The sequence below is a fragment of the Staurois parvus genome, unplaced genomic scaffold (genome assembly GCF_062004578.1).
Source record: "Staurois parvus isolate SC_StPar_1 unplaced genomic scaffold, SC_StPar_1.0 ptg000025l, whole genome shotgun sequence".
Lineage (NCBI taxonomy): Eukaryota > Metazoa > Chordata > Amphibia > Anura > Ranidae > Staurois > Staurois parvus.
In genome coordinates this window covers 17,357,390-17,429,478 of record NW_028317821.1, presented here as the reverse complement: position 1 = coordinate 17,429,478, position 72,089 = coordinate 17,357,390, and positions in this window count along the sequence as shown.

Sequence of the window (72,089 nt, the reverse complement as noted above, 5' to 3'; positions counted from 1 at the left end):
TTCTCCAAGGGTATGCAAACGTTTGAGCATATTAGTAATTTTTATGCTATATCTAGCCTGCTGCAGGCTTTATGCTGTTTTTCCTGTTTCAGTTTTTAATTTTAAGAGAGACAGACAATATTGCCTATGCTGGGACTGAACCAAACTTTCAAAAACAGAATATTGCAAAGTGTAGTATGGTACACAGGGCAGCTAATGTAGGTAGTTAGAAAACAATATAAAACATTTGACATAAAGAACCCACATGCCATGACCTGAATGCAAGCTTTATTGCAAATAGTAGAGAGCCATGGTGGCAATAGGAGGGGAAAAGAGACAGAAGGGGTGCTATGGCAATGAGTATGGGAGAGAGAAAAAGAAGAGAGGGCCAGTAACTAGGGGAAAGGTAGAATTATTATAGGTAACTGAGGCTAAACGGATTCAGGGTAGGTAACATGTATCCAAGCCAGAGTTCCCAGACTTTGAGGCATTTTGTTTGCAAGTCAGTGAGGAAGCTGAAAGGTTTCTCATTAACAAACAGTGCGTTCATTGGGTTTTAACTTCTTGCAATGTCACCATAGGTTTGTTATAGCTTCTGGTGATGTTACACTGCTTTTTGATTGTTCTCTTGTTTGTTCTTACCTTATAAACAGCTGGTTGTTCATAGAGCTCATTAGCTCTAGCTGAAATTTGCAAATGAAGGTGAATGAGCACTAAATCCTTGCAATGAGCACTACATCCTTGCCTTCAGTCTCCTTCCTTCCTTCTAGCTCCATCCAAGGTCTCATTAACAGACAGCATGTCTGAATGGAAACCTGCGCTCACCTATAGTGCTTTGGAAATTCATGTATGTCATGTATTACATTTTTCCTTTTAAAAAAGTAATTAAAATGGATCCAAATCACTTACAGTTCTCATTTAAAACAACTTCAAACTGATAACACCTACTGTATTGTCACTGGGACAGAAAGTGAAGGAAAGTTTACAGTTGAGATGCAAACTGCCTGAAGGGGATTTTCTTGTACTTCTGTTGTAACTTCATACCAGAAAAAAAATCTGCCAAACAGGACACAGAAAGCAATCACATTTGTTTTCTTTTTTAATTAAAAATAAATGTCATTTTGCACATATTTAAACCAATATATTTCACTCAATATACTATGTCACTCTGGGGGACATTTACTAAAACTGGTGCACTCAGAATCTGGTGAAGCTGTACATGGTACAAACTTCAACTTGTTCAATTAACCACTTGCCCTCCAGAGGATTTACCCCCCTTCCTGACCAGGCTATTTTTTGCGATATGGCACTGCACTACTTTAACTGACAATAGTGTGGTCATGCAACACTGCACTCAAATTAAATTTATGTCCTTTTTTCCCCACAAACGGAGCTTTCTTTTGGTGGTATGTGACTTCCTCTGGGTGTTTTATTTCTTTGCACTATAAGAAAAAAATGTCCAACATTTTTGAGAAAAAAAACACAATTTTTTACTTTCTGCTATTAAACATGTCCAGTAAAAAAATGTAAAAAATAAATTTCATCATAAATTTAGGCCAAAATCTATTCTGCTACATTTCTTCGCTAAAAAAATCACAATACATGTAAATTAATTGGTTTACATGAAAGTTATAGCGTCTACAAATGCAAAATAATAATAATAAGCTTCCTAGTACCACATCCCAAAAATATAGAAAAAATTCCAGACAAGAATTGTACATCCAACCGAGCAGATTTTTTAGGCACAGTAAGAGACCAAACTATCATGTTAAAAAGTAACAATTTAATCAGACATTAAAATCATAACAGGCAGAATAAAACAAAAAATCCGGGACCCCTTAACAAGGAGGGGAATAGTTCCTGGCATTGCCCTTTACATCTTATGTAGTATATATAACCTTGTAAAAGAGGTCCCGTCACTAAAAACAGGGATTTCCAGGAATATCTTGAACGGTTTAATACTAATTTAATACAACAAAAAGACCAAAAATTCTTGATAGATAAGATGGCTATTTTCTAGCAATCATGCATATACATGTCTGGAAGGTGGACATAGACGATCGTAGGGTCAGAAAAGATCACAGTATAATAGTAAAAACTCCCGCGTACAAGAACAGAACAGGCTAGAATCAGACTCTTCTAATGCCTCTACTTTATCTCGTCACCTTGTATCATAAATCAACGGATATACATGAATCTCTCCTAGTCAAATTTCCACATATACCTACATTGTACGTGTTACGAAAACTCAAAAAAATCTAAGTCATCCCCCAGGTAGACCCATAGTGTTGGGTATTGGTTATTTTACTGAACTAGCTAGTCACTTGGTTGATGCATACCCTCATGTTACAGCATTACCATCTTATATCCAAGATACTCCTAGAGGGGATGCAGGTACCCCAAAATACAAAACTGGTTGCACTTGATATATAAGCTCTGTACAGTAGCATACCTTATTCTAAAGGTTTATCAGTGGTCAAAAGTTTTCTTAGGGAAAGATCCCAAGAGACACATGCATACAGTGACTTCGTATTAGCTGTACTGGAACACATTTTGACAAGGAATGTTTTCACGTTTGACGATTCCCACTACCTCCAGGTGCAGGGAGTGGCAATTGGGACATGTTGTGCCCCATCATAAGCAAACCTGTACCTGGGGGGGGGGGGGGGGTGAGAAGGTATGCTTTTTTCAGATGAGAGGTTCAGTAGATTTTGGTCGAACATCCCATTGTGGCATTGTAGACGATGTTATTATTTTGTAGATGGCATCCACTTAGGAATCTGAATTTATGTCCACATTAGGTGAAAATTATTTCAACTTAAAGTTTACCTTTCACATTAATGAATAATTTCTGGACATTCAAATAATGATACTTGATGATGGCACTATTGGCACCACCTTGTATCATAATTCATCGATAGGAAATACTATTTTACACACAGATAGTTTCCACCCGAGGCCACTGATACGGAGCATACCTTACAGTCAATACCTGAGACTTCAACGTATTTGCTCTAATGAACAGGATTTAAAAAAAAAAAGAGGCAGCTGCACTATGAGATAGGTGTATACAAAGAGGGTACTCATGCACTACACTTCAGAAGGCATACAATAAAGTATGCCGACACCCCAGGGAAGAGATTTTGTTTCAGAAAAAGACACACTCCAGTCCAAATATGGTTAGATTAATTACCCCATTTATTAGACAACATGGGATAATACGTAAGATCCTCCAACAACATTGGCACTTTCTAACAAATGATGATATTCTAAGAAAATATATTATGGATTATCCAGAAATCACTTACAAAAGAGCTCAGTCTGTTAGGGACAAAATTACTAGGAGTCACTTTGCAGAGGAGAGACCTAAGAAGGATTGTCAAGTATGTGATACCTGCAATTTTTGTAATTGGATCTACGAAAATCAATCATTATACTTACCTAATGGCCAACTTCATTCCATTAAATTCTATGTAGATTGTCAAACTATTGGCATAATCTATATTATGTTCTGCGAGTGTAGAGCATTCCACGTGGGTAAAAGCATGGTGGAGGATTAAAGATCATGTCTTTTATATTAACCACTTGCTGATCGCAGATAGACAAATGACGGCTACACTGCGGCCGGCTAGTTCTGGAAGAACATCATATGATGTCCTCCCAGAATGCACCCTTCCACGGGCCCACGGTGGTGCGCACCCGCTGATCTCCATGATCGCTGTGTCCTCCGGTCACAGCATGAGGAAAGTACTGCCGATAACCGGCAATTGTCAGAGGATGAATCGGAACCAATCATCAGGGTACTGATGATCAGTGCCCTGATTATCAGTGCCCAGCAGTGCCACCCACCAGTGCCACCCTCCTGTGCCCAGCAGTGCCACCCACCTGTGCCCAGCAGTACCAGCCACCTGTGCCCAGCAGTGCCACCCATCAGTGCTGCCCAGCAGTTCCACCCATTGGTGCCCAGCAGTGCCGCCAGTCAGTGCCCAGCAGTGCCGCCAGTCAATGTCGTCAATCAGTGCCATCCATCAGTGTCGCCTATCAGTGCCCATCAGTGCCGCCTATCAGTGCCCATCATTGTTGCATATCAGGGCCAGCTCATCAGTGCCACCTATCAGTGCTGACTATCAGTGCTGACTATCAGTGCCCATCATTGTTTCATATCAGTGCCAGCTCATCAGTGCTGCCTATCAGTACCACCTCATCAGTTTTGCCTATCAGTGCCCATCAGTGCTGCCTATCAGTGCCCATCAGTGCTGCCTATCAGTGCAGCCTCATCAACGCACATCAGTGAAGGAGAAAAATTACTTGTTTGCAAAATTTTTTTTGTTTATAGCGCAAAAACAGAAAACACCCAGCAGTGAGTACATACCACCAAAAGAAATTTCTATTTGTGTGAAAAACAGTATACAAATTTCATATGGGTGCAGTGTTGCATGACCGCGCAATTGTCCTTCAAAGTGCAACAGCACTGAAAGCTGAATATTGGTCTGGGCACGAAGGGGGTGAAAGTGCCCGATAGGCAAGTGGTTAATAACAACTTATTATCCACACCCATAGGTAGACATGTAGGATTACACCATAGAAACAATACTGAGGTGGTTAGGTTTGCTGCATTGGAATGTATTTAGAAGAACCCAATAAGCGGTAACTTTGATAAATATATCCTACAGTGAGAAGCTTGTTGGATATGCCGTTTGAAGGCTACAGCCTTCCCTGGTCTGGATGAATCTATGAGTTATAAACCCTTTTTGTAATTGGGTAACATTATGGGTTTACTGTCACACTCATCGGATGATTCATCTACCCTTTGACATGCAGTGGGATGAGTTCAATAATCAGCTGTGTTCTATTTTTATCTTGCCATGTAATATAGATTGATTGTGAATGCTGTATAAGTTCTTTACCCATTGAATTTGTCAATTTGGTGTATATAATATATAAGTTATTACATGTGTTCTTTCTATGGGCGTTCAGTCATTTACAGTGGTGGCAGCCAGAGGGATTTGGGATGTCCATCTACTCTCCAGATTTGGGAGTGTGATACTGGGGATGGCTGCCATATCCCTGGTCCTCCAGAGCTTCTTGGTGGTGCGACTGCACTATCCCATCCCCGTCCATGTGCGCTCTTATGTGGATGTGACGTGCGCATGATGTCACTCACGCAGCTACACTTATGGTGGACATTCCTCACGCCATCATGGCAATGGGCCGTGGTGTACTTACACGTGGTTGGATGTGATCAGCTCGGTGAGGGTACTTGTTTGTGGCACTCAGCTGTGTACTACAGGCATGTGCTGCAGCTATCTATAACATTGTGGATTTAAGGTATATTGTTTTGGCAAGTATACTGGGAGATATATATGGCTTTTTATTTTAATGTAGAACTCATGGTCCTTTATGGCCTTTTTTATAGGGGCTCTCCATGGGCATTAGGTGCAAGCTGATATTGCTATTTCTTCATCTGGATTAACCCTCACGTTTATGAAGGAGGTGAATTATTAGATTGAGTGTTAAGATTCTAGATATATGCTGACTGGCTCCCTGGTTTATTGCCTAAGTAATCTACATTTGAGTCTCTTATGTCCGCCCCCCAACTGGTTATCACTGACTGTCGCTTCCCAATGTACGCCCAATTATGATTGTCTGTATACTACATGCATATGTTATATCATTTTGCTTTATGTAATTGATTGTGCACATAGTTTTTGTTTGTTATATTCTACATATAGTGGTACTGCTTCCCTTAATGTAGAAGTCACAGTCCTGAAGAAGCCATACGCACAAGCAAAACGCGTTGACCATTTCTTATTGTAGAGCGATACTCTTTGAGAAGAAGACCTCTTTTACAAGGTTATATGTACCACATAAAATGTAAAGGGCAATGCCAGCAACTATTCCCCTCCTTCTTAAGGGGTCCTGGATTTATTGCTTTATTCTGTCTGTTATGTTATTAATGTCTAATATAATTGTTACTCTTTAACAAGATAGTTTGGTCTCTCACTGTGCCTAAAAAATCTGCCCTAAAAAATCTGGCTGTACAATTCCTGCCTGGCATTTTTTTCTAGCGTCTACAAATGGCAGTATATATACTTTTTTTTATACTAGTAATGGTGGCAATCAGAGACATATAGCGGGACTGCCCGCGGGCATTCTGACACTGGGGGGGAACTGACTAACTGTCACTGACATCACCAGTGCTCTGCTATGCAGAGCAATACAAAGCAGTGTGCTGGAGCTGACAGGGTAGATCTGTATTGTTTACATACAGACCTCTCCCCCATCAGTGATACTCGGCAATCGTTGGGTGCCAGCGGGGAATCTATGCCTGGGACCCGGTGATTGGCAGCCTGAAGCCGCCAATGGCAAAATCACATATATATACATGATTTTGCGCAGCCCTGCCACCCTGTAGCAGTATTTTTGCTATACGGCGGCAGGCAAGTGGTTAAGCTTTGGCAGTAAAACCTGGAAGCTGATTGCAGGGTTGCACCAGATTTTGCATTCTCCAGTTGTTGCAAATAACCCCCCACTATGACAAGATACACTAAAAAGAAATACCAAAGAAAGACCAAAGTAAGATTTACAGAACATAGAACACATAATAGGTATATCACATTACTAAGCATCAGATCATTGTAACTATAGTATAGTTCTGACTATCAACTATTTACAGGCTTCCAAAGGTAATTTGGCCAGGGAGTAATTTGTCAGAGAACATAAAAGGCTATAAAGAGGCAAATTTTCCTTAATGATCAAAACAAAATTCAGATGCGTCAGGTGGGTGCAAGCCTTCAATTATGCCCTTAAGAGTCACCACATACCAAGATATGAGCTCAGACAGATGGATAATTGTAACTATGTCTTGCTCATCCAAAATGGCCAATATAAAGGGGCTCCATCTGGTAACAGAAATTGCCATAATCTCTCTCCTAGCCAAACGTAGAATTGTATGCACCCACTTCATTGATTATTTATGCAAATTATTTGGCAGAGACCAGCTGTTAAGTAGACACAGCAGTGATCTCTCTGTAGAATGATCTTTTGGACATTGTTGAGAAGCTAAATAATTCTATCCCAACATGTTGGGACATGGAGGCATTCCCAGAAACAATTGAGTCTATAGGATTTGGTTCACTAAAGGCAAATAGACTGTGCACTTTACAAGTGCAGTTGCACTCATTTCCCCAAAGCTTTGTGGATGTGGTAAAGCTCTGTTGTTTTCTATCATCCAATCATGTGTAAGCAAAAAATGCTGTTTTTTTTTTTCACTTTTCTTGCACCTGAATGAGTCTTCTTTAGAAAGTGAACCTTCACCACATTCACTATAGTCAGTTTGCCTTTAGTAAATCAACCCAATGTGGAAAGTAAATACAAGGTGGTTTGTGGTGGGTTTTTTTAGGGTGCCATGGGTTTTAAATTACCCCTAAAGCCTGGGAAACATCTTTTATCCTTAACCTGTTCAAAAAAGTCAGCCACATTGTTGGCTGGGAATACGACACTAGATACAGACGTTAACTAACTGCTACAGGGTGGCACAGCTGCGCATAATTGCGTATATATACGTGATTTTGCATTTCTGGGTAGGGGGCAGCTTCAGCTGTCAATCACTGGGTCCCGAATGGTGATTCCCCGCCGGAACCCGGCAATCACCGAGTATCACTGAATGGGGGAGGTCTATATGTAAACAATACAATGTCAGCTCCTGCACACTGCTTTGTATTGCTCTGCATAGCAGAGCAATACAAAGCAGCGTGCATACACTGTAAAACACACACACAGTACACTGTAAAACAGCACACAGCACACAGTTAACCCTTTGATCGCTCCTAGTGTTAACCCCTTCATGCCCAGTGTCATTAGTACAGTGTCAGTGCTTTTTATTAGCACTGATCACTGTATTGGTGTCACTGGGGATGTCAGTGACAGTTATTCAGTTCCCCCCAGTGCCAGAATGCCCTTCGCAGTCCCACAGTCCCGCTATAAGTCGTTGGTAGCCTCCATTACTAGTATTTAAAAAAAAGAACTCCAGTATATATACCACCATTTCTAGACGCTATAACTTTCATGTAAACCAATTCATTTACATGTATTGGGATTTTTTTTAGCAAAGACAGAGCAGAATACATTTTGGCCTACATTTATGTTGAAATTTGATTTTTAAAATTTTTTTACTGGACATGTTTAATAGCAAAAAGTCAAAAATATAGATTTTTCAAAATTGCTGGTCTTTTTTTGTTTATAGTGCACAAATACCCCCAAAAACACAGAGGCAATCAAATACCACCAAAAGAAAGCTCCATTTGTGGGAAAAAAAGGACATACATTTAATTTGGGTGCAGCATTGCATAACCACACAATTGTCAGTTAAAGTAACGCAGCGCTGTATCGCATAAAATGGCTTGGCCAGGAAGGGGGGTAAATCTTCTGAAGGGCAAGTGGTTAAGGTGGACCTTAATAATAGCCCTAATGCTAACTGGAACCCTTAACCTGACATTGTGATCGCATGGCTTTGTTTTTCAGCAAAACAATTAGTTATCAACAAAAGTATTTCTCTAAAATTATACAGGAATCTTCTTATCACCAGGCAATTCTTGAAACTACATCTACCAAGTCTCACATTTTTTGCAAAGTAAAATTCTAAATTCATTAAGTAACAATGCAAAAAGTTGAAGGCTCCATTTATGATTACTTCAAGCCATGTGTTGAACTTTTCTAAAGCTTAATAAATGTAGGCAATACATACTATATTAACCTAGGCAAACTATCCTGTAAGTTATAGTGAAATATTGAGATTGTTTTCCCTTCATTGTCTTTCTATATAGCAACAGTTTTACGTATTTATATATTATTATTAGGCTGTTACTGAAGTTCATTATATGACACATTTGGAAACAATTGGTAAGTTTCAGCTTTAATTTGGAATTTGTTAGTCTCAATACATAAAACACATCTACATATACAGTATGTACCATCATACACAGATATGTATGTGTATTACATTTTGCAAGATAAGTTGCTTTGATTGTGCTGATAAAGAGTTTCCTGTTGGACCCCTAAAGAGGCAGTACAGTCTATGCTATTTCCTTACATACACACAATAATTGTACATAATATCACATCCTATGAAACTTGCTGCTATTTCTGTATAAGGTTATACCTTGCATAAACCTTGCAATCCACTATTTAAACCTAGCGTATTTCTTTATTATAATGTAGACTTATCCTATTTTTACCAAGTAACCAAATATTCTGGATGTGTATCATGAGAAAGATTACTTGAAAATATTCTCAAGGGTGAAATAATATTTTTAAAAGACACACGTGTCCAAGAACGGAAAACTAAAATGTGATTCATATACTTCCTAAATAATTTGTAGCTGGAACGAAACACTATGATTTCTTACAGGATGTTGCCAATAATAATCTTGATTAAAAAATAAGTAGATATAAAATAATTTTTAATTGGAAGTTTTTTAGTTGTGGACTGACTCCATAACCAATGAAATAGTCAATTAAATGTCCTGATGATATTGTGGAATAAATATCCCAATAATATATCCACAACCAAGACTAAATTTACTAGTAGCACCATATTTTTGCCATCATCAGCAGACATCCAGTTATTTCATATAAGCTCATTTATTGAAGCATAAATCCAGGGCCATTGAGAAGATGAGGACACCAACAGCTGTGGGCTAGGAGAACAGCCAGCTGCAGGATCAAAAGGATACACTAAAGATATACAGTGCAGACTGATGAACACTCATATGAACTACATACTTTTCAATATTTGCACATGTATATGTGACTGGAAAGCATAAAAATCATGAATTACTTTGCCAAAGCACACAAGCATCATTTAGTCCTTTCATTTAACCTGCGTTACTCAATTATACCAGGAAGTGATAATGATAGAATGTTAGAAAAGTCTTATACTGATGCAATTTCTTATAAAAGCTTTCAGATCCATGGGTATATGCTTTACAGTAGCAGTCTAGGTAAAAATAAATGCCATTAATACAATTATAGATGAGCAGAGTGATTTTGGCAAAGTTGATTTAACTTTCAAATTACTGATTTCGTCACTTCTGCAAAATGGAAACTATTATTTTCTCTTACTAAGCTTTGACAAATGCACCCTACTGGGAGAGGTTGATCTACTCTCAGTACTCACCACCATGGGAGCAATTCACGTACATTTGTAATATAATCCTGCCTTTCAACATATTTCATTAGTAACATATTTTATAAAGAGACCATATTTTAGAAAGAGACAAAGCTGATTAGGAAAAATATGCTTTTTTTTTTACTTGTATAAAGTGTGTATGTTTTTTTTTTGGTATGTTTTATTGTTATTTGTGTACGTTTGCTTTAAAATGTTTACTTTCCTGTGAAGAAAGAGACATAAATTCATAAGGCTAAGGAGTTCTCTACGAAAGGAAGTCAATAGTGTCAGACTTGCATAGGTAAAAAGCTCAAAATGTAATAAAATTGGTTAAAATGCAATGCTTTTTGGTGCATACATTGCTCCCTCTTCAGAAGTTACGGACAATTAATAAAACATGATTCTATACACCTATATAAGATCTGAAAAAAGAGACACTTCCCAACATGATCTACTATTGCTTAAAAACCTGATAATTAAGTCCAATACCACAAAATTGTACAGGTAACCTGTAAACCAATCTCAATAAAGTGCAAAAAAAATCCACCATGCTCAGAGCACTGTATCAAAATGACAGGTCATCAATTAAAACCTACAACTGAAATGTACAGACTGCAAGTGTTCTGCAATGCCCACCCATGTTCAGACACTATCTGCTCATTATATCTAATTGACATGCCATCAATAGTAAGCTATAGTGGAAACATACACAAAGCAGCCTACACTTACTGGCTACCAGTGTTTCACATTGCCCAACTGCTGCTCAAATCCCATCCACCAGAGATTTCAAATTGACATGTATTTAATAATAGACTGCAGCGGCTGCACACACACTTGTGGCCTGTCATCACCCACTCGAAACAGCCATAAGACTAATTGGAGAAAGCAAAGATATCTACTAAAATAAGAGGTGCCATGCTGACCCATAAACAAGAGTAGACCGTTGACAGATGCATACTCATTGCCCCAATGGAAATCAGACACTTGAGCAGAGGATACACAGATCTTTTGTCTGAACCTGACTTGAACTAGAAGTGTCAATAATCTGCTCGCTCATGCGAGACATTTGTGACCTAATGTGATCTATGGCATTAAGCATGTTTGTTTAAACTATGCATCACCGGTCCACTGTAAGGTCCCAAACAATGGATCAGTCGTCTACAGCCTCTATAATAAATATCTGTATGACTAATAATGTGAACCATAATTCATAAATAATATAAAGCATCATTATACTTCATACAACCTATCAATAGAACAACGTTAATATTTTTTAACTTACTTCTTACTTTGCAAGTGTGAACAATTAAAATGTATGTGATCAAAATTATTAATATATTTTATTTGCGGCTTTTAACAAGGCAAACATTAAAAAAAAAATACCACACAGCAAGGAGAGGGTCCTTTTAATGCAACTTCCAGAGCAGCTTGGAAAACAATCATCAATCCTTTAAATGACAAGCTTGGCAAATTGTATGTGGTGTTATGGAACCATACGTTTTTAAGGAGAGCATTACCATATTCAGACATCACATATTTTGGGATGTATACTTGATTTTTGTAACTTTTACATTTATGTTGGCTTATACAGCAGCAGCAACCCAATCTCTTCCTCCTCCACCTCTCCCTTTTGTTTGACTGTGAAGAGTAATGCCACTAAGGTGTCCGTTTATGACACAGAGAATAGCTGCGATTCAACGGATCTCAGCTATTCTCTGGTCATTCACAGTTTATGACACTCAGGAGATCATGTCAGCCCTTCTCTGGAGATCTGTGTTCTCCCTCCAGATTCTCCAGCCCAGAGCTGGAGAATCAGAGGGACCGCAAACTAAGCAGAGATAATTTACCTCTGCTTAATAAACTGATATTTTACTATAATCTCGCGAGATTATAGTAAAATCAGCCATTTTCCAGAGTTTGTAGACCATTCTCCAGCGTTTGGAGACCGTTCTCCCTTCGTTCGGAGAACTGCTTCATAAACTGCATTCACAGGAGAACTGTGTTCTCCGAGAATGCCGGAGAACTGAGCAGCGATCTATTACCGCTGGTTCATAAACGGACACCTAGCTTAGAATATGGTGGAGAAGTAGTGAAAATGATTCCCTTTCTCCAGTTTCTGGCCTGGCCAGCCCCACATTACTGTAATAATCCAAAGACATGCTGGTAGGTTAATTGCCTCCTGTTTACATTGTCCCTAGTAGGTATATGTATGAATGTGAGTTCGGGACCTTAGATTGTACGCTCCTTGAGGGTTAGGGACTGATGTGAATGTACAATCTATATGTAAAGTGCTGCATAAATTGACAGCACTATATAAATACCTGTAATAAAAAAAATAGACTCATTTCAGTCATCCTTTTGTTCCCATAGCCTTTTCCTGTGCACAATAAGAGAAGGGCGGGTAGAAATAAAAATTAAAATGTTACTAAATCCATGACCCTGCATTCACAGTCTTCCACAGTACACAGAATATGGAAATGCATTTATTTTAGTAAATATAATATAGATCTCATCAGCTGTGTATAGCAATCTTGTGACTTCTATCAGTGTCCAGCTGAGCACTAGTTAATCTTGTAGGAGTTTTCATTCTTCTCTGACTGTTCAATAAGGCTGTATAAGCCCTGACCCTCTGTCTGGACAGCGCTGATTGGCTCTGTGCTGATCACATGTACCCTCCCAAACAAAAAAAAAATTCTCCACCAATAAATGTCAAACAGACCATGTGCAGACTTGCAACTGCTGCTCTAACTATGGCAGATGAATTGGGGACAGCAAACGAAGGGGAAGATCAGAGAAGATAGGATAACAAAAACCATTTTACACAGTGCAGAGGATTAACTCCTGAGGTTCCAAAGTGAGAGTGTAACAAGCATGGTTTACTTCATATACAGACTGATTTTACTGTTGTGGCTTTAGTAACACTTCAAATCTGCACTACTCTTACAGTGGTGTCCCATTTGCACTGCAAGAGTTAAATGTTAATTTTTGCCTAGAATGACATTGAAAATATTTTTGTTCCATGCTCCTCCAAAACCCAGTGCATTGCTCTTCCATCTGATACTCCAGGTTATGGGTGGGCCCTCGGTGTCTTCCATTGAATTTCAGGATTGCCCTACTGTTATAGCTAATGCATTGCAAAAATATTATGATAACCTATACAATTTAAAATCGTATCCCACAAACCCCCAACCTACTGACATTGCAATTACTGATTTTTTATGATCAGTTAATCTACCCTCCTTAGATAATTCCATGTTGGAAGCTTTACATTCCCCTATCCCTGATAAAGAAATTCTATAAGCTATCCACTCTCTTCCACCCCAGAAATCATCAAGGATGGATAGCTTCTCTGTGGAATACAATAAAAAATTCACAACCATTCTGCTACCGCACATAGGCAATCTTTTAAATGTGACCATCACTCTCACTTTGTTTCCTGAAGATATGCTTTAGGCTATTATTGTTGCTCTACCTAAACCAAGAAGCCAGACAATCCCAAAAATTTCAGACCCATATCACTCCTCAACACGAATTTATAAATCTACGCTAAGATATTAGCAAACAGGGTAGCAGACATAACTCTCCATTTAGTGAAAGCGGACCAAGTAGGCTTTGTGTGAGGTTGGCAAGCCGCAGATGGTACCTGCAGAATGTTAAATACCCAATATACACTATATTGCCAAAAGTATGGGGACGCCTGCCTTTGCATGCACATGAAATTTATTGGCATTCCAGTCTTAGCATTGCACTTGGTTATAGAAGGTTTGGATACAGCTGCTCGGCCATGGAAACCCATTCCATGAAGCTCTCTATGCACTGTTGTTGTGCTAATATGAAGGCCACTTGGAGTTTGGAGGTCTTTAGCTATTGACTCTGCAGACACTGGCGACTTCTGCGCACTGTGCGTTTCAGCATGCACTGACCCCACTCTGTCATTTATGTGGCCTACCACTTTGGGGCTGAGTTGCTCTGTTGTTCCCAGCTGCTTCCACTTTGTTATAATACCACTAACAGTTGACCATGGAATATTTAGTAGCAAGGAAATTTCATGGATGGAATTGTTGCACAGGTGGCAACCTATCACAGTACCATGCTTGAATTCACTGAGCTCCTGAGAGTGACCCATTCTTTCACAAATGTTTGTAGAAGCAGTCTGCATGCCTAGGTGCTTGATTTTATACACCTGTGTCCATGGAGGTGATTGAAACACCTGAATCCAATGATTTGTAGTGGTTTACCAATACTTTTGGCAATATATTGTATCGACAGATATCTGGGAATACGTAACCTCTGTGTTCAAGAAATCTAATGGCCTTTCCTGGTTCTACTGAACCCTACAGCTTAGAACTAACCCTACCAAAACCTCTATCATGCTGAATTCGGAAACTGATTTTTTTTTATTTAAATATTTATTAATTTTTCTGATAAAAAAAGTTATACATACTCATTAAAACCTTAGCTTATTATCAAAACATGGGATTTTGATACTACTTTTACCGTATCCGAATGGTACAAGGCGATACAATCTACCCACAGATATTCTCATTGTGTTAACCATTGGGACCGCCACTTTAAATTATTCTATAGAAACTACCTGACCCATATGAGGTTGTCATGGATATGCAAAGAGGCATCCAACCTTTGTTGGAGGGAATGCAGGTCCGAGAGATCATTGTAACACATCATGTGGGAATGCAAAGGTCTATGAAGATTCTGGAACTCTGTGTTCTCTCTGTTCACATCCATGACAGGAATTTTACTTCCATCATCACCCTCTCTAGCATTATTGAACCTTACTATCGACAGGTTACCTTTACAATTTTGGGGTATAACTATACATATATTTATAGCTGCCTGCTTCACAACTACCTGAAGGTGGAAAACCCCTAACGCACCCAATATATCAGAGGTGATACATAGAGTTGAATCCCAAATTTTAGATGAAAGACATTTTGCATGCACCACACATTCCATTGCCCAATTCACAGAGAGATGGCAGACTTGGGTTGCAAAATTTCCAGACACATCTATAAGTACTGTTTTATTATGTAAGATATTGAATGATAACTCATATCAAACTTGACAGTGGTATCTGTTCATGTTTTCTTTCTCCTTTATTAAAATTTACATTACTTAATGATGTACCTATTGCCATATGTTTACATTTTTTTTGATGCCAACATGCATTCTACACTTCTACATATCAGCTTAGGCTGCATATTCAAGCATTATGTTTGACAATTTTATTCTTATCATTCTTGATGTGGTGCTTGAAATGCCTATCTATGTATGTATGTTTGTGCAAAGCTTCAATAAAAAACAATTGAACAGAAATGCAGGATTGCTGGTCCTGCATTGTATGTGATAATGTCAGAGTGGAACCAATGGACAGAGCTCTGAAGAGAAACAGCTTTGGGAGATCTGTTTCACTGAGAGGAGGAGAATGTGGGAACGAGGAATAATTAAAACTTTTATTGCTCCCCTAGTGCAAATAAACTTTTATTGTTCCCCTAGCCTTATTCTCACTGCCTTGTGTCTTTACATAAAAGCCCGTGCTTATTGTCCTTAAAAGGTTGTGCCAGTGGGAAATTTTCCCAAGACCTGTGGTGCAAGGTCTAAGGAGCTGTTTGGTATTCGCCAACCCACCCTACAATGAGTGGTGGACTTTAATGTAGAATCGATCACAGGCTGTGGCCCTCACGTACACTCAGATTGGCATCCTTTCTGGGTGCAAAAAGACAAAAACACATTTACTACAAAAATCTGCCTTGTGCATAAATGTTGTGGCCAATGTGTGTAGCTTATGCACTGTCCTGCATCTGCCTAAATTTTTTAATCTGTATTTGACTACACTGTAATTATGTATTGTAGAAAACACAATTGCCTTGTTCGTGTCTGCACAGTTTGGACTATTCTACCTGTATTTGTTAAACTATCACGTTGATGCTGGTCAATTTTTTATGATTTGTCTCAAGAAAGGTTTGCTTTTATCAATAGTGTAATAAAACACCTACTTGTGACTAAGGCCCCTTTCACATGTGAGGACCGATTGGGTTTTCAGATGGACCTGATAGGACCATCTATAGCTCTCTATGCAGCGGTAGGTGTAAATGGACATGTGTTTGTTTACAGCACCCTGCATCCAGTCTGCTAAAAGCAGATGGATAGGGATCCGTTCCCCATCCATCTAGCAGATCGGATGACAGTTGAATGTAAACTGACAGGTGGTCTGTTTACTTCCGACCCCCCGATAGAGGAAAGTGGGCTGTGTCCGTGTCTGCTCTGCTTATGCAGAGTGGACACGGACACAGCCCACTTTCCTCTATGGGATGTATGAAGTAAACATACCGCCTGGCAGCTTACATGCAACTGTCATCAGTTTGTTCAGCAAGGATCAGCAGACAGATCCCCCGCTGAGCAAGTTGATCCTCTGGCAGAGTGAAAGGGCCTTAGCCTTCCTCTCTTGTGAGACTGCTTACAAAACTCTGCTGCTGGTCAGTTTTTTAAGTGGCTCTGAGATGATATTCTTGAATTTCTAGTGTTGCAAAACACCTGGCTTGTTTGTGTTTTCACTTTTTAGCCTATTCTTCATGGAAATATTCGTGTACTGTCCTGGTGCTGGATAATACTTATAGCCCTGTTATTTTCAAAACACTAAGTATATGGGGTTGCAGTGCCCCTAGGTTGAGGGTGTGTGGTGTTTTTTAGGCACAGTGTTTTTACATTTTTTGTGATAACCAATTGCAGCCAAGGATCACGTTGAAGAACATGAATATTCTAACATGATGAATGTCTAAGACATGCACGACAACTTCACTCGGTAAAAGCCCTGGAACAGGTCAACTTTAAATCAAGTCAAAAAGAAAAGAAAGTTCCCAGCTCAACTTGCCAGCCAGCTTACTAACAACCGAATTAACCTGTCTAACAGTATACAGTGGGGATCCAAAGTTTGGGCACCCCAGCTAAAAATTTGTATTAATGTGCATAAAGAAGCCAAGGAAAGATGGAAAAATCTCCAAAAGGCATCAAATTACAGATTAGACATTCTTATAATATGTCAACAAAATTTGGAAAGATGGAAAGATTTTTCCATCTTTCCTTGGCTTGGCACATTAATACAAATTTTTAGCTGGGGTGCCCAAACTTTCGATCCTCACTGTACATTAAAAACAGGGGTTTAGTTAGCACACATTTGCAAATACATACGTAAGCCACAGAGCCACGTCACGGCACCCCGATAATCTGTGGTCCTAATTCTACAAATTTTGAGAGCCCCCATAGTAGAGGCACATGCATTTAATGGATAGACAAAGGGCAGGTGAAACTGAGGGTTCAACTTTAAATCAAACAGGTCAGAAAGTGTGTGGCCCCTCTACCCCTATTCCCAGGAACAGGTGTTCAAAGCTCACCTCCTGTTCAGCATCATGAAGCCATTTACTGCAGATGATCGGTGAGCCTGGGAATTACCAAGAGTGGCATTGTCTGGGGGGCAGAACATTCACTGTACTGTAAAAGTAGCCACTTTTATTTAATAGCCAAGAGTCGGCTGAAAAAAATCAATGCAAAGTTCACAGCCACAGCAGGCTTGAGCTTGTTTCAAGCCCCTGACTACAATACACTTTTAAATGAACCTTGCTAAAAGAGGTTAATGTCTTTAGACTGGATAAAGTTATGCTTCAAAAATCACAAAAAGCCACCTTAATTTGCCTACATTTTTCCTAAACATTTGCAGAAATGTTAGGGAAATGAAGACTGTACATTTTGCTCATCTCTACATAAGAGAATTGTGGTTTTTTAAGGACTCAACTCCTAGTAGTTTTAAAGTGCCCAAAATACTATAACACTACATAATAGTTCTGGCTCCTATAATATTATCAGGATTATTACATGTTACACTAAATGTGTAACATGGGGGTTGATTTACTAAAAATGTAGAGTGCAAAATCTGATGCAGCTGTGTATGGTAACCAATTAGCTTTTAACTCCAGCTTGTTCAATTAAGCTTTGACAATAAAATCTGGAAGCTGATTGGTTTCGCTGCAGAGCTGCACCAGATTTTGCACCCTCCAGTTTTAGTAAATCAACTTCATAGTGTCTTTATAACTTTTAAATAAAGAATATTAGCATTAAATTTGCAGTATTTTTATGTACTTGGAGACATTTCCTAAGAAAGTTATTTAATACAGTTTAAACCAGATTTTGCACCCTCCAGTTTTAGTAAATCAACTTCATAGTGCCTTTAGAACTTTTAAATAAAGAATATTCGCATTAACTGTGCAGTATTTTTTTTGTACTTGGAGACATTTCCTAAGAAAGTTATTTAATACAGTTTCAAAATGTTTAATTCACAGAATTCCCACTGATAAGTGTTTGGTTTCCTAGTTGATTAATGAACACATACATTACTGGGAATTACATGAGGAGTAGTTATAATTAGTCTTCATTTTGTAAGTGAGCACCCAGTACACTAATGTTTTATTAATAGAGCATACTTCCCATTACATATCTTAATATTGAGAAATATTTCCTGTGTTACAGATTGAATCTTCTTTCTAATAATCCCCAAGGGATATCTGCAATTAATCTGAATTTACACTGAGAATAAAGGTTCTCAGAAACATTCTATAAATGACCATGAATACCATTTAATAAAGTAATCGTATCATCATTTAAGTTGAGAAAGTTTAGCTAGGTTTAGTAAGCTAAATATTGAGCCAAGTACATTCCAAACTGCCTGGCTGATAACTCGATTTTAACTGCAGATTATTTGGAAGCGGAATATTACTAGGCATTTTTATAGCACTACAGGGACATTGTTTCTCCAGCATAATAATATCCAGGACTGGAATTGTGAGAAAATACAATAAAGCAATGGTCAGAGGTAGTTCTGTTTTTATTATCCTGCAAATACCAGTCATGTTTTTCCATAACTGTTTAACAGAAAACAAACCATATAAATATACTTTTGAAAAGGGCATTTCAAATAAATATATTCAAAGCATTAGAATGACCATAAATGGCATGAAACGTTGTCACACCTTCAGATTTTCTGTAGGTGATAATGAGCACCTTTGTCAGAATGTCTCCCTGTGAGTGGTCTCAATCCTCTCTACTATAGAACAGAGGAAGGAAAAAGGTACCAAGTGTACTTGACAACTGGAGTCAGGTTAGGATTGTGGCTGGTACCAGGGATGAAGTGACTTGTTCAAGAATGGCAGATATCTCACCACACATCATTCACAGGGAGACATCACAGATTTCCTTTAATTTCTGAAATGCTATATCCTCAAAGTTTTCTAATGTATATGTATTATAAGGAACTACCACAATAATCTGTTTGAATCAAATAGGCCACCACACTGTGTAGTTATTGGTAAATTGTGCTGATCCAACAGCTGAAATCTAAGTTGAATCTACCTGAAAGAGTGTTTAAGCTTTAATCCTAAAGAGACCAGTGACCAAAGTTTCTAAATGAGTTAGGAATCTTCACCCAAGAAATTGTGTGACTGTCCACTTTATTTACTTCAATACCAGACACTTTCATCCCCTTCCTGCCCCAGCCTATTTTCATCTTTCAGTGCTGTCATGCTTTGAATGACAATTGCGTGGTCATGCAAGACTGTACCCAAATGAATTTTTTTTACATGAATATAGCTTTTTATGGTGGTATTTAATCACTATTGGACTTTCTTATATTTTGTTAAATAAATTAAATTCTGCATTACTGTTATAAAATTTTTCAAATAAATCATTTTTTTTTTGTATATTGCTACATTTATTTGGTGAAAATAACTTAAATCAGTGTATAGTATTTAGTCTGTAGAAAAGTTATGGAGTCCACAAAATGGGATATACTGTAGATCTGAAAATTGATCAATCCTGATGTACTGGTGGCCTAATTTCTTGAGGCCCAAAAATTCCAGGACAGTACAGATATCCCCTAAAAGACCCCTTTTTGGAAAGTAGACATTCCAATGTATTTAGTAAGAGGAATGGCAAGCTTATTGAAGTTGTAATTTTTTTGTCACAAATTCTTGGAAATGTTTTTTTTCACATTTTTTTCACCAGTGAAGTACAGCATCATAATTTAATTGGTGTGCCAGTGATCAGGGACACTGAATAGTATGTAAAAAAAAAGTAATAATTATTTTTGTTAATTTTTAATTTTTTTTTCTTTTTATTTAAATTTTTATTTTTTTTACTTTTTTTTTAAATATTGTGACCAGAGCAATACAGTGTTACCATAATAACACTGTACTACTCTGGGGAGGTGATCAGGATTTTTTTTAACACACTATTATCACGTATAACAGTGATACTGTTATAAGGAACCATTTTTTCTGAATGACATCCATTCAGTGTGTACTATTGTAATTAGCTGTCATTGGCCACATTTAGTCACATGGTACAGATGGGCTATGATTGGTCTTATCTGTACCATGTGGTCACTGTGACCAATCACATAGATCAACACAATTGTACACAATGAATGGTATGAATAGAAACCATCCATTGTGTACAATTGTCATGTGATCTGCTGTGATTGGTCACAGGCATCACATTGTACCAGCAGTGGCCCAGTACACTGATCTGTCCTGTGGACACAGCAGGTGACAGATCGTTCTGCAGTATGACCCGTGGGGTACATGTGAGGCACGATCTGAAAAGGGGTCATAATGTCCACCCAAGATGAAAGAGCTCCCGCTCACCTGTCATATTACAATAGGCCGGTGGGAAGTGGTTAATTATTCAGTCATGTGCACATGAAATAAGTAAACATGTATTTGTTCTGTGGAATATTTTAGTGAAAATTCATGTTTGTTGTGTTATGATTCTCAACTACTTTTGTAAACCAACCTCACTGACACTTCGCCCTTTTAGGCTCTGTGCATCACTAATAATGACAACCTTCTGCAATAACATTTCATTCCTAAGGAATTACATTTTTTACATGCAATGCCTCTTTCTTAAAAAAAAATGAAAAAAAAATAAGTAAGTGCAGTCAAATCAAATATTTCACATGTAAAGTTAGGATACACTATTGTAAAACAGAATATTTAAATTTCCAGCTACCTTAAGAAAGCTGCAAAGAGTCAGGGTTGCCTGCAGCAAAACAGAAAATATGTGAACATGTTACACCATAATGAATTTATTAGAACTTTGTTACAATAATCACAAAACTTGGCAGAAATATTTTAATCTGGCTAATTAAAGAATTGCTGCATGTCCAAGAAAGTGTTCTTGATGTCACATTCGTTTAAAGGATAGAACTAAGGAAGCTGTAATTAATGACAGAATTTTTTCCTGCATCTTTATGCTTGCTATTACTTCCTTCTCTACTATTTATATGGGCTCATTTACCAAAGTGATGCAGAATGTTAACTTAGAAATTTGAATGCACACTTAAAAAGTAAATCATGGTTTACTCAGGGAAACTAAAAATGGAGCAGAATGTTGCCTAGCGTATGAATGAACGAGTGAAGTGAACAATAATTCAACCATGACATGAAAACAATTTAACTTTACTTAGTGAATGTCTTCTACTTCTTTAGTAAATCAACCCCAATGAGTCACTGACCCTGATAAAGTATGTAATCAGTAAAGTGTCAGAGCTCCTAAGTTGAAAATACTTGTTTCAGCTCTATTACTTACAGATCTCACAGTGAAGGAATAAAAATAAACAGCTCCAGAGATTTCACTTTAAAAATAGGTCAGCAAAGGCAGCTGCATCATTTTTCTGGACCGATTCCTTTTAAGGCCCAATTTCAGGATCCTGAAAAAATACATGTTGATTCCCTCATACTTCTCTTCATATGTGTATATTCTGCTCCTAGGGCTAGGACCACTGTAAAGACACATCTTTTAGTCAAGAGGACTAAGGTGTCGCATGACTGACTGTGCTGAGAAGAAGGCATATAGGGTTGATTGTCAAGCCTGGACATAGGGTGGTGTTGTGAGATTAGAACAGAATCTTTGTAATGTAGTGGAGTGGAGAGGGGACATTGGGTAGGGAAAGTTGCTATTCTACTATCAGCTTGGTTTAAAGCCTAATAGGTAAAATATTTTTTTTAAAAAAGCACAAGGGAAGGTATGTAAAGAAGAAGTATAGCCAAATGTATTTTTGCTATACTTCTCTTGGGGATTACAAGAGTGCAGTTCGGTCTGCACTCTTGTGACCCGTCAGCCCCATCAGCAGGCTAAAGAGTCACACAGAGCGGTCCAGGCTCTGAAAAGATCCTGATCATATGGTCGGGATCCACCCAGATGCCTGGGCTGACAACTGGCTCAGGCTCTGAGCACTCCATTGAGAGCCTGAGCCAGCCGCTCCCACCCCCTGCACAGCCTAGCTCTCCAGTGAGTGCTGGAGGGGCAGAGAAGAGAGCCAGAGACTGACAGTCAAGGCTCTCTGCCCAGAGTGAAAAATTTTCATTTTTTTAAACCCAAACTTCTTTTTTAAAGTGTCCTTTGAGCTGGTGTTAGCTTTGATGGTTACATAGTTAGTCTGGCTGAAAAAAGACAAAAGTCCATCCAGTTCAACCATAAAAACAAAAAACAGTTGAACCCCTAAGTCCTCTACAACCCTCCCATACCCCTCAACTGTAATATTCCAGTGTTTCAAGGGTTAATAGAGCCAAGGGACATGTCACAGGAACCCACCAAGAGTGCTGACTATGCTTGCTCTTTCCACCCTTCTCCATTCATAAAAGCTGTATTATAGCTTCCATAAATAAAAAGCTATCTATAAATAAATGATGGGCACATGAATGAAGGTCTCCATAGAGAAGGGAGGCAGAAAGCACAGGCTTAGTTGGCACTCTTGATAACTGCCTGTGACAGGTCCCTCAGCTTTATTAACCCCTGCAGCACCAGATAGTTAAGGCTGTGGTTTATGGGAAAAGGGCAGAGCACAGAGGATTTCAACTATGACAGCTGGCACCAGCACCAGCAGAAGTGACACTTTAAATAAATGGCATTTCCTTCCCTTGTGCTGATTTATATAAAAAAACTAAGGTGCATTTCCACTTTTGTAGCCAAATTCTGATAACACCTACTTTTTGTTTGGTACTGTCCCCATTCACCTAGTATTATTTAGAAAAAAAATACAATTTGCAGCTTACCTTTTTTAGATACTCTTTTCTGGAAGCCCCAACACTGTAAATTCCTAGTAGGTCTTTTTGTTTATGAGGGATCTGGGCAGCTGTGTCTGCCATAATTAACCCTGTGTGTTGTGTGCAGGCAGATCTTAATTACTTGTTGTAAACTAGATTTGAACACTGTCTCTCCCATCAAACGGTTAAAGATTTAGAAGCTAGGCTTCTCCCTTGTACATTAATGAAAGGAGACTCGACCTATCCTTTAGGTATGACTCACTCTGACATTGTTCAGAAATCCTTGTGTAATGCCCTTAGGCTGCTAGGAAAATTTAATATTGGCTCCTGCTGTAACCACAGGAGCAGTAATTATTTGGTCTGGAGAGCTTCACAGGCTAAGAGTTTGATTACTCTCCCCCAGCCCCCCACACACACACACACTTAGGAGAGGTTTCTAGTGCTTACGGTAGGAGGATTCAAATGTCCAACCTATATATTCAGCAAGGCCTAGCCAATCTCTGAGGAGGTGTGCCCAGATGGAGGTTAGGTTGCTGTTAAATGGTCTGGAGCACCTAGATTTCCTTTTCCCTCTATGGGGAGGGATCATCGAGCTGAGAGGAGAGAGTTTGCCTGCCCCTGGAGCTCTAAGGACTAAATACTAGACTACTTTGCAATAGGCTGCACTTTTGGACTGTCTATGCACCAGTATCCAGTGAGTCTTTACTTGTGCTCAAACTGCAACATTGCATTGAGTGGCCATGGCTTAAAGGGGCCCTCTTACTTTGGTGGTAGGTTGAAGCTGATTAGGAAACTGAGATCAGTGATTACCTACTGTACCTGAGAAATGAGAAGCCTGATGTTGCATGCCTTCAGCTCTGATTGGTAATGTTGGCACCAGAACAACCCAGGCACCATCAAGTGGGAGATCACTGTGCTCAGTGCATAGTCTCAAAGCACCCAGTGGAAGACCTGGGTCTGGATTCCCTTTTCTACTATACAGAAACCTGAGCTCGCTTGCTAAATGTATCCAGGTACCTACATCTGAAAAATGCTAATAGGCAAAACACATACACATACACTCAAACATTACCTGCTACAAAAAGTTTTGTCTCCTTCCAGTTATTGTTTTTTCTTTTAACATTTTCCACAGAGGAATGATTCCATTTGCAGCAGACAGCACACACAAATATTAATTTAGATGCACAGATCATCTCTTCTATATTGGGCACACTCTATTGAATAAATGATACCAATTTAATTCAACACAGTAGTAATTGCCAAATATTCATAACCTGTCGTGTGATATGAGAATGAAATACATCTAGGGCATGTTGATTAAGCTACAAAATACCCTGGGCTATGGGAGCTATCACGAATCATTAACTAACTTTCTATAGTCTTTTCTTATGAGCAGCATGCTCCAGCATGAGAAAGAGTTTCTATTATTTCCTACAGAAATTAGCAGTGATTGATTTTTTTTTTTTAATAGCAGCCAGTACTAATGTTTTATACCATGTAAACAATGTTATCTTGTAGAATAGAGAGGGTTGCCTCAAATACAGCATTTTTTACTATGGTCACTATATATTTGTATGATCCTATTTTATAGTTTTGATTGTAAGCTCTAACAAGCAGGGCCCTCTGATTCCTTTTATATTGAATTGTATTGTAACTGTACTGTCTTCCCTCATGTTGTTAAGAGCTGCGTAAACAGTTGGTGCTATATAAATCCTGAATAATAATAATATTAATAGTCTTGTATAATATGATTTAGTATAGAACAATTGTTTCACAGGATGTCTTTATTACCACTGGCAAGTCAGGTTTTTCTGTGTACAAAATCATAGGTGCATTAATTAAATTTTTACTAATTTATACAACTGTGCTTCCTCCCAAAATAAACCAATTACATTAGAAGTACTTTAGGAAAATCTGGGGAAACATTGGTGAATATTCTTACCAGGAAAAAGCATAGCATGTGGGAGTTCAGGGAATATTAGTTACTCAATTGGAAATGTATTACTGTCTGAGAATACCCCAGCTAGGGTGGCTAACTTCTGGTTTAGACAAAGTCTAACCAGTGCTTTGGGGAGACATTATGGTTTCTGCAACTGTGGATGGGGCTTAAGAGAATTGGTATAGATGAATAAAGATGGCTTAACCAGTGTGGTGTAACCATAATTATTGCATAAAATAGGCACTGTGTATGAAAAGTAGATATTAATTTCATCAGTTATTCTAAACCCTGGAAAGACTTGGTGTGTGCACAGCAGAACTGCTCTGTCCCTCCCTGGACAAGCCACATAACAAATATGAGGAGATGCCTGAGCTGATGAGAGAATGACAAGACAGAACAGCTAGTCTTTTTAGTAATTCTAAATCTTAAGATAAAAGGTTGGTGATCATGTTATTACCTGTGACCAGGTTATGGTCCTCAGTGACCTCTGTAGCTGTATGCACTGTGGAGTCCCTTATTCTTCTTCTGGATACCATTACTATAGTTGTAATATAGCTTGTGGGACTGCTCATGTTTTAGCAGTACCACCAGCACATTTTACAGGAAACTTCACAAGTGTACAAGTGATGTCACTAGTATTAGTGCTATTTAGCTGCTTGAGGTGATATCCTCAATTCATGAACTGTTGGAGGAAGTTGAGGAAAGGTTTGAGAAACACTAAACTATTCTATTGAAATGTATTATATGTCCCATGTTTATTGTAAGACTTCTCCAACTAGCATGAGCACCTTATATGTTATATTACCTGTAACTACAGATAGCGCAGTGCATTAATGGAAATGTTTGATTGCCATTCTGGAGTGAAAGAGGAGTTATTTTTTTTTAACTGTATTGTACATGTAGCAAAAATAATTCCTCACCCAAGAATGGCTGTCCACAAATAACACATGACATTATGAACTGCTTGATTGCCATTCTTGTGTGAGGCCAGAGATAATTTTGTTACCTGTATCCACCAATTGCACAGGGCATCATTAGAACTGTTTGATTACAATTCTCGGGTAAGGGAGGAATTCGTTTTGTTACCTGTAACCACAATTAACGCAGAGTATTAATATAACTGCTTGATTGCTATTCTTAGGTGATGGTGGAATTAGTTCCTTCCTACTGTTAGGCTATAATAGCAATTTTCACAGGGGACCCTGTTTTTGTCAGTTATACTAACATTGTCAAAATGTATAAATTATTGGTGCTAATTTGTTTTGTCTTTCATACTTCCTTTAAAAACAAAGGTGTCATTTCACCAATAGCAAAAGGATTTGCTGATGGTAGAATTGTGAAGGTCTGCTCAAAGAGGACAAAGGAAGTGGGCACCTAATATACTATTAAGCCATTATAGGTGAGGAGAAGGCTGAAAAAATTTAGTTATTATTGAAGTAGAAAGCTTTTTATTTAAATTTCTTTCACATACTGTAAATATAATGTGTAGGAATGACTATTAGGGTATAACAAGTGTTTGACATATTAGTACCTTTTCAGTACTAGCCTAGCTGCTTTTTTCATTTTTAATCAGCTCCTTGCTGTTATAAAAAAAATATTCTTTACATATTTATGCTTTATAACTAGTGTACACTTTTTAATTAGAAAACTTTTAAGACGTATTAATTCTTTGGTCTAGTTATAGGTAAAGGAAATTACTTAAAAATCCACTACACATGAATGATTAAAATAAAAAATGAACTCCTTATGTGAACATAGCTGTTATTCATAGCTGATCCTTGCATCTGCCACTGCTCTAGAAACGTTCTAGTAATACACCTTGAAATATGTATATGAAAATACTCTTCTATATCCAATGTTAATTTTTAAAAACACACCTTGAAGGGGTTGATTTACTAAAACTTGAAAGTGCAAAATCTGGTGCAAGCCTGTATACAAACCAATTAAGCTTTGACAATAAGCCCTGGTTCACACTGAATGCGACTTTTAAATTGTGCTACTTCACTTCAAAGCCGCAGGTCAGTATGATTTCATGCATAGATGTTGCACATTAAATAGCAAAAAAATAGTGCAGGAACCTTTTTTTCCAAATCAGTGCGGCACTGCAAAGTCAGAGTCGCACCAATTTGAATGATTCCAAAGGCACAAATATGGTGTGACTTGTCATGTGATTTGGAACTGTTAAATTGCATGACAAGCCTCACCAGTGTGAACCAGGACTAAGCCCCAGTTCAGATATATGTGGCCGTGCAGGCCACCTTTTGCACAGGCACGAGAGCCCATTTATTTGAATGGACTGGACTCCCATGCTCCGTGACACGCAGAGAAGAAGTCCCTGACTTCTTCCAAAAACGCAGCCCGCACGGGAACTTCGGTTCCCAGTACGGTTGCGTTTTCCAGTGTGGGCGGTGTGCCATTAGAACTAATGGCCCCCGCCCGCAGGCCTGCATTCCTCTGTGTGGGTGGTGCAGCTGCACGGATTTTCGTGCGGATCCGCAGCCACACCACCCGCACATATGTGAACCTAGCCTAAAACCTGGAAGCTGACTGGTTTCTATGCACAGCTGCACCCGATTTTGCACTCTCCAGTAGTAAATCAACCCCCATGTCACTCTATTTCATTAATATCTGAAATATTTTGTTTACTTAATAAAAAAAAATTTAGATATGACTCCACATTTTTTATCGGTAGTTCACATATATTTATAAGTAGCTTTTAATTACAGGATGGATTGTAATCTTACTTTGTATAATTTGTTGCCTTATAATCAGCTAAATCAATGTTTAGCAAGGATGAATGTACTTTATGTGCTTTTTATACTTATTTAAATCTGTTCACTGAATGGGCACAAAAATAATAGCTTATAATAATATCCTTAACATTTTTAATATTAGATAACAAAAGAATGCGTCAGTTACTAAACTGACATGCAAAGTCACTATCCAAATTACATTTGAAAAGCAATTCCATTGCTAAGACCTGGGTCATTCTTATACAAGCACATTCTGTTTTCAAAGAAATCTGACAAAGGTGCCTGAACTCCATTTTTTTTTTTTATTTTATTTTAAATATATTGAATACAGCTGCTGCATTGTAAAATATCCCCTGCTGTGGCTGTAATGAGACACTTTTGCCCATTCATTTATCAAGGCTAAGGTCATATAGGGATTCTCTAACTGGCAATAATAAACCCTTTTTTCTGCAATGTGTTGGAAATTTTTGTATACTGTACTGTATATTCAGATAGCAGGGATGATTTACTAAGGGAAAAGAACAAGAATTTACACTGCTAAGCAAACATGCTCTTCTCATTTAGTAAATCAACCCCATAGTGTGGAGAAGGACACTCTGGTATGTGTAAAGTTTTATAGTTATTATCTCAACGCGATGCAGAAAAATTAGAATCACCTATCTATGGGGAACACCATTCAAAAATGATAAATAAGGAAGCATTAAAACACTAATTGAAACTGCATAGATACATAAATAACATACAAAAGACACAAAAAAACCCATAAGAAAGCACAGGTGTGATGTGTGACATTCAACAGTAATCCTCTTCTAATATATCTCCGCCATAAATTATGATGTTTATGAGTGATGTCCCACCACAGATTGGAAGCAAACTCACTAGAATGCATGACCTCCAAACTATAAGCAGATCACATACAGCAATGTGCCTCTGTTCACTCCCACAGCATCCCATAATATCCATGTTTTTCCATTCTAAACTTGTTCCATAATCATCAGTCGTGTATTTCACAGTTAAATAATCAACAACATGGATGATCTTAGATGTATCAAAGATGACCTATAATGTGATTCAGTTTATTAAAAACTATACAAAATTAAAATGAGCAAACAACTCACTTGTTGAATGCCCATATAGGACTATCTTATGTGCCTCAGGCAACGATATTGCAATATATTGTCCCTTTCGGAAATCAATCAGCAACAGCTCTAATGCTAGTCCTAGGGCAGAAAATAGTTGCAATCAGTGTGATGACATCATTAATCTCCATGCTACACATTTTATCTTCAGTTATTGTAATCTAAAATACTATGAGTTTACATATGCTTTACCTTGTTATTGCTTTCTTCTTTGGACATCAAATGACCACATTAATTAACAGCTCTTGCAAAATCTATTTCAGATTACAGTAGACATTCTAAACTACCATAAATACTTATTAAAAAAACCTGCTGTGAACAATGGGCAATACTGATGATATTATATGGCATTTGCAGTTTTTTTGCTGCTGTAATTTCTAGCTATGATAATGCAACATTTTACTTAAGATGTTTAGGCCAAAATGTATTCTGCGACATGTCTTTGCTAAAAAAATCCCAATATGTGTAAATTAATTGGTTTACGTGAAAGTTATAGCATTTACAAATGGCGGTACATATACTGGAATTTGTTTATTATTTTAAAATTTTTTACTAGCAATGATGGTGATCAGCGACTTATAGGGGGGGGGGGCATTCTGACACTGGGGGGAACTGACTTGCTGTCACTGACATCCCCAGTGAAATCAATACAATGATTAGTGCTAAAAAAAAGCACTGACACTGTACTAATGGCACTGGGCAGGAAGGGGTTAACATGTGGGGTGATCAAAGGGTTAACTGTGTGCTGTGTGTTTTCTTAAGTGTGCTGTGTGTTGTGTTTCACTGTAAGCACACTGCTTTGTATGGATGTGCTATGCAGAGCCATACAAAGTAGTGTGTAGGAGCTGACAGGGGAGAGATATGCATTGTTTATACACAGGTCTCTCCCCTGTTTGGTAATTTTCAGAGATCGCCAGGTGGCGGGTGTTTGGCAGTCGAGGCCCTGAATGGCGGCGCCCCTTACCCAGAACTGCAAAATCACTTTTATATGTGATTTGCACACCTGAGCCTCCCTGTAGCAGTATTTATTCTATAGGGAAGCGCAAAACTGATTAAGATAAGCCACTGACTACATGTGCTCAGCCAAGCTTACCTTCCCCTGGTAATCTGAAGTCCGTCCCATATTACAGACTGTGTCTCCTCCTCTCCTGCCCCGCTCCAGCTGCCAGCATCTCCTCCTGTACAATCAAATAAGGCACGCTGGGGAAGGGGGAGGGTGCAGTGCCAGGGTTGTGGGGAAGAGCCCCCTGCCCCAAAGCACACCACCCATGTTGAGGGCATGTAACCTGGTATGATTCAAGAGGAGAGGGGGCACTCACATGCCCCCCCCTTTTCTGACCTGTCAGGCTGCGTGCTCAGATAAGGGTCTGGTATGGATTTTTGGGGGGGACCCCACGTCATTTTAAAATGATTTTTTAATCGCCAGCAATATTTTACATTCAGCTGTCAGCGGGGAACCCCACTCACTGCTGATGACTCCCACTCCTTAACAGCGGCCACCCACTCCTTAATAACCCATGACAGTTACCAGTGAATACCGTATGCCTGGACCACTACCTAATTACCGCTAGCAGTTAATTATTTTTTTCCTTTTGTGAATTGATTTTAAGGTCTTTTTATGAGGTATTTAATGAGTGTGTTTTCTATTTTCGGTAAATACTCCATACTAGAAATAGTGAAATTACATTTTCAATATCGCATGCAATATGTGGTCAGGTGACTGAGTTAATTTATGCAATAACCTTTAGTGAATTGTTCCCCGTGTTTCTATGGGTAGCCTAAGAGCAGGGGCAGACTGACCATTTGGAAACTCGGGCACTGCCCGAGGGCCCGGGGTCAGTAGGGGGCCCCATGAGATGCCCCTGGTACCTTTTTCATAGGCTTTTTTGAGTTTGGGCAAGGACACAGGGGCCCCATTATCCCCTATTGCCCGGGGGCCCCATGAGTTGTCAGTCCGCCCCTGGTCCAAACACAGCTGATCTCATGTAAACAGGAAATGCCGATAATTGGCAGTCCTCTCCTCACACGAGAGGAGAGCAGGTAAGCTGCATTCCTCAGAGGGGACATCTACACTGATGATCAGTGCCCTGATGATCAGTGTAGCCCTATCAGTGCCACCTGTCAGTGCCCATCAATGCCACCTGTCAGTGCCCATCAATGCCACATACCAGTGCCCATCAGTGCACATCAATGCCACATATCAGTGCCCATCAGAGCTGCCTTTCAGTGCCGCCTATCAGAGCCAGTCAGTGATGCCTATCAGTGCCACCAATCAGTGCCACCTATCAGTGCCAGTCAGTGCTGCCTATCAGTGCCAGTCAGTGCCGCCTATCAGCACCCATCAGTGCTGCCTATAAGTGCCCATCAGTGCCACCTTACTGTTCCAATCAGTGCTGCCTATCAGAGCCAGTCAGTGCCGCCTATCAGTGCCCATCAGTGCTGCCTATCAGAGCCATATATGAGTGCTGCCTTTTAGTGCCCATCAGTGATGACTCTCAATGCCCACCAGTGATACCTGTCAATGCCCATCAGTGCCACCTATCTGTGCCTCCTCATCAGTGCCCATCAGTGTAGACTATCAGTGCCCATCACTGCAGCCTCATTAGTGCACATCAGTGAAGGGGAGAAATTACTTATTTACAAAATTTTATACCAGAAACTTCAAAAAACTTTTTTTTATAATTTTCTGTCTTTTTTTAGTTTGTTTAGCAAAAAATAAAAAACCCAGTGGTGATTACATACTACCAAAAGAAATCTCTATTTATCTCAAAAAAAGGATAATATTTTATTTGGGTGCAGCATTGCATGACCGCACAATTATCATTCAAAGTGCAACAGCGCTGAAAGCTGAAAATTGGCCTGGGCAGGAAGGGGGTAAAAGTGTTCAGTAGGCAGGTGGTTAAAGAATCTTCAGTGTAGAAAAAAGAAAATGATGTATAACATACCATACCAAATCATAATTTTCTGCAATTTGATGAATGTCATGCAAAAAATAAGAAGCTGGTTTACTCGTGTTTTATGTGACTATATTTTCCACAGTAATCAAATTCAGGCAAATAACAAAGCATCTAATCGAGTGGAATAAAGTAGCTCATTTCAATTTGTAACCCTGTTACATTTTAACACAACAAGGGTCACTGGAAACAATAACAAGCTCGAGTTTGAATGAAAAAGAAAGAGTGGCAAAATATGTAAAAAAAAAAAGAAGCCCATTTATAATACTATATACCATATAAATAACATAATGAGGTTGATTTACTAAAACTGAAGAGTGCAAAATCTGGTGCAACTCTGCATAGAAACAAATCAGCTTCCAGGTTTTAGGTTACTTTTATACTGATCCACCGCAAAAACGCCTCAAAAATGCACAGGCATTTTTACCGTGTTTTTTGAAGGACACCAAAACTGCACCAAAACCGTTTCTCAGAGGCATTTTTCAGGCATTTTCCATTGATTTCAATGGGAAGAGGCATTTTTTTTTAACTCCCCAAACATGCATCATAGATGCTGCAAGGAGTTTTTACACCGCACCGCAAGCGCAACGCCTCATTGTGAAAACATACATAAATATACATTCACATACATAGGGAAGCAGTTTTCTTGACCTTTTCATGCGCTTTTTTTAATGCCAAAACGCTTAAAAAACTCCTCAGTGTGAAAGTAGCTTTTGTTGAGCCCTCATGTACACTGGACGTTTTGACGTAACATCTGGTAACATTAGCTGTGTAAAGTCATGTTAAAAATGTGAGGTTTTTTTTTAGCGTTTTTGAATTAGTGTTTAGAGGCGTTTTCCCGTGTTTTTCCACGTTTGCATTTTTCAGTGTTTCTTTTACCAAAAAACAATATTTTCTTTGGTCAAAAGAAAGTCCAAAAATGCCACATTGCGGCATTGTATCACTTTTTTCAGCGTTTTGCCAGGTTTTTCAGCATTAGAGCGTTTTTACAGCTGAAAAACTCCTTTAGAAACACACTAGTCCAGGGTTTTTTATTCCAGCCAAAAGACATCCCAGCCAAAAAATGCTGATTACAGTCTATGTGTGCATGGACACATAGGATAACATGCTGGGGGGTTTACTAGCTGTAGAAAAAAAACATCAAAAGCCAAAAACAGAAGCTGTAAAAACGTCCAGTGTGCATGAGGACTAAAGCCTAATTGAACAAGCTGAAGTTAGAAGCTGATTAGCTACCATGCACAGCTGCACTAGATTTTGCTCTCTAGAGTTTTAGTAAATCAACCCCAGTGTGTGAATTTTTACGATAAATAAAATGGTGTTCATGGCTACAGTTAGGGCTCGTTCATACTTGACTTTATTTCTAACTCTTGCCAAATGCCCCTATAGCGTTTGACAGGCGTTAGACAGGCAATTGGGAAGCATTTTCAAGGCTCCTCAAATGCTCCCCAAACGCTCCCAAAATGCCCTATGCACGGTTTTGAGGTGGTTGATAGGCGTTTGCCAAGCATTAAAACCCACACCACAAACTCTTTTAATGAAGTTAAATGGTATTAACGCTCCGCAACCGCCTCGCAACCGTGTCACAACTGTACTTGAATGGGAGGCTTCAACTCCTCCTGACTCGACACGAGGCGTCAGTTTTTCGGCAACGTGACACGACGCTAACGCTTCCCTGTGAACAGCACTGTGTGCTACCATGTGCAGAATTTTCATAGGCATTTGAGAAACGTTAAAAAAGCTTCCCAAACGCCTGTCTGATGCCTGCTGACAAAGCTAGTGTGAACGTAGCCTTAGTGTATGATTCAAGCCTACAATTTGATAAAAAAAGGTAAATATAACAACTTTCATTAAAAGCTAAGTGCGCTACACTTCTTTTCCAACATGCTGTGCACTTCGGCATAAAATCATTTTATAGCTTCTGGTACTGACACAGGGGCGGACTGACAACTCACAGGGCCCCTGGGCAATAGGGGATCATGGGGCTCCTGTGTCCTTGCCCAAACTCAAAAAAGCCTATGAAAAAGGTACCAGGGGCATCTCATGGGGCCCCCTACTGACTCCGAGCCCTCGGGCAGTGCCCAAGTTTCCAAATGGTCAGTCCACCCCTGTACTGACAATAATATGATGTTACCATGCACAAAATGCACCTTAGCACATATCATTCTGCTGATGAAACCACACATTTAGGTTTAATATGTCAGAAAGAGCTAGAGACACTTTTAATGAAGGTTGTTATAGTATTATAAGAACAACTTGCATATATCTTCCTATCAGTCTTCAGGCAAGAGATAAAAATCTGAGAGAGAGAGAATTTGTAGATATAAGCATGAAATATCAAGACAGCTTGAAAGAACTCAAATAATATATGCTGACAATCTGTATGTTTTCATTCAGACACACTGAAAGCTGCGGGGTATAATAAAAGATTTTAAATGAATTACTAAAAGTTATGTTTTAGTCCAGTGAGTGTAGACATGTGGAGGTGGGGAAGTATTTTATGGATGATTTTTGAAATTATTAACCTTTATATCTCACAAAGGACAGCGGCTATGTAAGGTAAGGTACAAGACCATAGGAACTGCTGACAAAATTGCTGTTAGCTTATGCCGGATCTACATCTGAGGTACACAAGGGGAAGGTGGGAGTCCATTGCACATTGCATTTTGGTGCAATTATCTTTTAAATGAAATGGGAAATATTTACAGAACAAACGTTATTATGAAGTTAAGATATCGTGTAAAGGAAAATTATTTTATAATAGACAAACTTCTAAATTGTCTCAGCATGTGAGCCCTACACCAGAGCCCATTAAATGCCATTTACTTGTCTGTTTTTTGTCTTGATAAGTGTGTGGTTGTAACTGCATAACGACATTTTGATTAGGATCAAAAAAAGTCACAAGCTTTATCAAGGCAATTTTCTTTGGCATATTCTGGAGTAAGAGTAACAACAGAAATTATGTCTTTATCAGAATAATGTCTAGTTGCCTAGTGCCCTTTGTCTGCTGAAGTGTTACCATTCTTTTCTGATCATTTTAGCGGCAGTTATTTAACAAAATAAGATATGTATACATACTGTATGTAAGCTTTATAATGAAAGAAAAACAGATCTAGTATGTAGCCTCTTGCTGGCCATCTAATTATTATAATTATTATTATACAGGATTTATACTGCGCCAACAGTTTTCTCAGTGCTTTACAATATAAAGGGAGACAATAAAGTAACAATACAGTTCAATACAAGAGGGTTAGGAGCAGGGGTGGACTGACAACTCATGGGGCCCCTGGGCAATAGGGGATCATGGGGCCCCTGTGTCCTTGCCCAAACGCAAAAAAGCCTATGAAAAAGGTACCAGGGGAATCTCATGGGACCCCCTACTGACCCTGGGCCCTTGGGCAGTGCCCGAGTTTCCAAATGGTCAGTCCGCCCCTGGTTAGGAGGGCTCTGCTCCTTGGAGCTTACAATGTAATGCATATGTGTTAAGGAAAGATGGTGGGCTGTAATGTCCACTTGCAGCACATACACTATATTGCCAAAAATATTTGGGCACCCCTCTAAATCATTGGATTCAGGTGTTCCAATCCCCTCCATGGACACAGGTGTATAAAACCAAGCACCTAGGCATGCAGACTGCTTCTATAAACTTTTGTGAAAGAATGGGTTGCTCTCAGGAGCTCAGTGAAATCAAGCATGGTACCATGATAGACTGCCACCTGTGCAATAAGTCCATCCGTGATATTTCGTTGCTACTAAATATTCCACAGGCAACTGTTAGTGGTATTAAAACAAAGTGGCAGCAACTGGGAACAACAGCAACTCAGCCACAAAGTTATAAGCCACATAAATGACAGAGCGGGGTCAGCACATGCTGAAGCGCACAGTGCACAGAAGTTGCCAACTGTCTGCGGAGTCAATAGCGAATGACCTCCAAACTCCATGTGGTCTTCATATTAGCACATCAGTGCATAGAGAGCTTCATGGACTGGGTTTCCATGGCCGAGCAGCTGCACCCAAGCCTTACATCACCAAGTGCAATGCAAAGCTTTGGAGTTTAGAGCAGTGGAGATGTGTTCTCTGGAGTGATGAATCATGCTTCTCTGTCTGGCAATCCGATGGACATGTCTGGGTTTGAACGGTACTTGCCTGACTGCATTGTGCCAAGTGTAAAGTTTGGTGGAGGGGGGATTATGGTGTGGGGTGGTTTTCCAGGGGTTGGGTTTGGTCCCTTGGCTCCAGTGAAGGGCACTCTTAAGGCATCAGCATACCAAGACATTTTGCACAATTTCATGCTCCCAACTTTGTGGGATTAGTTTGGGGATGACCCCTTCCTGTTCCAACATGACTGCACACCAGTGCACAAAGCAAGGTCCATAAAGAAATTGATTAGCGAGTTTGGGGTGGAGGATCTTGACTAGACTGACCTCAACCCCACAGAGTCCTGACCTCAACCCGATAGAAAACCTTTGGGATGAATTAGAGCGGAGACTGCAAACCAGGCCTTCTTGTTCGACATCAGTGTGTGACCTCACAAAAGTGCTTCTGGAAAAATGGTCAAATATTCACATAGACACACTCCTAAACTTTATGGACAGCCTTCCCAGAAGAGTTGAAGCTGTTATAGCTGCACAGGGTGGCCCAACTCAATATTGAACCCTACGGACTAAGACTGGAATGTCATTAAAGTTCATGTGTGTGTAAAGGCAGGCATCCCAATACTTTTGACAATATACTGTATGGTCCATGGGTGACAGAGGTTTCTGTACTTAGTGCATGCTAAGCACAGTGACCAAATTTTCAAAAAATAGCTCCTAGTCTTTAGTAACGATCAGGAGCAAACTTTGAATCATGTCACCACTGTGACAGCCAGTCACAATGGTGACATGATCAGGCATCACCTCTATAGTGAAAAAAGTGCTTGTTCAATAATATATAGCAGTTCATAAATAGTCCAAAAAACAGAAAAAAGTGGGAGACAACAAATCAAGAGTTTCCACTATATGTGCTGTACAGTGTCATGAATCCAAAAATGTGACAAATCTTCAGTTGAAATCCTCCACCAATATGCACTCACCAGATGTTATACATATAAAGCCTAATAAGACACCCCAGCCAGCCTGGACATCCACTGGTCACTCTTCAGCATGGATGGTATTGTTAGTCATAAGTAAACCCTGCTAGGGAATTACTCACCTTATGGAGCCCAGAATAAAGTATATAGTGTATTATTTTATTACCATCACAATCAAGACAATAAAAACTAGGTCATAAAATCCACATGTAACAAACAGATGTGGTTGGACTTACAAAGATGGCCACCGATCCAAACATGGACTCGGCAGCGTATTTATGCAAAGTTTACTTCTATGCACTTTTTTTTACATGAGTTATATATGTAGATTATAGTTTTTTTCTTTTGATGCACTTTATTTAAGCTCTGCTCTATTTTCTTTATATTTATCTTATTGGGTTGGTTTACCATTAAGTGCCAGCAGCTCTCATCTCTGAACACTTGCTGCTTTTTTCTTTTAGTTATAAAAAAAAACCTTGCACTGTTTTTACTGAAAAGAATGCAAGGCTTTTTATAAATGGGGGAAGTACTGAGTGAGTGACCCACAGTAATCATAGCGTGTACTGCAGCCAGATCTATAAGTCTAGGGGGACAGCTGTTTATTGCTGTCTGGAGACTGCTGCCTGAGTAGAAGTAAGATATGTAGTAATTGCTGCAGCAGCCATAGATAAGGCACTCATCATTAGAGCTAATGTATTTTTACTGTGCAAATGGGCAAACATCATTGTTGGCCATACTTTAACTTTAAAATAAACCTGTACCCATTCATATTCTGAACAAGCAGTTAAAGCACTTTAAATCAATCCCATATAAACCTTTGCACCTATAGACATTGTGGAGAAACTCACCTGCAATGTTCACAGCAAACACTGAAATCATATCTCTTTTCCCCTTACTGCTGAAGCAGAATCTTGCCAGATTACTAACCTTCTAAAGCTGTTAACAACTGACCTCTGAGTCTTTGTTATGATCTTTAAAATGTTACTAAACCCACAACAGTAAAATCAGCCTGTATATGCAGTAAAGTATGCTTGTTTAATCATTGAGGAACCTAAGGAGGTAATCCTTTTCATTGTGTAAAAAGGCTGCTTGATCCTTTCTTCTCTGTTCCTCCTCTTTTTCAAGTGTCCACCTCTTATCTCCAGATTGAACTGTATGCATGTACATGCTCAGTTTGGTGCATATTGCTAGAGAGCATTTTTGTTTTCTTGGGAGAGTGCATGTGATTAGCATAGAGCCAATCAGCACTGTCCAGACAGAGGTCAGGTGATTTACTTCCTCCTAGAGCAGAATTAAAACTCCTCCTATAAGCTTTAGCTAGTGGTGGGCTGAACACAGATAGAAGTCACAAGACTGCTCTAACTTTTGATGAGAAAAGGTATTTAGCAGTTTATATTTACTAAAATAATAGGACGTCTATGTTATGTGTACTGTGGGAGACCAGATATAGTGAATGCAGGGTCCTGGGTTTAGAAACACTTTAAGGATCTTTGAGAATTAAATATTTTACAGTACAAGCAGCTAGAGAGCTCAGGAGAAGCTTGTTTTACAAATCTTTCACTGCTATTTTTAAAGATATAAATAATGTAATGTCCAAAGTATGGGCAAAAGTGTACTTTAACAATACATATTTGGGAAGGCAATAAACAGTATGCTTCTCCATCTCCTTATTTTGGAGTGTCAAAATTAGAACCATCAGTGAGTGTAATCTGCATACTATATACATTCTAAACACTCAGTTGTGTGCAGAGATATTTACCAGTTTTGGGCTTAGATGTACCACTCTTGCCCTGAAAAACTTCATCTAAATACTTTCGGTATGTGTGGTCTGCTCTGCTCCACACCCTCACTCCCTTCCCCACAGCTTCCTGGCTGCAATCAGGTCAGTATCACAACAGCATCTCTCACTGCTTAGTGCCAGTTTGAAATGCATTTAATCCGCATGACATGTGAAATAGCTTTGCTTCCTATGGTGCCTGTTCACATATGTCTGGTGCACTGGCAGTGCGGATTGAGTGCAGATTAAAAAAGAGTCCTGTATGATTTCTAAGCAGTGTACTCCGGTTCAGGAACAGATTACAGGCTATTGACATCTATGGGAACCATATCTAAACCATACATATGCGAACAGGACAAAATCCTGACCTGAACCCGTTCTAAACCTGATGTAAACCTGACATGAACCGCTGAACAACTATTGTATCAATTAGCTGCGAAAACCTGAGCTTCAATCTGCACTGCACATGTGTGGATCAGTTCTCATGTGTAAACCAATCCTTGTAGAAGAGTGTCTACAGCGCCAATAAGAGTTCCAATATAGCAATGCTGTGATTGCTACATTGTAATTATTTTCTAGCTCATTCAGAGCAAATGAAAAGAGTGGCCTTTGATTTGAATATGTTGACAGTTAAAACAACCTTAAAGGTTAAAAAATAAATAAACTGTGTTCCTATTTAACCCCTTATTAACCCTTAGTTAACCCTAACCAACCCTAATTAACAAAAATTTTGGAGTACCAGGTCATATTATTCAGTGTCCTCTGTCATACATTTCTATATTGATCACAACTCACTGCCACTGCCTCTCCTAGGAGAGGATTGAAGGATTATGGTCCTATTGTCTGTTATCCTTCAAAGTTCTGGTGGACCCTTTGTTAATTCCTGGGGGCATATATTTCAATGTGGATATGTACTCAATAAGTGAGTTGTCTTAAACTCTAGCACATAGTACCCATGAAAGCATATTTACATATACTGATGTATACTCATGGATTGCTTGAGAAAGCTTATTTCATAAGTGTATATACAATATATATAACATTTTGGGATGCCAACATTTCATACTGTACCTAGTATTTTACTTGTGTATATTTTTATTTTGAATATGTCTATTTATGTAACCTTATGTTTTATATCATGTGTAATTGACCTGAAATTAATACAACCTATGTACAGCATATCAGCTCTATCATGAAGAAGTGAGTCTAAAATGAAATGCATTGACATGGATTTTTTTAATTACTGTGGTACATGTATGATTCTGACATGGTCAAGAACTGTTTACATTGTAATATGTATCTATATATAATGGTTTTATATTGAGTTTGGAATTAACTTTATTGTTTGTGCATAATAAAATGTGCCTAGAGGAGTTTAGCATTTTGGCTGTAGAAGCAACTAATGTTATTATAGGCTTCTTTATATATATAAATGTTTTGCATTGTATTGTTGTTGTTCTGTCACATGTTCTGTCCCCATTTGTAATGTACAGCACTGAGTGAACTATTGGCGCTTTATAAATACTGTATAATAATAATAATATATATATATATATATATATATATTCTTCTTTTTTTGTAATGTTATTATAGCACCACCCCAGCAGGAGCCGCTTGGTAACTTTGTGTTCTCTGATCTGCTCCTCGACTCCAAGAACAACCTCGGTCCCTCTGATACACCTAGTTGATTAAAAATCACTGCAAGCACACTAGATAACTACAGTTGTGTAAAATACCTTAACTTGGCTGTGGGTTACTACTAGAGATGAGCGAAGTATTCAAAAATTCGATTCGACTGATTCGGCGAATTCGTGGACAATATTCGATTCGAGTCGAATATATTCGCTGTGAATTTAACTTAAAAAAGGGTGTTTCTAGGCTTCAGAGAGACTTAATATTAGTGCAGAACACTGTACCTTTAATTTAAATGCCCTTGGAGTCTGCTGGGGAAGAGAAATAATACTGTCAGTCAGTATGACATGCAGATGAGTGCCGTCGATCTTAGAATCACCGCACACTTCACTCATTTGGCCAGTCACGGGGCCAAAACCAGTGTTTGGAGCCACAGTGTGGCGGTGGAGGCAGCAGCAATGGGAGGCCATACAGCAACCTATGACAAAATGGAAACCAGCAGGAGTGTGAGGAGACCTCAAAGTGGCACATGGCAGAGTGGGAGCAATGGGAGGCGGTACAGGGACCCATGTCACACTGTGGACCCAGCAGCAGCGTGACGAGGCGGTACGGGGGCCCATGGCAGATTTGGGGCCTGGCAGCACCTATGGGAGGCCTGTAATCTGCCAGCAACCTATGACAAAATGGAAAACAGCAGGAGTGTGAGGAGACCTCAAAGTGGCACATGGCAGAGTGGGAGCAATGGGAGGCCGTACAGGGACCCATGACAGATTCTGGACTTGGCAGCAGCATGAGGAGGCGGTATAGGGGCCCATGGCAGATTAGGGGCCTGGCAGCAGCTATGGGAGGCCCGTAATCTGCCAGCACCCTATGTCAAAAAATTGAACACACCAGCAGTGTGAGGAGACCTGAAAGTGGCACATGGCAGAGTGTGGCGATGGAGACAGCAGCAATGGGAGGCCGTACAGGGACCCATGAGAGACTCTGGACTTGGCAGCAGCATGAGGAGGCGGTATAGGGGCCCATGGCAGATTAGGGGCCTGGCAGCAGCTATGGGAGGCCCGTAATCTGCCAGCACCCTATGACAAAAAATGGAACACACCAGCAGTGTGAGGAGACCTGAAAGTGGCACATGTTTGGGGCATGATTCATGGCGGATTTAGTCAGTTGTGTCAGGAACTGGTGGTTTGAAATCCAGACTAATCCACGCCTGATTCATTTTCACAAACGTGAGTCTCTCCACACTTTGGGTGGACAGTCGTGTCCTCCGCGGAGTTGCAATACCTCCTGCCGCACTAAACACGCGCTCCGATGCCACGCTACTGGCCGGGCATGACAGCCTTTCAAGGGCAAATTCAGCTAGTTGGGGCCAAAGGTCAAGTTTCGTTGCCCAGTAGTCAAGGGGATTGTCTACCTCGGTTGGCAGGGTGCTGTCCAAGTAGGCCTAAGCCTGTTGTTTGAGGTCCTGCTCCAGGTCCACCTGATGCTGCTGCTGCTGCTGCTGCTGCTGCTGCGGCTGGTTAGTAGTTTCCTCACTGCGCTGGTGAAGAAAGCTACTCATCATCGACTGCAGACTGAGGCAGCCGCTGCTGGTGGAGCTGCCACTGCTCCTACCACCCCACCCCTCCCCTGCTGCCATGGCAGCGGAACGCGAGCGCACAGGGCCCACAGTGTCTGAGGATGGACGTTGGCGCAGACAGGCAGAGACCAGCTGACTACATAGGTGGTTTTTATAGTACGTTATTTTGGCCTCCCTCTCAGCAGGTGTGAAAAAGGCCACCATTTTGGAACGGTAGCGAGGGTCCAACAAGGTGGACAGCCAAAAGTCATCCCTCTGTCTGATGGTTATTATTCGGCTGTCGGTACGCAAGCAAGCGAGCATGCTATGGGCCATTTGTGCCAAGGAATGCGAGGGACTCCCTGCCTCCATCTCCACAGCATACTGCCACGGTGCGTCTGGGTCCTCTGTCTCCTCTTCCTCCTCCTCTACCAGATGCTCCTGCTCCTCCACTCCTGTCCGCTGAGTGGAAAAAAACCCATTTCACTCAATAATTCCTGAGCACCAATGTCCTCCTCTACCTCCTCCTCTTCTTCCTGTCCTGCCCCCACAGGGGTCATGTGGCGTTGAGATCTGTGCGCCACGTCTACCGCACCCTGACAAGCCATTGTTAACAGCATTTGTTCCAGGACGTGCAACAGAGGAATGACGTCGTTCATCCCATAGTCCTGCCGACTCACGAATAGCGTGGCCTCCTCAAAGGGCCTGAGCAAGCGCAGGTGTCACGCATGAGCTGCCAATGGCTGACATCTAAGTTACACAGGGAATACCTTTATCCGCTTTTAACATCAGGAAATCTGTGATGGCCTTTCGCTGTTCGTAAAGGCGGTCTAACATATGTAGGGTTGAATTCCACCTTGTTGCAACGTCACAGCATGAGGAGTCGGTACGGGGGCCCATGGCAGATTACGGGCCTGGCAGCAGCAATGGGAGGCCCGTAATCTGCCAGCACCCTATGTCAAAAAATTCAACACACCAGCAGTGTGTGAGGAGACCTGAAAGTGGCACATGGCAGAGTGTGGCGATGGAGACAGCAGCAATGGGAGGCCGTACAGGGACCCATGAGAGACTCTGGACCTGGCAGCAGCATGAGGAGGCGGTATTTAGGGGCCCATGGCAGATTAGGGGCCTGGCAGCAGCTATGGGAGGCCCGTAATCTGCCAGCACCCTATGTCAAAAAATTCAACACACCAGCAGTGTGTGAGGAGACCTGAAAGTGGCACATGGCAGAGTGTGGCGATGGAGACAGCAGCAATGGGAGGCCGTACAGGGACCCATGAGAGACTCTGGACCTGGCAGCAGCATGAGGAGGCGGTATATAGGGGCCTATGGCAGATTAGAGGCCTGGCAGCAGCTATAGGAGGCCTGTAATCTGCCAGCACCCTATGTCAAAAAATTCAACACACCAGCAGTGTGTGAGGAGATATGAAAGTGGCACATGGCAGAGTGTGGCGATGGAGACAGCAGCAATGGGAGGCCGTACAGGGACCCATGAGAGACTCTGGACCTGGCAGCAGCATGAGGAGGCGGTATATAGGGGCCTATGGCAGATTAGGGGCCTGGCAGCAGCTATAGGAGGCCCGTAATCTGCCAGCACCCTATGTCAAAAAATTCAACACACCAGCAGTGTGAGGAGACCTGAAAGTGGCACATGGCATGAGACACTGTGGACCTGGCAGCAGCATGAGGAGGCGGTACAGGGGCCCATGGCAGATTAGGGGCCTGGCAGCAGCTATGGGAGGCCCGTAATCTGCCAGCACCCTATGTCAAAAAATTCAACACACCAGCAGTGTGAAGAGACCTGAATGTGGCACATGGCAGAGTGTGGCGATGGAGACAGCAGCAATGGGAGGCCGTACAGGGACCCATGAGAGACTCTAGACCTGGCAGCAGCATGAGGAGGCGGTATATAGGGGCCTATGGCAGATTAGGGGCCTGGCAGCAGCTATAGGGGGCCCGTAATCTGCCAGCACCCTATGTCAAAAAATTCAACACACCAGCAGTGTGAGGAGACCTGAAAGTGGCACATGGCATGAGACACTGTGGACCTGGCAGCAGCATGAGGAGGCGGTACAGGGGCCCATGGCAGATTAGGGGCCTGGCAGCAGCTATGGGAGGCCCGTAATCTGCCAGCACCCTATGTCAAAAAATTCAACACACCAGCAGTGTGAAGAGACCTGAATGTGGCACATGGCAGAGTGTGGCGATGGAGACAGCAGCAATGGGAGGCCGTACAGGGACCCATGAGAGACTCTGGACCTGGCAGCAGCATGAGGAGGCGGTATATAGGGGCCTATGGCAGATTAGGGGCCTGGCAGCAGCTATAGGAGGCCCGTAATCTGCCAGCACCCTATGTCAAAAAATTCAACACACCAGCAGTGTGTGAGGAGACCTGAAAGTGGCACATGGCAGAGTGTGGCGATGGAGACAGCAGCAATGGGAGGCCGTACAGGGACCCATGAGAGACTCTGGACCTGGCAGCAGCATGAGGAGGCGGTATAGGGGCCCATGGCAGATTAGGGGCCTGGCAGCAGCTATAGGAGGCCCGTAATCTGCCAGCACCCTATGTCAAAAAATTCAACACACCAGCAGTGTGAGGAGACCTGAAAGTGGCACATGGCATGAGACACTGTGGACCTGGCAGCAGCATGAGGAGGCGGTACAGGGGCCCATGGCAGATTAGGGGCCTGGCAGCAGCTATGGGAGGCCCGTAATCTGCCAGCACCCTATGTCAAAAAATTCAACACACCAGCAGTGTGAAGAGACCTGAATGTGGCACATGGCAGAGTGTGGCGATGGAGACAGCAGCAATGGGAGGCCGTACAGGGACCCATGAGAGACTCTGGACCTGGCAGCAGCATGAGGAGGCGGTATATAGGGGCCTATGGCAGATTAGGGGCCTGGCAGCAGCTATAGGGGGCCCGTAATCTGCCAGCACCCTATGTCAAAAAATTCAACACACCAGCAGTGTGAGGAGACCTGAAAGTGGCACATGGCATGAGACACTGTGGACCTGGCAGCAGCATGAGGAGGCGGTACAGGGGCCCATGGCAGATTAGGGGCCTGGCAGCAGCTATGGGAGGCCCGTAATCTGCCAGCACCCTATGTCAAAAAATTCAACACACCAGCAGTGTGAAGAGACCTGAATGTGGCACATGGCAGAGTGTGGCGATGGAGACAGCAGCAATGGGAGGCCGTACAGGGACCCATGAGAGACTCTGGACCTGGCAGCAGCATGAGGAGGCGGTATATAGGGGCCTATGGCAGATTAGGGGCCTGGCAGCAGCTATAGGAGGCCCGTAATCTGCCAGCACCCTATGTCAAAAAATTCAACACACCAGCAGTGTGTGAGGAGACCTGAAAGTGGCACATGGCAGAGTGTGGCGATGGAGACAGCAGCAATGGGAGGCCGTACAGGGACCCATGAGAGACTCTGGACCTGGCAGCAGCATGAGAAGGCGGTATAGGGGCCCATGGCAGATTAGGGGCCTGGCAGCAGCTATAGGAGGCCCGTAATCTGCCAGCACCCTATGTCAAAAAATTCAACACACCAGCAGTGTGAGGAGACCTGAAAGTGGCACATGGCATGAGACACTGTGGACCTGGCAGCAGCATGAGGAGGCGGTACAGGGGCCCATGGCAGATTAGGGGCCTGGCAGCAGCTATGGGAGGCCCGTAATCTGCCAGCACCCTATGTCAAAAAATTCAACACACCAGCAGTGTGAAGAGACCTGAATGTGGCACATGGCAGAGTGTGGCGATGGAGACAGCAGCAATGGGAGGCCGTACAGGGACCCATGAGAGACTCTGGACCTGGCAGCAGCATGAGGAGGCGGTATATAGGGGCCTATGGCAGATTAGGGGCCTGGCAGCAGCTATAGGAGGCCCGTAATCTGCCAGCACCCTATGTCAAAAAATTCAACACACCAGCAGTGTGTGAGGAGACCTGAAAGTGGCACATGGCAGAGTGTGGCGATGGAGACAGCATCAATGGGATGCCGTACAGGGACCCATGAGAGACTCTGGACCTGGCAGCAGCATGAGGAGGCGGTATAGGGGCCCATGGCAGATTAGGGACCTGGCAGCAGCTATAGGAGGCCCGTAATCTGCCAGCACCCTATGTCAAAAAATTCAACACACCAGCAGTGTGAGGAGACCTGAAAGTGGCACATGGCATGAGACACTGTGGACCTGGCAGCAGCATGAGGAGGCGGTACAGGGGCCCATGGCAGATTAGGGGCCTGGCAGCAGCTATGGGAGGCCCGTAATCTGCCAGCACCCTATGTCAAAAAATTCAACACACCAGCAGTGGGAAGAGACCTGAATGTGGCAAATGGCAGAGTGTGGCGATGGAGACAGCAGCAATGGGAGGCCGTACAGGGACCCATGAGAGACTCTGGACCTGGCAGCAGCATGAGGAAGCGGTATATAGGGGCCTATGGCAGATTAGGGGCCTGGCAGCAGCTATAGGAGGCCCGTAATCTGCCAGCACCCTATGTCAAAAAATTCAACACACCAGCAGTGTGTGAGGAGACCTGAAAGTGGCACATGGCAGAGTGTGGCGATGGAGACACCAGCAATGGGAGGCCGTACAGGGACCCATGAGAGACTCTGGACCTGGCAGCAGCATGAGGAGGCGGTATATAGGGGCCTATGGCAGATTAGGGGCCTGGCAGCAGCTATAGGAGGCCCGTAATCTGCCAGCACCCTATGTCAAAAAATTCAACACACCAGCAGTGTGTGAGGAGACCTGAAAGTGGCACATGGCAGAGTGTGGCGATGGAGACAGCAGCAATGGGAGGCCGTACAGGGACCCATGAGAGACTCTGGACCTGGCAGCAGCATGAGGAGGCGGTATAGGGGCCCATGGCAGATTAGGGGCCTGGCAGCAGCTATAGGAGGCCCGTAATCTGCCAGCACCCTATGTCAAAAAATTCAACACACCAGCAGTGTGAGGAGACCTGAAAGTGGCACATGGCATGAGACACTGTGGACCTGGCAGCAGCATGAGGAGGCGGTACAGGGGCCCATGGCAGATTAGGGGCCTGGCAGCAGCTATGGGAGGCCCGTAATCTGCCAGCACCCTATGTCAAAAAATTGAACACACCGGCAGTGTGAGGAGACCTGAAAGTGGCACATGGCATAAGAGACTGTGGACCTGGCAGCAGCATGAGGAGGCGGTATAGGGTCCCATGGCAGATTAGGGGCCTGGCAGCAGCTATGGGAGGCCCGTAATCTGCCAGCACCCTATGACAAAAAATGGAACACACCAGCAGTGTGTGAGGAGACCTGAAAGTGGCACATGTTTGAGGCATGATTCATGGCGGATTTAGTCAGTTGTGTCAGGAACTGGTGGTTTGAAATCCAGACTAATCCATTTTCACAAACGTGAGTCTCTCCACACTTTGGGTGGACAGTCGTGTCCTCCGCGGAGTTACAATACCTCCTGCCGCACTAAACACGCGCTCCGATGCCACGCTACTGGCCGGGCATGACAGCCTTTCAAGGGCAAATTCAGCTAGTTGGGGCCAAAGGTCAAGTTTCGTTGCCCAGTAGTCAAGGCGATTGTCTACCTCGGTTGGCAGGGTGCTGTCCAAGTAGGCCCAAGCCTGTTGTTTGAGGTCCTGCTCCAGGTCCACCTGATGCTGCTGCTGCTGCTGCTGCGGCTGGTTAGTAGTTTCCTCACTGCGCTGGTGAAGAAAGCTACTCATCATCGACTGCAGACTGAGGCAGCCGCTGCTGGTGGAGCTGCCACTGCTCCTACCACCCCACCCCTCCCCTGCTGCCATGGCAGCGGAACGCGAGCGCACAGGGCCCACAGTGTCTGAGGATGGACGTTGGCGCACAAAGGCAGAGACCAACTGACTACATAGGTGGTTTTTATAGTACGTTATTTTGGCCTCCCTCTCAGCAGGTGTGAAAAAGGCCACCATTTTTGAACGGTAGCGAGGGTCCAACAAGGTGGACAGCCAAAAGTCATCCCTCTGTCTGATGGTTATTATTCGGCTGTCGCTACGCAAGCAACCGAGCATGCTATGGGCCATTTGTGCCAAGGAATGCGAGGGACTCCCTGCCTCCATCTCCACAGCATACTGCCACGGTGCGTCTGGGTCCTCTGTCTCTTCCTCCTCCTCCTCTACCAGATGCTCCTGCTCCTCCACTCCTGTCCGCTGAGTGGAAAAACCACCCATTTCACTCAATAATTCCTGAGCACCAATGTCCTCCTCTACCTCCTCCTCTTCTTCCTGTCCTGCCCCCACAGGGGTCATGTGGCGTTGAGATCTGTGCGCCATGTCTACCGCACCCTGACCAGCCATTGTTAACAGCATTTGTTCCAGGACGTGCAACAGAGGAATGACGTCGTTCATCCCATAGTCCTGCCGACTCACGAATAGCGTGGCCTCCTCAAAGGGCCTGAGCAAGCGGCAGGTGTCACGCATGAGCTGCCAATGGCTGACATCAAAGTTACACAGGGGAGTACCTTTATCCGCTTGTAACATCAGGAAATCGGTGATGGCCTTTCGCTGTTCGTAAAGGCGGTCTAACATGTGTAGGGTTGAATTCCACCTTGTTGCAACGTCGCAGATCAGGCGATGCTGTGCAATTCCGTTCTGCCGCTGCAGCTCAAGGAGGGTGTGCTTTGCGGTCTAGGAATGGCTGAAATGCATGCAAAGTTTACGTGACATTTTAAGGATGTCTTGCAGTGGGATGGTGGATTTTAGGAACTGCTTGACAACCAGATTGAACACGTGAGCCATGCATGGCGCATGGCACAACCTTCCTTGACGCAGAGCAGACACCATGTTCTTTCCGTTGTCGGTCAACATGGTTCCGATTTTGAGTTTGCGCGGAGACAGCCATCTGTCGATTTCTCTGTTCATTACACTGAGAAGTTCCTCCCCTGTGTGACTACGTTCGCCAAGGCATACCAGGTGCAGCACAGCGTGACACCGTTGCGCCCTGCACATGTGATATGCCGGTCGGGTAATGGGACTTGGCACGGGGGTGGCGGCTGAGGACACGGCGGAAGAAGAGGTGGTAGAGGCGGACATCTTTGCCGGACCAAGGACGTGCAAACGTGGAGGCAAAAGCGGCGTGACCTGTCCAAGTTGCTGGTGCGGCTGTGACGGCACCACGTTCACCCAGTGGGCCGTAAATGACATGTACTGTCCCTGACCGTAGTTACAGCTCCACACGTCGGCGCTGCCGTGCACTTTGGCAGAGACCGACATGCTCAAAGACTGGCCCACCATCTCTTCTACATGTGAATGCAGGGCTGGCACTGCCTTTTTGGCGAAGAAATGACGGCTTGGCACTCTCCACCGCGGCGCGGCACAAGCCATCATTTCTCGGAAAGGTGCTGAGTCCACCACTTGGAAAGGGAGGGACTGCAGCACCAGCAACTTGGACAGGAGGACGTTCAGCTTTTGCACCGTCGGGTGCGTGCTCGCAAACTGTTGTCTCTTGGAAACGGATTCCAAGAAAGACTGCTGACGGAATCCGTGAAGAGGAGTAGCAGGAGAAGGAGCATCTGAACGAGCGGAAGATGCCAACGAGCGACAACTCCCCTCAGCAGAGGTGTTGGAGCCTTGACTGGCTGATGGAGGGCGATTGACGTCGGGTGACGGAGCAAGTAACGGAGCGGGTGATGGAGCGGGGGCTGGGGCAGGCAGAACCGCCGTATCTTTATCACGGTTTTCCCAGGCCACCAAATGGCGACGCTGCATATGCTGCCGCAATGCTGTAGTCCCAACATGGGCCCCCTGGCCACGCTTGACTTTCTGGCCACATAGTCGACATACGGCTACGTTTACTTCCTCGGGCGGCTTGACGAAAAATTGCCACACCGCCGAGTAGGAAACTTTGCCCCCGATACTCCTCACTGGCTGACTGCTGCTTCCTCCGTGCACACCGGCACCACTACTGGCCATGGTGGTAGGCTGCAGTGGAGCTGGTGCTCTACTCCGTGGCCGTTAGGCTCCACTGACACTGCTGCGACCCTGCTGCCTCCTGGGCAACCCACCGACTGTTTCGCTCGCTGCCAAGCTGCCACCCTCTTCTCCTGATGATGCGGAAGAAATTGCCTGATGACGACGAGGCTGCCAAGTGCGATCAACCTCCTCATCATCAAGTAGGGTCTCCGCCTCACTACTAGCCCCCTCGGCTGCGTCTGGGTCAGGAGACAGACCTGTCTCTAGACCGGCTACCGAGCCACTCTCCTCGCCACTACTTCTTCGCCTGGCTGCTGAAAAGGCGGATGTCTCCCCCCGTTCCTGACCGCCCTCTGTTAGCTCTTCCTCACTGTACAGTGGGGCTGAGCCCACAGCATGCGATACTTCGCTTGGTGAGGGAACACCAAAGGACAGGGGCAGGTAGAGGACACGTGATTTCAGTGGGCTTGGTCCCGGGCCATGCCAACTAACGGTTGTGTCTGACGTACCCACCGACCGTTGGCTGTAGGTGTCAGAGGTGACCTGGGAAGAGGAAGACGACCGAGCCAACCAATCGATGACGGCAGGGTTGTCGGTGGAGACACGACCGCTGGATGACACCGGGAGCACTGGCCTCTGGCTGCGAATACTGCTGCCTCGACCCCTTCCTCTGCTGCCACGTCTGCTCGCTCCTAAAACATTGCCTCCTCTGCCTCTCCTCTGCATGTTGTCTGACATACTCTTTAATTCAACGATTCTGTGTCCCTGAGTAACAATTCTGTGTCCCTGAGTAACAATTCTGTGTCTGTCCCTGAGTAACAATTCTGTGGCCCTAAGTAACGGTTCTGTGGCCCTCAGTAACATTTCTGTGTCCCTCAGTAACAATTCTGTGTCTGTCCCTGAGTAACAATTCTGTGGCCCTAAGTAACGGTTCTGTGGCCCTCAGTAACAATTCTGTGTCACTGATTAACGTTTATGTGGCCCTAAGTAACGGTTCTGTGGCCCTCAGTAACAATTCTGTGTCCCTGAGTAACAATTCTGTGTCTGTCCGAGTAACAATTCTGTGGCCCTAAGTAACAGTTCTGTGGCCCTTAGTAACAATTCTGTGTCCCTGAGTAACAATTCTGTGGCCCTAAGTAACAGTTCTGTGGCCCTCAGTAACAAATCTGTGTCACTGAGTAACAATTCTGTGGCCCTAAGTAACGGTTCTGTGGCCCTCAGTAACAATTCTGTGTCCCTGAGTAACAATTCTGTGTCTGTCCGAGTAACAATTCTGTGGCCCTCAGTAACAGTTCTGTGGCCCTCAGTAACAATTCTGTGTCCCTGAGTAACAACTCTGTGGCCCTAAGTAACGGTTCTGTGGCCCTCAGTAACAATTCTGTGTCCCTCAGTAACAATTCTGTGTCTGTCCCTGAGTAACAATTCTGTGGCCCTAAGTAACGGTTCTGTGGCCCTCAGTAACAATTCTGTGTCCCTCAGTAACAATTCTGTGTCCCTCAGTAACAATTCTGTGTCTGTCCCTGATTAACGTTTACGTGGCCCTAAGTAACGGTTCTGTGGCCCTCAGTAACAATTCTGTGTCCCTGATTAACGTTTCTGTGGCCCTAAGTAACGGTTCTGTGGCCCTCAGTAACAATTCTGTGTCCCTCAAGAAACAATTCTGTGTCTGTCCGTGAGTAACAATTCTGTGGCCCTAAGTAACGGTTCTGTGGCCCTCAGTAACAATTCTGTGTCCCTGATTAATGTTTATGTGGCCCTAAGTAACGGTTCTGTGGCCCTCAGTAACAATTCTGTGTCCCTGAGTAACAATTCTGTGTCTGTCCGAGTAACAATTCTGTGGCCCTAAGTAACAGTTCTGTGGCTTTCAGTAACAATTCTGTGTCCCTGAGTAACAATTCTGTGGCCCTAAGTAACAGTTCTGTGGCCCTCAGTAACAATTCTGTGTCCCTGAGTAACAACTCTGTGGCCCTAAGTAACGGTTCTGTGGCCCTCAGTAACAATTCTGTGTCCCTCAGTAACAATTCTGTGTCTGTCCCTGAGTAACAATTCTGTGGCCCTAAGTAACGGTTCTGTGGCCCTCAGTAACAATTCTGTGTCCCTCAGTAACAATTCTGTGTCCCTCAGTAACAATTCTGTGTCTGTCCCTGATTAACGTTTACGTGGCCCTAAGTAACGGTTCTGTGGCCCTCAGTAACAATTCTGTGTCCCTGATTAACGTTTCTGTGGCCCTAAGTAACGGTTCTGTGGCCCTCAGTAACAATTCTGTGTCCCTCAAGAAACAATTCTGTGTCTGTCCGTGAGTAACAATTCTGTGGCCCTAAGTAACGGTTCTGTGGCCCTCAGTAACAATTCTGTGTCCCTGATTAATGTTTATGTGGCCCTAAGTAACGGTTCTGTGGCCCTCAGTAACAATTCTGTGTCCCTGAGTAACAATTCTGTGTCTGTCCGAGTAACAATTCTGTGGCCCTAAGTAACAGTTCTGTGGCTTTCAGTAACAATTCTGTGTCCCTGAGTAACAATTCTGTGGCCCTAAGTAACGGTTCTGTGGCCCTCAGTAACAATTCTGTGTCCCTGAGTAACAATTCTGTGGCCCTAAGTAACGGTTCTGTGACCCTCAGTAACAATTCTGTGTCCCTCAGTAACAATTCTGTGTCTGTCCCTGATTAACGTTTACGTGGCCCTAAGTAACGGTTCTGTGGCCCTCAGTAACAATTCTGTGTCCCTGATTAACGTTTCTGTGGCCCTAAGTAACGGTTCTGTGGCCCTCAGTAACAATTCTGTGTCCCTCAAGAAAGAATTCTGTGTCTGTCCCTGAGTAACAATTCTGTGGCCCTAAGTAACGGTTCTGTGGCCCTCAGTAACAATTCTGTGTCCCTGATTAACTATTATGTGGCCCTAAGTAACGGTTCTGTGGCCCTCAGTAACAATTCTGTGTCCCTGATTAACGTTTCTGTGGCCCTAAGTAACGGTTCTGTGGCCCTCAGTAACAATTCTGTGTCTGTCCCTGAGTAACAATTCTGTGGCCCTAAGTAACGGTTCTGTGGCCCTCAGTAACAATTCTGTGTCCCTGAGTAACAATTCTGTGGCCCTAAGTAACGGTTCTGTGGCTCTCAGTAACAATTCTGTGGCCCTAAGTAACGGTTCTGTGGCCCTCAGTAACAATTCTGTGTCCCTGAGTAACAATTCTGTGGCCCTAAGTAACGGTTCTGTGGCCCTCAGTAACAATTCTGTGTCCCTGAGTAACAATTCTGTGGCCCTAAGTAACGGTTGTGGCCCTCAGTAACAATTCTGTGTCCCTCAGTAACAATTCTGTGTCTGTCCCTGAGTAACAATTATGTGGCCCTAAGTAACGGTTATGTGGCCCTCAGTAACAATTCTGTGTCCCTGAGTAACGTTTCTGTGGCCCTAAGTAACGGTTCTGTGGCCCTCAGTAACAATTCTGTGTCCCTGAGTAACAATTCTGTGTCTGTCCGAGTAACAATTCTGTGGCCCTAAGTAACAGTTCTGTGGCCCTCAGTAACAATTCTGTGTCCCTGAGTAACAATTCTGTGGCCCTAAGTAACGGTTCTGTGGCCCTCAGTAACAATTCTGTGTCCCTGAGTAACAACTCTGTGGCCCTAAGTAACGGTTGTGGCCCTCAGTAACAATTCTGTGTCCCTCAGTAACAATTCTGTGTCTGTCCCTGAGTAACAATTATGTGGCCCTAAGTAACGGTTATGTGGCCCTCAGTAACAATTCTGTGTCCCTGAGTAACGTTTCTGTGGCCCTAAGTAACGGTTCTGTGGCCCTCAGTAACAATTCTGTGTCCCTGAGTAACAATTCTGTGTCCCTGAGTAACAATTCTGTGTCTGTCCCTGAGTAACAATTCTGTGGCCCTAAGTAACGGTTCTGTGGCCCTCAGTAACAATTCTGTGTCCCTGAGTAACGTTTCTGTGGCCCTAAGTAACAATTCTGTGGCCCTCAGTAACAATTCTGTGTCTGTCCCTGAGTAACAATTCTGTGGCCCTAACTAACGTTTCTGTGGCCCTAAGTAACAGTTCTGTGGCCCTCAGTAACAATTCTGTGTCCCTGAGTAACGTTTCTGTGGCCCTAAGTAACAATTCTGTGTCCCTCAGTAACAATTCTGTGTCTGTCCCTGAGTAACAATTCTGTGGCCCTAACTAACGTTTCTGTAGCCCTAAGTAACAGTTCTGTGGCCCTCAGTAACAATTCTGTGTCTGTCCCTGAGTAACAATTCTGTGGCCCTAACTAACGTTTCTGTGGCCCTAAGTAACAATTCTCTGGCACTCAGTAACAATTCTGTCTGTCCCTGAGTAACAATTCTGTGGCCCTAACTAACGTTTCTGTGGCCCTAAGTAACAGTTCTGTGGCCCTCAGTAACAATTCTGTGTCCCTGAGTAACGTTTCTGTGGCCCTAAGTAACAATTCTGTGGCCCTCAGTAACAATTCTGTGTCTGTCCCTGAGTAACAATTCTGTGGCCCTAACTAACGTTTCTGTGGCCCTAATTAACAGTTCTGTGGCCCTCAGTAACAATTCTGTGTCTGTCCCTGAGTAACAATTCTGTGGCCCTAACTAACGTTTCTGTGGCCCTAAGTAACAGTTCTGTGGCCCTCAGTAACAGTTCTGTGTCTGTCCCTGAGTAACAATTCTGTGGCCCTAACTAACGTTTCTGTGGCCCTAAGTAACAATTCTCTGGCACTCAGTAACAATTCTGTCTGTCCCTGAGTAACAATTCTGTGGCCCTAATAACGTTTCTGTGGCCCTAAGTAACAGTTCTGTGGCCCTCAGTAACAATTCTGTGTCTGTCCCTGAGTAACAATTCTGTGGCCCTAACTAACGTTTCTGTGGCCCTAAGTAACAATTCTCTGGCACTCAGTAACAATTCTGTCTGTCCCTGATTTACAATTCTGTGGCCCTAACTATCGTTTCTTTGGCCCTAAGTAACGATTCTGTGGCCCTCATTAACAATTCTGTGTCCCTGAGTAATGCTTCTCTGTCCCTAAGTAACATTTCTCTGTCCCCAAGTAACGTTTCTGTGGCCCTAACTCTGTCCCTAATACAGAGCGGTCTGCCTCTCTTGAATGACTGGAGGCAAATGAAGAATTCTAAAATGGCCGCTATTTATAGCTCGACCATTACACAGTGCTGGCTGGCTGGCTGCTGATTGGCTAATGCGATCACATGTCATTAAGGAATGCATTATGGGTCAGCGCGCCTTGTCTGCGCGCCTTCCCAGACATCCCCGCTCCGTCGCCGCACATGTCCGCCGCCATTTTAGGAAAAATTTCGATTTGCGCGTCCGAAGTAGGCTATTTTTCGGATTCGGCGTGAATCGAAAATTTTCCAATATTCGACTCGAATTCCACTTCGCCTACTTCGATTCGCTCATCTCTAGTTACTACCAGTAAATAGACACACACCCATTATTGGTAAATGCGCTTAATCTATTGATATGGGTTAGAAAAAAATAGTAAATTGAACATAAATGATCACACAGCTGATTGATTATAATAGTCTGTGAGAGTAATAACTATGTTAAATTGGCAAAAAGTAGATGTTATACCCCTAACTAGGATCAGAAGGGTAAGTTAGTAAATCAGCAATAAACAATATTAGTAAATGTTAAATGCAATATAAATGATGATAACACTACACCAGGTTAGAGTGCGCTCTAAGGGATTGGTAGGAATGCAGCATCTCTTAACATGTGGGGCAGTCAAAGGGTTAACTGTGTGCTGTTTTACTATGGGATCTGTGTGTGTGTTTCACTGTAAGCACACTGCTTTGTATGGCTCTGCTATGCAAAGGCATACAAAGCAGTGTGCAAGAGCTAAAGAGGAGAGATCTGTATTGTTTATATACAGGTCTCTACCACGTCGGAAATCCTCAGAGATCGCCTGGTCCCGGCGGGAAATCATTGACAGCCGAGGCAACAAATGGTGGCGTGGGTAGGGAGCGAACATGCCCCCTACCCGGAACTGCAAAATCATGTATATATATGTGATTTTGCACACCCGTGCCACCCTGTAGCAGTATTTCTGCTATAGGACGATATGGAAGTGGTTAAGAGGTATGGCACCTCTTTAACCACTTGCCTACCAGGCACTTATACCCCCTTATTTACCAGGCCAATTTTCAGCTTTCAGCGCTGCCGCACTTTGATTGACAATTGTGCGGTCATGCAACATTGTACCCATATGAAATTTTGATCATTTTTTTCTCAAAAATAGAGCTTTCTTTTGGTGCTATTTAATCGCCACTGGGTGCTTTACTTTTTGCGCTATAAATTAAAAAAGTGCAAAAAATTTGAAAAAAAAAAAAGTTTCTTTGTTTCTATTATAAAATTTTTCAAACAGGTATTTTTTCTCCTTCACTGATGTGCGTTGATGAGGCAGCACTGATGGGCACTGATAGGTGGCACTGATGGGCACTGATAGGCAGAACTAAAGGGCACTGATAGGCAGTACTAATGAGGTGGCAAGGATAGGCGGCACTGATAGACAGCACTAATGAGGTGTCACGGATAGGCGGCACTAATATGCAGCATTGATAGGCGGCACTGATAGGTGACACTGATGATGGGTACTGATAGACGGCACTGACTGGCATCACTGCTGGGCACTGACTGGCGGCACTGACTGGCACAACCCCTGGGCACTGACTGGTGGCACTGACTGGCAGCACTGCTGGGCTGCACTGGTGGGTGGCACTGGTGGGCAGCACTGGTGGGTGGGCACTGGTGGGTGGCACTGGTGGGCACAGGTGGGTGGGCACAGGTGGGTGGCACTGCTGGGCACAGGTAGGTGGCACTTCTGGGCACAGGTGTGTGACACTGCAGAATGGCACAGGCGGGTGCACTGCTGGGCACAGGTGGGTGCACTGCTGGGCACAGGTGGGTGATCTGCTGGGCACAGGTGGGCGGAGCTAGTGGGCACACTGCTGGGCACAGGTGGGCGGAACTTGCGGGTGGCACTGCTGGGCACCGATCATCAGGGCACTGATCATCAGTGCCCTGATGATCGGTGCCGATCCCCGCTCTGACAACTGCCGGTTCTCGGCAGTACTTTCCTCACGATCTGACAGCGTGAGGAAAGTGCAGCCGAGAACCGGCACTTGAATTTCCCTCTGATCAGCGTGTCATTGGACACCGCTGATCAGGTGGTAAAAGGCCGCTGTGATTGGCCTTTTACCACATCACGTGATCAGCTGTGTCCATAGGACACAGCGATCACGGAGATCGTCGGGTGCGCGCCCCCTGGGGCGCGCAGGAGAGCGCGTTCTGGGAGGACGTCATATGACGTCCACTCAGAACTGGCCGGCCGCAGTGTAGCCATCATTCGGCTATCTGCGGTCGGCAACTAGTTAACCTCCCTAGCAGTCTGATTATGCCAATATTTCTGTGCTTAAAAGCAGTACATTTTTTTTGCATGGAAATATGTTGTTTTTTTTATTGTAGGTCTAGTAAACATCCCGAGGATGATAAAATTACAAACACGAAATCATAAATTATAATATAATAAATAATCATAAAAAATAATAACACAATAATAATAAATTTAATTCAATAATGTAATCAAACCAAAAACACTGAAATTTAAAAGTTCGCACATCGCTGAGCTCAGTCGCAAAATCATTTTCAGTGTCTGATGACGAATTTCCCCACGAATCATTATCACTCAATTCTGCAAGTGGTTCTAATTTACTATCGCTGTTCTCTAGCTGATCTAAACCCGCTTTTGACCTAAAGGGATGCTTTTTGGACATCATGGACATTTCTCAGTTTCCAGGCAGAAAAAACAGTAAAAATGCAGGCAGGGCACAGGACAAAGCACTATGGACAAAACGTATGTGAAATGCTTTGATACAGTAATGTTTTACTATGTGATTTTAGTGTATTGAGTGAATGTAACTTTTAAAATTTTTGAATTTTCTGCCGGTTCCATCCCCCGTACGTCCTGTACGTCCCAACGCTCACAGAGAACAGAACCAGGAAGACGGATGAAGGCATCAGCCGGAGGAGATGGCCAGGGAAGCTGCAGGGGGGACATCGCGGGAGCGCAGGACAAGGTAAGTGCTGGAGGGATCCCGGAGCAACGCTGCAGGGTAATCCCGAGTGTAGCTCGGGGTTATCGCTTCTGGTACTGAAAGTTAACACCGAGCTGCACTCGGGAATACTGCCAGGGGTGTTAACAAAAAACCCAGGCCTCAGAGCAGCAACTGTTAGGGCAGTCTTTCGTCTTGACTCTTCAGCCGTCTAAACTTTGGGGGCCCATTAGTGTGTTACAACAGTTAAATAGGACCTGCAGGCAGTATCAGAACTACAGATTAGCTGTAAAGTAGTTCCTAATGGCTCAGTCACCAACAGTGGTAACAAGTAACGGCCACAAGTTCTTCTCACCAGACCCAGTAGCAGTTGTCTCTTCAATTGGGTATCCGCTCATTCTGGGTTGCCCATGATGACGCTGCTAGGTAGTTTTGTCCCTCCGTACTTGGGTCAAGCTCTGTACCCTCTAGCTGTCCCTCGGATGGCTGTGGGCTTCACTGACACAGGCTTTTTCTTTGTTAGGTGGAGTTCCTTGACACAGTCCTGTCACATTCTGAGGAGAATCCAAATCTGACATAGGCTATTTCTTTGTTAGGTGGAGTCCCTTGACATGGTCCTGTCACATCAATCTGAGCAGAATCCACATCTGACACAGGCTATTTCTTTGTTAGGTGGAGTTCCTTGACACGGTCCTGTTACATCACTCTGAGGAGAATCCACATCTGACACAGCCTATTTCTTTGTTAGGTGGGGTTCCTTGACCTAGTCCTGTCACATCACTCTGAGGAGAATCCACATCTAACACAGGCTCAGGGGCGGACTGACAACTCATGGGGCCCCCAGGCAATAGGGGATCATGGGGCCCCTGTGTCCTTGCCCAAACTCAAAAAATCCTATGAAAAAGGTACCAGGGGCATCTCATGGGGCCCCCTACTGACCCCGGGCCCTTGGGCAGTGCCCGAGTATCCAAATGGTCAGTCCGCCCCTGCACAGGCTCTTTCCCTATAATGGTGGAGCTCCTTGACACGGTCTGTCACATCACTCTGCTGTCATACTCTGAGGAGAATCCTTTTTCTGGAAACATCTGGCTCTCTCCTCAGTACTGCTGATTGGTCTATTGCTGTTTCTAAGAGAGAGGGGGAAGAGAGTCCACACACACAGTCCTCAGTGGTTAAACATTGCGCTACTCATAGGAGGAGGGGGGGGAGTGACACAGCTACATTATACTATGTGTCCATGCACATTAGGTAGTCTTGAGGTGTTTTTTAAGCTCAGCTTTTAGAGGAAGAAAAAAAACCTTCTGTTTTGCGATTTTGAGAAGAAGAAAATATGCTAACCTCTTCTAAATGCTCCTAATGGCTAGTACATGGGTTAAAATTTCGAGTCCAGACCTACTAGCCAGGCACAAACCTTACTCGTGTCCCCCAAGGCAGTGTAGAGCGGGCCTCGTGTCCCCCAAGGCGGTGGAGAGCGGGCCTCGTGTCCCCCAAGGCGGTGGAGAGCGGGCCTCGTGTCCCCCAAGGAGGTGTAGAGTGGGCCTCATGTCCCCCAAGGCAGTGGAGAGCGGGCCTCGTGTCCCCCAAGGAGGTGTAGAGTGGGCCTCGTGTCCCCCAAGGCGGTTGAGAGCAGGCCTCGTGTCCCCCACGATGGTGAAGAGTGGGCCTCGAGTCTCCCATGGCGGTGGAGAGGGTGTCTCCTCTCAGCGTAGGAGAGCGGACCTCTCCTGCACGTGTCCCCTCAGCGGCGCTGCCACTGTAATCGCGATTCCGCGGAAACCGGAAGTTGTAAACCGGAACTCGGCTTCCCTATGAGGCTTGGAGCGCATGTGCAGTCGCTCCATGCTTCTTCATCTGTGCTTGCCGCTCGCAGCCGCTTGCCACAGAGGAATTTTTCCTCGCATTTGGCGAGCGGGCGAGCAGCTTTTTCAAGCCCTGGGCTAATACACAAAACACTAAAATTAGCGTTTTTTTTCTGGCAAGAGCACACGTTTTTTAAGCCAGTGTGCATGGAGCCTTATTTTTGGTTGAACAAGTCCCCAGTGTTGAAAATAAAATCCCTCTTTGGTGTTTCTTTGTTTCTGCATCTTTGGGATGGCAGCTACAGAAGCATTCAAATAGTCTGTCTCCCATCCTTCATAAGCATTAGAGCAAAGAAGACTGGTAAAAATTAGGAGCTATTAATCACGTCAGTCATTCAGATTTCATTATGAAGCAAACACAAACTGGTGCACTCAGAATGTGGTTTAGCTGTGCATGGTAGAAGCTTCTAACTTCAGCTTGTTCAATTAAGCTTTTGCAATAAAACCTGGAAGCTGATTGGTTTCTATGCAGACTTTCACCAGATTTTGCTTTAGTAAATAACTCCCAAAGTGAATTCTTCAGTTTCTCCTATCTGTTTTTTTTTCTTTGTAAATAAGCCCTGGTGTTTCCAGTTTTAACATTGATCATATAAATTCACTGTGCACAGTTTGTGCTCTCAAATAATCAAAGCAGATTTGCTTAATCCCAGTTTATATCACAAAGCTTTTTTTTCACAAAACTGCCTACTGTGCTTCTTTAGTTTATACATATGGCAGATTATTGAGAACACCTGTTTATCTCTTAAAAATGACTTCTCTTAATATGATAGCACTTACTAGTATCCAGATAAATAATGTACTGTCATGCTTAGAAATATGTTTTAACTGTGTCTACATTTTAACTGGCTTTGTAAGGCTCCATTATTATTATTTTTTCTGCTCCTAGAAGCTAAATTATATATATATATATATATATATATATATATATATATATATATATATATATATACTAGATTGTAGATCGTAAGCTCCAAGGAGCAGGGCCCTCCTTTCCCTCTTGTATTGAACTGTATTGTTGCTGTATTGTCTCCCGTTATATTGTAAAGCGCTGAGCAAACTGTTGGCGATATATAAATCCTGTGTAATAATAATAATAATAAATATGTTATCCTATGTTTCCATTCACACTACTTTAGGCTATTAGTGTTTTATCAGCTTCAGCTTCTAGGGGAGCAGAAGAGTTTTTTGGATAGTTTTCCTGGCAGAAAAAATGCTAAATGCTCCTGAACGCAACTAAAAAGCTCTTATCTAGCGTTTAAATTTTTTTCCTCTACATGTAATGTAGAAACACTAAGAAATTTTAACTCTTCTAAGCACTCCTAAATGCTTCTGAATGCTAATATAATGCTACTAAAAAATGTTATTACCAGTATTTTTTTAGGTTGCTAGGTTGGATGGAACCTAAGACCCCTTTCACACGGATGTTCCGTTTTTTTTCATCAGTTCAGTCACATTTTTTCTGAGAAAAAACTGATAAGTCCACATCAGTTTTCATCAGTTTTTTATCAGCTTAGGTCAGTTTTTCATCAGTTCACATCAGTTTATATCAGTTTTTCATTAGTTTACATCAGTTTTCATCTGTTTTTCATGTTTTTTGTCTGTTTTTCATCCGTTTACATCCGTTTTGTCTATTTATATCTGTTTTCAACCGTTTACATCCATTTTTGTCAGTTGTTGTCCATTTGTGTCTGTTTACATCCATTTTTGGCTGTTTTTGTTTGTTTACACCTGTTCTTTGTCTGTTTACATCCATTTTTGTCTGTTTACATCCGTGTTTCCTCCGTTCCATTTTTTTTAACGGAAGAAAAATAGGGTTTTCTTCCGTTCAAAAAAAACGGATGTTAACGGATGAGGACTAGAGATGAGCGAAGTATTCAAAAATTCGATTCGACTGATTCGGCGAATTCGTGGAAAAATTTTGATTCGAGTCGAATATATTCGCTGTGAATTTAACTTAAAAAAGGGTGTTTCTAGGCTTCAAAGAGACTTAATATTAGTGCTGAACACTGTACCTTTAATTTAAATGCCCTTGGAGTCTGCTGGGGAAGAGAAATAATACTGTCAGTCAGTATGACATGCAGATGAGTGCCGTCGATCTTAGAATCACCGCACACTTCACTCATTTGGGCAGTCACGGGGCCAAAACCAGAGTGTGGAGCCACAGTGTGGCGGTGGAGGCAGCAGCAATGGGAGGCCATACAGCACCCTATGACAAAAATGGAAACCACCAGCAGTGTGAGGAGACCTGAAAGTGGCACATGGCAGAGTGTGGCGATAGAGACAGCAGCAATGGGAGGCCGTACAGGGACCCATGACACACTCTGGACCTGGCAGCAGCATGAGGAGGCGGTACAGGGGCCCATGGCAGATTACGGGCCTGGCAGCAGCATGAGGAGTCGGTACGGGGGCCCATGGCAGATTACGGGCCTGGCAGCAGCAATGGGAGGCCGTACAGGGACCCATGACACACTCTGGACCTGGCAGCAGCATGGGGAGGCGGTACAGGGGCCCATGACAGATTAAGGGCCTGGCAGCAGCATGAGGAGTCGGTACGGGGGCCCATGACACACTCTGGACCTGGCAGCAGCATGAGGAGGCGGTACAGGGGCGCATGACAGATTACGAGCCTGGCAGCAGCAACTTGGACAGGAGGACGTTCAGCTTCTGAACCGTCTGGTGCGTGCTCGCAAACTGTTGTCTCTTGGAAACGGATTCCAAGAAAGACTGCTGACGGAATCCGTGAAGAGGAGTAGCAGGAGAAGGAGCATCTGAACGAGCGGAATATGCCAACAACAGGGGCCCATGACAGATTACGGGCCTGGCAGCAGCATGAGGAGTCGGTACGGGGGCCCATGGCAGATTAGGGGCCTGGCAGCAGCTATGGGAGGCCCGTAATCTGCCAGCACCCTATGACAAAAAATGGAACCCACCAGCAGTGTGAGGAGACCTGAAAGTGGCACATGGCAGAGTGTGGCGATGGAGACAGCAGCAATGGGAGGCCGTACAGGGACCCATGAGAGACTCTGGACTTGGCAGCAGCATGAGGAGGCGGTATAGGGGCCCATGGCAGATTAGGGGCCTGGCAGCAGCTATGGGAGGCCCGTAATCTGCCAGCACCCTATGACAAAAAATGTAACACACCAGCAGTGTGAGGAGACCTGAAAGTGGCACATGTTTGGGGCATGATTCATGGCGGATTTAGTCAGTTGTGTCAGGAACTGGTGGTTTGAAATCCAGACTAATCCACGCCTGATTCATTTTCACAAACGTCAGTCTCTCCACACTTTGGGTGGACAGTCGTGTCCTCCGCGGAGTTGCAATACCTCCTGCCGCACTAAACACGCGCTCCGATGCCACGCTACTGGCCGGGCATGACAGCCTTTCAAGGGCAAATTCAGCTAGTTTGGGGCCAAAGGTCAAGTTTCGTTGCCCAGTAGTCAAGGGGATTGTCTACCTCGGTTGGCAGGGTGCTGTCCAAGTAGGCCTAAGCCTGTTGTTTGAGGTCCTGCTCCAGGTCCACCTGATGCTGCTGCTGCTGCTGCTGCTGCTGCGGCTGGTTAGTAGTTTCCTCACTGCGCTGGTGAAGAAAGCTACTCATCATCGACTGCAGACTGAGGCAGCCGCTGCTGGTGGAGCTGCCACTGCTCCTACCACCCCACCCCTCCCCTGCTGCCATGGCAGCGGAACGCGAGCGCACAGGGCCCACAGTGTCTGAGGATGGACGTTGGCGCAGACAGGCAGAGACCAGCTGACTACATAGGTGGTTTTTATAGTACGTTATTTTGGCCTCCCTCTCAGCAGGTGTGAAAAAGGCCACCATTTTTGAACGGTAGCGAGGGTCCAACAAGGTGGACAGCCAAAAGTCATCCCTCTGTCTGATGGTTATTATTCGGCTGTCGCTACGCAAGCAACCGAGCATGCTATGGGCCATTTGTGCCAAGGAATGCGAGGGACTCCCTGCCTCCATCTCCACAGCATACTGCCACGGTGCGTCTGGGTCCTCTGTCTCCTCCTCCTCTATCAGATGCTCCTGCTCCTCCACTCCTGTCCGCTGAGTGGAAAAACCACCCATTTCACTCAATAATTCCTGAGCACCAATGTCCTCCTCTACCTCCTCCTCTTCTTCCTGTCCTGCCCCCACAGGGGTCATGTGGCGTTGAGATCTGTGTGCCACGTCTACCGCACCCTGACCAGCCATTGTTAACAGCATTTGTTCCAGGACGTGCAACAGAGGAATGACGTCGTTCATCCCATAGTCCTGCCGACTCACGAATAGCGTGGCCTCCTCAAAGGGCCTGAGCAAGCGCAGGTGTCACGCATGAGCTGCCAATGGCTGACATCTAAGTTACACAGGGAGTACCTTTATCCGCTTTTAACATCAGGAAATCTGTGATGGCCTTTCGCTGTTCGTAAAGGCGGTCTAACATATGTAGGGTTGAATTCCACCTTGTTGCAACGTCACAGCATGAGGAGTCGGTACGGGGGCCCATGGCAGATTACGTGCCTGGCAGCAGCAATGGGAGGCCCGTAATCTGCCAGCACCCTATGTCAAAAAATTCAACACACCAGCAGTGTGAGGAGACCTGAAAGTGGCACATGGCAGAGTGTGGCTATGGAGACAGCAGCAATGGGAGGCCGTACAGGGACCCATGACACACTCTGGACTTGGCAGCAGCATGAGGAGGCGGTATAGGGGCCCATGGCAGATTAGGGGCCTGGCAGCAGCTATGGGAGGCCCGTAATCTGCCAGCACCCTATGTCAAAAAATTCAACACACCAGCAGTGTGAGGAGACCTGAAAGTGGCACATGGCATGAGAGACTGTGGACCTGGCAGCAGCATGAGGAGGCGGTATAGGGGCCCATGGCAGATTAGGGGCCTGGCAGCAGCTATGGGAGGCCCGTAATCTGCCAGCACCCTATGTCAAAAAATTGAACACACCAGCAGTGTGAGGAGACCTGAAAGTGGCACATGGCAGAGTGTGGCGATGGAGACAGCAGCAATGGGAGGCCGTACAGGGACCCATGAGAGACTCTGGACCTGGCAGCAGCATGAGGAGGCGGTATATAGGGGCCCATGGCAGATTAGGGGCCTGGCAGCAGCTATAGGAGGCCCGTAATCTGCCAGCACCCTATGTCAAAAAATTCTACACACCAGCAGTGTGAGGAGACCTGAAAGTGGCACATGGCAGAGTGTGGCGATGGAGACAGCAGCAATGGGAGGCCGTACAGGGACCCATGAGAGACTCTGGACTTGGCAGCAGCATGAGGAGGCGGTATATAGGGGCCCATGGCAGATTAGGGGCCTGGCAGCAGCTATGGGAGGCCCGTAATCTGCCAGCACCCTATGTCAAAAAATTGAACACACCAGCAGTGTGTGAGGAGACCTGAAAGTGGCACATGGCAGAGTGTGGCGATGGAGACAGCAGCAATGGGAGGCCGTACAGGGACCCATGAGAGACTCTGGACCTGGCAGCAGCATGAGGAGGCGGTATATAGGGGCCTATGGCAGATTAGGGGCCTGGCAGCAGCTATAGGAGGCCCGTAATCGCCAGCACCCTATGTCAAAAAATTCTACACACCAGCAGTGTGAGGAGACCTGAAAGTGGCACATGGCAGAGTGTGGCGATTGAGACAGCAGCAATGGGAGGCCGTACAGGGACCCATGACACACTCTGGACTTGGCAGCAGCATGAGGAGGCGGTATAGGGGCCCATGGCAGATTAGGGGCCTGGCAGCAGCTATGTGAGGCCCGTAATCTGCCGGCACCCTATGACAAAAAATGTAACACGCCAGCAGTGTGAGGAGACCTGAAAGTGGCACATGGCAGAGTGTGGCGATGGAGACAGCAGCAATGGGAGGCCGTACAGGGACCCATGACAGACTCTGTACCTGGCAGCAGCATGAGGAGGCGGTATATAGGTGCCCATGGCAGATTAGGGGCCTGGAAGCAGCTATGGGAGGCCCGTAATCTGCCAGCACCCTATGTCAAAAAATTGAAAACACAAGCAGTGTGAAGAGACCTGAATGTGGCACATGGCAGAGTGTAGCGATGGAGACAGCAGCAATGGGAGGCCGTACAGGGACCCATGACAGACTCTGGACCTGGCAGCAGCATGAGGAGGCGGTATAGGGGCCCATGGCAGATTAGGGGCCTGGCAGCAGCTATTGGAGGCCCGTAATCTGCCAGCACCCTATGTCAAAAAATTGAACACACCAGCAGTGTGAGGAGACCTGAAAGTGGCACATGGCATGAGAGACTGTGGACCTGGCAGCAGCATGAGGAGGCGGTATAGGGGCCCATGGCAGATTAGGGGCCTGGCAGCAGCTATGGGAGGCCCGTAATCTGCCAGCACCCTATGTCAAAAAATTGAACACACCAGCAGTGTGTGAGGAGACCTGAAAGTGGCACATGGCAGAGTGTGGCTATGGAGACAGCAGCAATGGGAGGCCGTACAGGGACCCATGACAGACTCTGGACCTGGAAGCAGCATGAGGAGGCGGTATAGGGGCCCATGGCAGATTAGGGGCCTGGCAGCAGCTATTGGAGGCCCGTAATCTGCCAGCACCCTATGTCAAAAAATTGAACACACCAGCAGTGTGAGGAGACCTGAAAGTGGCACATGGCATGAGAGACTGTGGACCTGGCAGCAGCATGAGGAGGCGGTATAGGGGCCCATGGCAGATTAGGGGCCTGGCAGCAGCTATGGGAGGCCCGTAATCTGCCAGCACCCTATGTCAAAAAATTGAACACACCAGCAGTGTGTGAGGAGACCTGAAAGTGGCACATGGCAGAGTGTGGCGATGGAGACAGCAGCAATGGGAGGCCGTACAGGGACCCATGACAGACTCTGGACCTCGCAGCAGCATGAGGAGGCGGTATAGGGGCCCATGGCAGATTAGGGGCCTGGCAGCAGCTTTTGGAGGCCCGTAATCTGCCAGCACCCTATGTCAAAAAATTGAACACACCAGCAGTGTGAGGAGACCTGAAAGTGGCACATGGCATGAGAGACTGTGGACCTGGCAGCAGCATGAGGAGGCGGTATAGGGGCCCATGGCAGATTAGGGGCCTGGCAGCAGCTATGGGAGGCCCGTAATCTGCCAGCACCCTATGTCAAAAAACTGAACACACCAGCAGTGTGTGAGGAGACCTGAAAGTGGCACATGGCAGAGTGTGGCGATGGAGACAGCAGCAATGGGAGGCCGTACAGGGACCCATGAGAGACTCTGGACCTGGCAGCAGCATGAGGAGGCGGTATAGGGGCCCATGGCAGATTAGGGGCCTGGCAGCAGCTATGGGAGGCCCGTAATCTGCCAGCACCCTATGTCAAAAAATTGAACACACCAGCAGTGTGAGGAGACCTGAAAGTGGCACATGGCATGAGAGACTGTGGACCTGGCAGCAGCATGAGGAGGCGGTATAGGGGCCCATGGCAGATTAGGGGCCTGGCAGCAGCTATGGGAGGCCCGTAATCTGCCAGCACCCTATGTCAAAAAATGTAACACACCAGCAGTGTGAGGAGACCTGAAAGTGGCACATGGCATGAGAGACTGTGGACCTGGCAGCAGCATGAGGAGGCGGTATATAGGGGCCTATGGCAGATTAGGGGCCTGGCAGCAGCTATAGGAGGCCCGTAATCTGCCAGCACCCTATGTCAAAAAATTCTACACACCAGCAGTGTGAGGAGACCTGAAAGTGGCACATGGCAGAGTGTGGCGATGGAGACAGCAGCAATGGGAGGCCGTACAGGGACCCATGAGAGACTCTGGACCTGGCAGCAGCATGAGGAGGCGGTATATAGGGGCCTATGGCAGATTAGGGGCCTGGCAGCAGCTATAGGAGGCCCGTAATCTGCCAGCACCCTATGTCAAAAAATTCTACACACCAGCAGTGTGAGGAGACCTGAAAGTGGCACATGGCAGAGTGTGGCGATGGAGACAGCAGCAATGGGAGGCCGTACAGGGACCCATGAGAGACTCTGGACCTGGCAGCAGCATGAGGAGGCGGTATATAGGGGCCTATGGCAGATTAGGGGCCTGGCAGCAGCTATAGGAGGCCCGTAATCTGCCAGCACCCTATGTCAAAAAATTCTACACACCAGCAGTGTGAGGAGACCTGAAAGTGGCACATGGCAGAGTGTGGCGATGGAGACAGCAGCAATGGGAGGCCGTACAGGGACCCATGAGAGACTCTGGACTTGGCAGCAGCATGAGGAGGCGGTATATAGGGGCCCATGGCAGATTAGGGGCCTGGCAGCAGCTATAGGAGGCCCGTAATCTGCCAGCACCCTATGTCAAAAAATTCAACACACCAGCAGTGTGTGAGGAGACCTGAAAGTGGCACATGTTTGAGGCATGATTCATGGCGGATTTAGTCAGTTGTGTCAGGAACTGGTGGTTTGAAATCCAGACTAATCCACGCCTGATTCATTTTCACAAACGTGAGTCTCTCCACACTTTGGGTGGACAGTCGTGTCCTCCGCGGAGTTACAATACCTCCTGCCGCACTAAACACGCGCTCCGATGCCACGCTACTGGCCGGGCATGACAGCCTTTCAAGGACAAATTCAGCTAGTTTGGGGCCAAAGGTCAAGTTTCGTTGCCCAGTAGTCAAGGGGATTGTCTACCTCGGTTGGCAGGGTGCTGTCCAAGTAGGCCCAAGCCTGTTGTTTGAGGTCCTGCTCCAGGTCCACCTGATGCTGCTGCTGCTGCTGCGGCTGGTTAGTAGTTTCCTCACTGCGCTGGTGAAGAAAGCTACTCATCATCGACTGCAGACTGAGGCAGCCGCTGCTGGTGGAGCTGCCACTGCTCCTACCACCCCACCCCTCCCCTGCTGCCATGGCAGCGGAATGCGAGCGCACAGGGCCCACAGTGTCTGAGGATGGACGTTGGCGCACAAAGGCAGAGACCAACTGACTACATAGGTGGTTTTTATAGTACGTTATTTTGGCCTCCCTCTCAGCAGGTGTGAAAAAGGCCACCATTTTTGAACGGTAGCGAGGGTCCAACAAGGTGGACAGCCAAAAGTCATCCCTCTGTCTGATGGTTATTATTCGGCTGTCGCTACGCAAGCAACCGAGCATGCTATGGGCCATTTGTGCCAAGGAATGCGAGGGACTCCCTGCCTCCATCTCCACAGCATACTGCCACGGTGCGTCTGGGTCCTCTGTCTCCTCCTCCTCCTCCTCTACCAGATGCTCCTGCTCCTCCACTCCTGTCCGCTGAGTGGAAAAACCACCCATTTCACTCAATAATTCCTGAGCACAAATGTCCTCCTCTACCTCCTCCTCTTCTTCCTGTCCTGCCCCCACAGGGGTCATGTGGCGTTGAGATCTGTGTGCCACGTCTACCGCACCCTGACCAGCCATTGTTAACAGCATTTGTTCAAGGACGTGCAACAGAGGAATGACGTCGTTCATCCCATAGTCCTGCCGACTCACGAATAGCGTGGCCTCCTCAAAGGGCCTGAGCAAGCGGCAGGTGTCACGCATGAGCTGCCAATGGCTGACATCGAAGTTACACAGGGGAGTACCTTTATCCGCTTGTAACATCAGGAAATCGGTGATGGCCTTTCGCTGCTCGTAAAGGCGGTCTAACATGTGTAGGGTTGAATTCCACCTTGTTGCAACGTCGCAGATCAGGCGATGATGTGGAATTCCGTTCTGCCGCTGCAGCTCAAGGAGGGTGTGCTTTGCGGTGTAGGAATGGCTGAAATGCATGCAAAGTTTACGTGACATTTTAAGGATGTCTTGCAGTGGGATGGTGGATTTTAGGAACCGCTTGACAACCAGATTGAACACGTGAGCCATGCATGGCGCATGGCACAACCTTCCTTGACGCAGAGCAGACACCATGTTCTTTCCGTTGTCGGTCAACATGGTTCCGATTTTGAGTTTGCGCGGAGACAGCCATCTGTCGATTTCTCTGTTCATTACACTGAGAAGTTCCTCCCCTGTGTGACTACGTTCGCCAAGGCATACCAGGTGCAGAACAGCGTGACACCGTTGCGCCCTGCACATGTGATATGCCGGTCGGGTAATGGGACTTGGCACGGGGGTGGCGGCTGAGGACACGGCGGAAGAAGAGGTGGTAGAGGCGGACATCTTTGCCGGACCAAGGACGTGCAAACGTGGAGGCAAAAGCGGCGTGACCTGTCCAAGTTGCTGGTGCGGCTGTGACGGCACCACGTTCACCCAGTGGGCCGTAAATGACATGTACTGTCCCTGACCGTAGTTACAGCTCCACTTGTCGGCGCTGCCGTGCACTTTGGCAGAGACCGACATGCTCAAAGACTGGCCCACCATGTCTTCTACATGTGAATGCAGGGCTGGCACTGCCTTTTTGGCGAAGAAATGACGGCTTGGCACTCTCCACCGCGGCGCGGCACAAGCCATCATTTCTCGGAAAGGTGCTGAGTCCACCACTTGGAAAGGGAGGGACTGCAGCACCAGCAACTTGGACAGGAGGACGTTCAGCTTTTGCACCGTCGGGTGCGTGCTCGCAAACTGTTGTCTCTTGGAAACGGATTCCAAGAAAGACTGCTGACGGAATCCGTGAAGAGGAGTAGCAGGAGAAGGAGCATCTGAACGAGCGGAAGATGCCAACGAGCGACAACTCCCCTCAGCAGAGGTGTTGGAGCCTTGACTGGCTGATGGAGGGCGATTGACGTCGGGTGACGGAGCAAGTAACGGAGCGGGTGATGGAGCGGGGGCTGGGGAGGGCAGAACCGCCGTATCTTTATCACGGTTTTCCCAGGCCACCAAATGGCGACGCTGCATATGCTGCCGCAACGCTGTAGTCCCAACATGGGCCCCCTGGCCACGCTTGACTTTCTGGCCACATAGTCGACATACGGCTACGTTTACTTCCTCGGGCGGCTTGACGAAAAATTGCCACACCGCCGAGTAGGAAACTTTGCCCCCGATACTCCTCACTGGCTGACTGCTGCTTCCTCCGTGCACACCGGCACCACTACTGGCCGTGGTGGTAGGCTGCAGTGGAGCTGGTGCTCTACTCCGTGGCCGTTTGGCTCCACTGACACTGCTTCCACTGACACTGCTGCGACCCTGCTGCTGTCTCCTGGGCAACCCACCGACTGTTTCGCTCACTGCCAAGCTGCCACCCTATTCTCCTGATGATGCGGAAGAAATTGCCTGATGACGACGAGGCTGCCAAGTGCGATCAACCTCCTCATCATCAAGTAGGGTCTCCGCCTCACTACTAGCCCCCTCGGCTGCATCTGGGTCAGGAGACAGACCTGTCTCTAGATCGGCTACCGGGCCACTCTCCTCGCCACTACTTCTTCGCCTGGCTGCTGAAAAGGCGGATGTCTCCCCCCGTTCCTGACCGCCCTCTGTTAGCTCTTCCTCACTGTACAGTGGGGCTGAGCCCACAGCATGCGATACTTCACTTGGTGAGGGAACACCAAAGGACAGGGGCAGGTAGAGGACACGTGATTTCAGTGGGCTTGCTCCCGGGCCATGCCAACTAACGGTTGTGTCTGACGTACCCACCAACCGTTGGCTGTAGGTGTCAGAGGTGGCCTGGGAAGAGGAAGACGACCGAGCCAACCAATCGATGACGGCAGGGTTGTCGGTGGAGACACGACCGCTGGATGACACCGGGAGCACTGGCCTCTGGCTGCGAATAGTGCTGCCTCGACCCCTTCCTCTGCTGCCACGTCTGCTCGCTCCTAAAACATTGCCTCCTCTGCCACTCCTCTGCATGTTGTCTGACATACTCTTTAATTAAACGATTATGTGTCCCTGAGTAACAATTCTGTGTCCCTGAGTAACAATTCTGTGTCTGTGCGAGTAACAATTCTGTGGCCCTAAGTAATAGTTCTGTGGCCCTCAGTAACAATTCTGTGTCCCTGATTAACGTTTCTGTTGCCCCAAGTAACAGTTCTGTGGCCCTCAGTAACAATTCTGTGTCTGTGCGAGTAACAATTCTGTGTCTGTGCGAGTAACAATTCTGTGGCCCTAAGTAACAGTTCTGTGGCCCTCAGTAACAATTCTGTGTCCCTGATTAACGTTTCTGTGGCCCCAAGTAACAGTTCTGTGGCCCTCAGTAACAATTCTGTGTCTGTGTGAGTAACAATTCTGTGTCTGTGCGAGTTCCAATTCTGTGGCCATAAGTAACAGTTCTGTGGCCCTCAGTAACAATTCTGTGTCCCTGATTA